Genomic DNA, 71,610 nt, shown 5'->3' with positions numbered 1-71,610 from the left:
AACTGGCTATAAGTCTTTGACATCACCGTGGATATAGAATTATTTTAACTCAGAAACATTGGAGGGTTTTCAAGCATAATTAAGGTCAGTGATGAATTTAAGATTGGACTTTGACTAGACCACTCTTCATTTAGTTTTTTGAGCCATTCATAGAGAGCAGTTTGTGGTTCCTACAAATACTGGAAGTCATTATCGTGCTCTTTTTGGTCAGCAATGATTTGTCCGAACCATGAACTTTGACCCCTTTGGAGTCGATGTGCTCTTGAAATATTTTGATAAATTGAAAAGGGGAGTCTTCTATGGAAGACATCCTGCATCGTCCCGGTCCCCAAAAGGAACCGGCCCAATGAGCTGAATGACTTCCGATCGGTGGCACTGACGTCACATCTTATGAAGACTCTAGAGCGGCTCTTCCTCAACCTCCTCCGACCACAGGTACAACATGCCCAGGACCCACTACAGTTCGCCTACAAGGTGGGTGTCGGAGTGGAGGATGCCATCCTGTACCTCCTCCATAGAGCCCACTCACACCTGGATGGGGGAAAAGGCACGGTCAGGATCCTGTTTCTTGACTTTTCCAGTGCCTTTAATACCATCCGGCCCTGGCTGCTTCAGGAGAAACTGAACAGGATGGAGGTGGACCCCTGCCTGGTGGCTTGGATCTCCGACTACCTCACCGACAGACCACAGTACGTCAGGCTGAAGGACATCACGTCTGACACTGTGGTCAACAGCACAGGAGCACCACAGGGAACTGTGCTGTCCCCTCTTCTCTTCACCCTGTACACCTCTGACTTCTGCTACAACTCTGAATTATGCCATATTCAGAAGTTTGCAGATGACACGGCCATCATGGGGTGTATCTGGGATGATCAGGAAGAGGAGTACAGAAGTCTGGTGAGGAACTTTGTTGCATGGAGTCACACAAACCACCTGCAACTCAACACCTCAAAGACTAAGGAACTGGTTGTGGACTTTGGGAGGTCCAGAGCAGGTCCACTGTACCTCAGGCTGTGGGTGGACAACAAACTGGACTGGTCATGCAACACAGAGCACCTGTATAAAAAAGCCCAAAGCCGACTGTACTTCCTCAGGAGGCTGAGGTCTTTTAACATTTGCAGGAAGCTCCTGAGGATGTTTTACCAGTCAGTGGTTGCTGGAGTACTTTTCTATGCTGTGGTGTGCTGGGGGAGCAGCACAGCAAAGAAGGACTCATCCAGGCTGGAGAAACTGATCAGGAAGGCTAGCTCTGTGGTCGGCATGAAGCTGAACACTCTGGTGACAGTGGCAGAGAAAAGGACACTAAAGAAACTGCTGGACATTATGGACAATGCTGGGCATCCTCTGCACACGGCCATAAACAACCAGAAGAGTCTGTTCAGTGACAGGTTGCTTCTCCCAAAGACAAGAACTAACAGACTTAAAAACTCCTTTGTCCCACACGCCATCAGACTGTTTAACTCCTCTCTGGAGGGGAGAGTTAGGGGAAACAGGAGGACAAAGGAGGGGGGAACAACTAAGCTGTAGTGCCTCTTCACTTCACCGTGCAATTACCTTTTGTGCAATACTTTTCGTTAATAGTCAATGGTGCAATAGACTCAATACTTGAAATGTGCAATTCACTTGTATTTTTATTTTATTCCTATTTATTCTATTTATCCCCTTTGTATATTTTATCTATATATGTCTTTGTATCTATATATGTGTGTATATATACATAATATTCTGTAACTCTGTAACTTCTGTCGGTGCTGTGCTTTTTTGGAAACCGAATTTCCCAGAGGAACCCACCTGAGGGATTAATAAAGTTTTATCTTATCTTATCTTATCTTATCTTAAATTCACCTAGTGTAGTCTTGATTGCTAACATGCATTTTCAAAATGTCTGATTATATATCTTCCAGGTAACCAGAGACCCAAATAAGAGGTTTTTTTTTTTTTTTTTTGTTTTTTTTTTGGGGGGGGGGGTTGTTGTTGTTGTTGTTGTTGCAGTAGCCGAAAAGAGCCTATGCAAAAAAACAACTCAGTACAGTATACAGTAAGTCTCACAACTATACTGGTACAGAGCTGGCTGTAGTGTTCATATTAGGTTAATATCAAGGGGAGCAAACAATTTATATTTAATTAGATCGTTACACCCGATCTTAAAACATTCATGGTGTACAGCAAGCCATTTTATTTGACAGAATATCGCATTAAAATTTGCTCTAAAATAAACCAACAGTCCATTTCAGTGACTCAAATTAGCTGAGGTGAAGCCTAGCAGCTACAGCTAACAGCTATAACCACCTGTGTGACCCATCCACCTGTCAATCAAAGAGGCCATGATCCTAATCAAGATTTTATATTACTTGATATAATTGCTATAAAACAATCAACCCTTGAGTGCTTGTTATGAAGGGGGGAATTAGACCAAAATAGTTTTTGTAGCAGCCTATAAAAAAGTTTACTTCTGCTGTGAATTTGAACGCTAACATCGAAGTCTATGAGGACAGACTAACTTTAGAAACTCAAGTGGCAGCTTGAGTACAGCTGTAGGTACTTTAAAGTATACTTCACTTTTCTGCTCCATAAAGTACATCCAACTTTTCTACAGTCTGTTTTCAAGGACATTTGAATTATAAAGATGGGATTTTAACCAGCATAATCGTGTTACATGATACCTTTAAGAACTGAAGACCAAGAGGAATTTCAAAATATAGCCATCATGTTGGTATATTTAGGAGAGTTTTTTTCCTCAATTACAGGCACAAATTGCAAGAATTGGTCCTAAACTGTCAGCGACTGTGAAAATAAAGGATCTGTCTGTTTTGTTTAAGAAGTTCAGTCAGTGATTTTAAAAGTCAGAATCAATGTGGTGATTAACAAAAGAAGGGTACGAAGACGGAAACAGGTCAGAGCTATGATGATGTTCAGTCAGCTTCTGAAATAAGAAACAGAGCCTAAGGAAGCCTAAAAAAGTGTTTCGAAGGAGAAAAATATAAAGTGAACTTTAGGAGATAAACTGGCACAGAGTGAGAAACAGAAATAAACAGACTGCCTGTGAGCATATGCCCGCCGTCTGCAGAGTCCACCTTAGCAGCAGATAATGGCCTCACCGCAGCATGGCGGGATGGCACAGCAGCTTCACGTTTCTACAGCAACTCGCCCAAGGGTCTCATTTTGATGGAGATAACTGTCAGACCTCCAAACTGCCCCCAACCGCTGAGGGGCCCCTGTTCTGCTGATGATTGCTGTCAAATAAAAAGCTTCAGCAGGTGGTAGAAAGGATGAGGTAGCTCTGAGAATGTTTTTATTTACAGGGATGGAGTTCTGGCCATCCATCTAACATTTTTCACAGGTGCATAAAACAAGGGTCAGATGTTTATGGCATCCTTAAAGATAAATTGTAATAACTGACTTTTACCCCACACAAGGACAATCATGCCTCTAGCCCACTGACTAACAATGTGAACATGAAATATCTTGGGACTAAAAAAGTTGAAAGTTTTTTGTTGAGTTAAACTGAGTTTCATAGAGACAGAGCACTTTTTACGGGTACCGGCTGTTTCAAAGTACCGGTGTGGCAAAGGACTTTGAAAAAAATGTAACATCGCTATTGAGTTCTGTTAAACATATTCTCAGTCATTTAGGGCACTAAGGAGGAAAGAGTATATTCTCAACTTAGGCAATTAAAAATGGCAAAAAATATATAAATGAACAAAAAGACAATTACTCCTCCCACATTTTCCTTTTCTGTCTAAACTGTCTACTCACTAAAGGCTTAAAAATGGCAACAAATTGTCAAAAAACTATTTTTTGTATATACAATGAAAAAAAAACTCCAGTCCATGCTTTGAAATGATCCTTTTCTTTCACCTATTTCATGAAGAACAGATAATCAGGGAATATTTTTCATTGACGTTTTCTTTTACAAACTGCTCTGCAGGCTTACCTTCTTGTTTGCGCGAACTGTTTACCACCATTAATGTGGACTGACATTAACATGATCAACAGTGGTGCATGGAAACACATTCATTTGCTTTTTTCTGATTTTTCAAACTGATTGGTTAAATTCACACTAAATTCCAGTTAAAACTTGAGCTCTGACGATCAGTTCAGAGAAAAGCTCGAAGTTGAAGTTTCTTTTGATCTCACCCCTTTGATTTGTGGCTTTAGCTACCCTGAACTCTACTCATTAAATCTTCATTTTAAAAGCTGCTAAAGAGGGAGGAAGGAGAGGTAAGTGACGGAAGTGACGGACAAGGTAAGCGACTCATGTTGTAACTGACGTCAGACGCCGGAGATTTTGGCGGAAAATTAAAGCAAATGGTAGTTTAGATTTGAACAAATTCATTTAAGCTTCAGTATTACCAAATACACTTATCAATTGTCTTATAACTAACACTATTTGTCTAAATAATCTCTAACACCCTGGAGAACAACGAGGAGAGTTTAGAGGCTCTCCAAGATTATATTGATCAGTGCTTTCAGGATCTCGTGATGAAGAAGACCCAGTGTGCAGCTTCCCCGGCCAAACCTGAGACGCCGTCGTCGAAAAGACAACGCCCGGCAGATTCCCCCGGCTCAACATCGCCAGCCGGCAAAGATATTGCTGACATACTGGAGTCAATCGACAAGCGATTGTCCAGTTTCGACGCAAGGCTGTCCTTGGTGGAGATTCTTCACCGAGAATTTAAATGCTTGCGAGAATCCCTGGAGTACAGCCAGCAGCAGGTGGAAACGCTTGCTGCTGAAAATGCCACGCTAAGGGAGTCGGTGAAATGTCTCACAGAAAATGTTACCCAGCTCAATAGAGAAAAAAAAGAAAAAGAAACAGTTATCGATCTACAAGCTCGTAGCATGCGTGATAATCTGGTATTTTCTGGTATTCCAGAAGCCGCTGGAGAGGATGCGGAGACCACGGTAAAAAGCTTCATCAAAACCCACCTGAAGCTGCCGGAGGACACTGTGAAGAACATCGTCTTCGATCGGGTACATCGCCTCGGCCCCATTCGGGCTACGGCCGGGAGACCACGTCCTATCGTGGCCAAATTCGGCCACTTCAAACAAAAGCAACATGTGAAAAGCCGCGGCAGGGAATTAAAAGGAACGGACTTCAGCGTGAACAACCAGTTCCCCAAAGAGATCTTGGAACGACGCAGGGTCCTCTTCCCAATCCGACGCGGCTTCATCCAGAAGGGCTCCCGCGCTGTCATCACTGTGGACCAGCTGTACGTGGACGGACAGCTCCACCGCGACCCCAACTTCACTCCGTGGCTGTATTAACCTCACACCAGATAAGAATCAGCTACACCCTTTCCCTATCCACTCACACTAACTTGCATTAACATCTGTTTAACTTACCAGTATCAAATCGCATCTTAAAGTGTGCTTTCATAGCAGAATTAACACCGTCACTCTCCGTCAGTGATTTAATTGGAATGTTTACGTTTTGTTTTTGTTTTTTTTTCTTCTCGTTTTTTTTTTCTTTCCTCTCTTTTCCACCTGTTGGTTTTATGCTGCTCACCCCTGTCCTTGGTTTCTTTCTTTATTCTTTTCACTGCCTCGATCACCTGCTTCGACACTCATCCACAAACATCCTTTATTTCGACACATACGCACCATGCGCTCAACGGCAGCACATTTACTTCAGTCAGACAGTGCACACAGTCGTTTAGGATACACACACTTAAGCCAAGCCTACTCATATTAGTAACTATGCATACACAAAGTCAGACTCAGGGAGCATCTCGCCACACATTTTTTCTCTCTCTCCTTCTCTTTATTTATGAACAAGTGACGTATTCTCTCCACCTGTCTAAGCAACGCACACAGCATACATCCCTAGTTATACACAAACATCTATGGGTACACTGAGGTTCATTACATGGAATATAAATGGAGCTGGCTCCAGAGAAAAGAGGTTAAAAATATTTAACCAACTCGAAAAACTACAGGCAGATGTTGTCCTATTACAAGAGACCCACAGACCTCTTAGAGGTTCGAATGAACTTAAAACACCTGAGTTTCCCAATGTGTTCTCAGCTTGTTATAATTCTAGACAAAGGGGAGTAGCAATTTTAATACATAAAAATATTAATTTCATGGTACTCAATACAGTTATAGATCCAGAGGGCAGATTCTTAATCATTAAACTATCTATACTTGATAAAAAGCTATGTATTGCAAGTCTATATGGTCCAAATGTTGATGATCCCTCATTCTTTCACGGTTTTTTCAGTGCACTCTCTGAAAAAGAAATTGATCAGTTTTTGGACAACATAACTCTTCCAAAATTATTAGACACTCAAGCAATGGCACTGGATTCACCACTGACACCAGGTGAACTCCAGGAAGCCCTGATAAGTATGCCCAATAATAAGGCTCCAAGTCCAGACGGCTTTCCTGCAGAATTCTACAAAGAATTCTGATCGATTCTAGCACCAGTTTTCTACAGAACGTTGTTGGAAATTAAAGAAAAGGGCAGACTTCCATCAAATATGAATTCTGCAAACATTAATCTCCTGCTAAAACCAGGCAAAGACCCTGTATATCCCTCAAGCTATCGTCCAATATCCCTTATAAATGTAGACCTTAAAATAATCTGCAAAGCTCTCTCAAAGAGACTGGAGAAAATAACCCCCCTCTTAATTCATCCTGACCAAACTGGTTTCATAAAAGGTAGACACTCATCAACAAATACACGTAGATTACTTAATTTGATAGACTACTCATACAGTAAAAACCTAGAAACTACAATATTCTCTTTAGATGCAGAAAAAGCATTTGACAGAGTTAACTGGAAATTTCTATTTGCAACTTTACACAAATTTGGTTTTGGATCCTCTTTCATAAACTGGTTAAAAATATTATATAATTCCCCAACAGCTTGTGTTAGAACAAATGACCAGACATCCTCCAGCTTCTGTCTCTTGAGGGGCACCAGGCAGGGATGCCCACTCTCCCCTTCACTGTTTGCAATTTTTATTGAACCACTAGCAGCAGCAATTAGACAGAATTCAGTAATTAAGGGCATAAAATGCAAGAACGTGGAACATAAAATCAGCCTTTATGCGGATGATGTGTTACTCTTTCTCCAAAATTCACAAACCAATATCTCTGGGGTGATTGAATTGATAAACTCTTTTGCAAGAATATCAGATTACTCAATTAACTGGTCAAAATCTACAGTCCTACCGATTAATTGCTCCCTCCATAATTCCTCTTCTACACCACTGCAATCGGGAAATATAAAATATTTAGGTATTAATGTTTCTCCCAAGCTTGCAGATCTAACTAAATTAAACCATATCCCACTTTTAAAGAAGGTAGAAGATGATCTGGCTAGATGGAAATGTCTACCCATATCACTCATGGGAAGGGTTGCCGCTATAAAAATGATGGTCTTACCAAAAATAAATTATTTATTCTCAATGATCCCAACTAAACCGCCACAAGATTGGTTCAGATCTCTAGATTCATGTATGTCCAAATTCCTTTGGAAAAATAAACCCCCACGTATAAGCTTAAAAACACTACAAAAGACCAAGGATAAAGGAGGACTAGAACTGCCTAACTTTCAGCACTACTTCTTAGCCAACAGGCTTCAGTTTATCTCAGGATGGCTAAAACATACCCTCTTAGATGAACCTTGGCTAGATGTAGAACAAGCACTTTGTAATAATCTAGAGATCTCAGATCTACCATTTATCAGCTCAAACATCCAACGACATGAATGCTTTAAAAGCATCAACATCAGCTCTTCTCTGACAGCATGGTGGGAGTTTCTAAAATTGACGGCGTCTTCATTAATCCCATGCAAACGTACACCTATCTGGAACAACCCTGACATATTACAAAACAATAATATGATAAACTTTTCAGATTGGAGTGGTAAAGGAATCAAATATTTAGAACATACAGTGGGGCAAAAAAGTATTTAGTCAGCCACCGATTGTGCAAGTTCCCCCACCTAAAATGATGACAGAGGTCAGTAATTTGCACCAGAGGTACACTTCAACTGTGAGAGACAGAATGTGAAAAAAAAATCCATGAATCCACATGGTAGGATTTGTAAAGAATTTATTCGTAAATCAGGGTGGAAAATAAGTATTTGGTCAATAACAAAAATACAACTCAATACTTTGTAACATAACCTTTGTTGGCAATAACAGAGGTCAAACGTTTACTATAGGTCTTTACCAGGTTTGCACACACAGTAGCTGGTATTTTGGCCCATTCCTCCATGCAGATCTTCTCGAGAGCAGTGATGTTTTGGGGCTGTCGCCGAGCAACACAGACTTTCAACTCCCGCCACAGATTTTCTATGGGGTTGAGGTCTGGAGACTGGCTAGGCCACTCCAGGACTTTCAAATGCTTCTTACGGAGCCACTCCTTTGTTGCCCGGGCGGTGTGTTTTGGATCATTGTCATGTTGGAAGACCCAGCCTCGTTTCATCTTCAAAGTTCTCACTGATGGAAGGAGGTTTTGGCTCAAAATCTCACGATACATGGCCCCATTCATTCTGTCCTTAACACGGATCAGTCGTCCTGTCCCCTTGGCAGAAAAACAGCCCCATAGCATGATGTTTCCACCCCCATGCTTCACAGTAGGTATGGTGTTCTTGGGATGCAACTCAGTATTCTTCTTCCTCCAAACACGACGAGTTGAGTTTATACCAAAAAGTTCTACTTTGGTTTCATCTGACCACATGACATTCTCCCAATCCTCTGCTGTATCATCCATGTGCTCTCTGGCAAACTTCAGACGGGCCTGGACATGCACTGGCTTCAGCAGCGGAACACGTCTGGCACTGCGGGATTTGATTCCCTGCCGTTGTAGTGTGTTACTGATGGTGACCTTTGTTACTTTGGTCCCAGCTCTCTGCAGGTCATTCACCAGGTCCCCCCGTGTGGTTCTGGGATCTTTGCTCACCGTTCTCATGATCATTTTGACCCCACGGGATGAGATCTTGTGTGGAGCCCCAGATCGAGGGAGATTATCAGTGGTCTTGTATGTCTTCCATTTTCTGATGATTGCTCCCACAGTTGATTTTTTCACACCAAGCTGCTTGCCTATTGTAGATTCACTCTTCCCAGTCTGGTGCAGGTCTACAATACTTTTCCTGGTGTCCTTCGAAAGCTCTTTGGTCTTGGCCATGGCGGAGTTTGGAGTCTGACTGTTTGAGGCTGTGGACAGGTGTCTTTTATACAGATGATGAGTTCAAACAGGTGCCATTCATACAGTGGGGGACAGAAAAGCTTCTTACAGAAGACGTTACAGGTCTGTGAGAGCCAGAGATTTTCCTTGTTTGAGGTGACCAAATACTTATTTTACACCCTAATTTACGAATAAATTCTTTACAAATCCTACCATGTGAATTCATGGATTTTTTTTTTCACATTCTGTCTCTCACAGTTGAAGTGTACCTCTGGTGCAAATTACTGACCTCTGTCATCATTTTAAGTGGGGGAACTTGCACAATCGGTGGCTGACTAAATACTTTTTTGCCCCACTGTATACTAGAAGGAACAGAATTTATTTCATTTGACGGACTAGTTACACAATATGGGATCAACAAGAAAAGATTTTTAGAATATCAACAAATTAAATCCATAGTAAAAAAGAAATTTAAACCGGGTCAAGTTGAACTACAAACACCACCAAGTGTGGTTCAATTTCTTACTCTTAAAACCCCCAAATTACTATCCAAAATATACAGAATGCTTTCTAAAACAGATGAATCAATATCACTTCCTATTGCAAAATGGGAAGCGGATTTATCAGTTAACTTAGACCTAAACTTCTGGTCTCAGATTTGCTTAAAAACCTTTCATCTAATTAGAAATCCCAGTCTTCAATTAATTCAATACAAAATATTACATAGAGTGCACTATACAGGTCATCGGATGTTCAAGATGGGCTTTACGTCTACCAACAACTGCTCACACTGCCAAACCAATTCACCAGACAATTATATCCACGCTCTTTGGTTCCGTCCACCAGTTCAGAAGTTTTGGCGCGAGATATGTGAAGACTTATCGAAGTGTCTGAAATGTAACATTCCAACTTCCCCCTTAGTGTGTTTGTTGGGCAGCTTAGTATGGAACGCCAGGACTGCCATAATGAATTAATTAAATACACCATTAAATAATTAATTAAATGTGGCAATAATTAATTAAAATTGGAATTAATTAATTAAATAAATAGTTATGACACATGTAATTAATTAATTATTGACACATTTAATTAATTATTTATGTATTTCACATTTTAATTAATTATTGACACATTTAATTAATTAATTATTGACACATTTAATTAATTATTTATGTATTTCACATTTTAATTAATTATTGACACATTTCATTAATTATTGACACATTTAATTAATTATTTAATGATATATTTATTTATTTCATTTTGGCAGTCCTGGCGCCTGGCTCTCATCATGAAATAATTTTATCTGTCAGCCTCACCCATCAAACTCAGGGGGCGGGGTTAACGCTGATCGAGTCAAAACCATTGCTTTGGCCTGGTGGCCATTGTTTCTAGCACACAACAACCGGCATGTGGAAGCTAACAGAACTGAGCTTTGAAAAACCCTGTTTGTGTGTTACCAAATACCGTTTTAATATTTTTTTAGCCGAGAATGTAGTGGTTTAATCTTCATGTGTCTGGTCGGTTTGTCAAGATACAGCCTCTTTGCAAAAGTGTTTCGATGATTTCGGAGATGTCTGCCCAGTCTCACGGCAAAGCGTGGGATAGACCCGCTCGCCTCGCAAGCAATCCCACCGACAAAGCGCAGGCCCCGGTACACAGCTGTAGTAACCCCCGCTGACTTCTTTTACTGAGGTTATATTTATCGATGTTTTATTTCCTGATGTTCTTATGTGTCCTACGTGTTTCAGTCGCCAATTCTGAATTATAACTAACATTAAAAACATGTTTAAGGAGGAGAGAGAGCAAATAAATCTGTTTAACATCTGATCTTTGGGTTTTTGTTCAGTAATCAGCGTGACCTGTGTATAAACACATAAAAGAGATAACGTTGGTGTTTCCGTCATGTAGTAACTGCTGGCTTTAACTGTACAAAGGTTGTTCGACACTATGAAACACATACAGACTTCATGATGTTCGGCTAATATTTTTATTGTGAATATTAATCATGCTGACCTCGCTCTGTACACCACGCAGCGAGGTCAGCATATCCACGATATCCTCAGCTCCATGAGTTAACACAAAGTTTCCCAGCTGACTATCTAACTGCCAACTATTCCAGAGACGTGAAAATATACAGCATAAAGAAAAGTGTAAGAGACTCAGCAGCAGATTAGAATAACAGTTATACATTTAATAAATCACCAAATGAATCCAAGAAACGAGCAAACCTGTTCCGACAATTTGAATTTGTATTCCCTCAGCTGCAGACTCGCTGCTGTTTAAATGTTTGAAAAGGAAGATTAGATATAAAAAACGTCAAACATAGACTCAGTCTGCCTTCACATTTGATATGAGGCCAGCACGTATAGTGGCCTCAGCAGGCTATTACTGAAATACACGTGCTATATCATAAACTATGATATAAACAGGGAGGTCCTATTAACATGTTTAGTTTTAAAGGACACCTTCCTGCCTTTAGTCTCATTCATGAGCAGTATTCGTTTTCTTCTAACATCCAGATGTCTGCACGATGTGTTTCATAGTTTGTAACAAGCCTTTGACAGGTAAACATAACATGACCGAAAAAGCAAAAAAAAAGAAAAAAAAAGAGAGAGAGAGTGTTTACATAAGAAGAGAAAATGCTCTCAATTATGGAGACAGACAAATGGTTCATTTATGTTTGATGTGTGTTTATTCCTCCCTAAATATCGTCGGTGAAGTTCGCCATGCATGTCAGATTTTCCTGCGCATTTTTATACCTCTGCCAACAGAGAGAGAAAAAAAATCACATTCTAACAGACAGCTGGTGCTTAGAATACAGTTGAATAACTATTAAAAAACAGATGATATTTAGATGATAGTTCAGTCTAACACATGTGCCAGTGAACCATTAAATGTCTGTGAAACTATGCAGTTATGAAACGTAACTTTAACCTCAGCCAAACCGATTTGCTCAGTTGTAAATAAAACAGCGAAGTAAACGTGACCCGACAGACAGAACCTGAGTGAATGAAGTCCAGCGTTTAACCACTGAGAGCTAAAACTCAGCTGAGGTTTCAAAGCTGTGTGCCGGTGATTGGACATCAGCCGCTGATAAAGCTGTTCGCCTATAAAGTGCTCTGTAAGGAAAAGAGCTCCAGCAGCTCTGCGCTCGGGGAAAACACTATATTTACTTATCTTGTGCAGAAAAATGCGCTGACATTGCGTTATATCGAGCACCGGCTGCCCAGTTAAACTGTGACTATCACCAGGTAACTAGGCGTGTTTCTTGAATTAGCAGCAGGTGTTAAACAGCTGACAGATGAGGAGGAGGATGCATGCAGGTAAACTGAGGGTCTGTTGAGCTGATCGCTGGTTTCGTGAGAAAAATGTCAGCTCGTTCTTTATGTTACAGAAGCACAGAGACACAAGACCAGGCGGAAAGAGACGATCGTTCGGTGAAAATGAGAATCTGCGAATGCAACATGTGGAACACGGAGAGTGGAATATGTAAACAAACCGGTTAACGTAACCCCCTCGGTGCACTCTGCATGCTAACTGTTAGCAGAGCTAGTGAAATCTCTGAAAACATCTGAGCACTTTTGCAAACATGTTCTATGTTGACAACCTGACCAGACATACGTCGCGACATTCGCGGCTAAAACACTGTTAAAAGTGTAGCTGGTGACAGAAAAACGGGGTATTTTAAAACTACACCACCACCATTGCTGCTTGTGATTTGATCTGCATTCTGGGATAACTGGCTGCCCCAAGTCTACACAAGCAATCGATTTTCTAGGATCGACCTGTTTTGACTTACTTTGCACGGCAACCAATCAAATGTTAGAGAAGCTGCATGGGCAGCGTTAACCCCGCCCCCTGAGTTTGATGGGTGAGGCTGACAGATAAAATTATTTCATGACGAGAGCCAGGCGTCAGGACTGCCAAAATGAAATAAATAAATATATCATTAAATAATTAATTAAATGTGTCAATAATTAATTAAATGTGTCAATAATTAATTAAAATGTGAAATACATAAATAATTAATTAAATGTGTCAATAATTAATTAATTACATGTGTCAATAATTAATTAAAATGTGAAATACATAAATAATTAATTAAATGTGTCAATAATTAATTAATTACATGTGTCATAACTATTTATTTAATTAATTAATTCCAATTTTAATTAATTATTGCCACATTTAATTAATTATTTAATGGTGTATTTAATTAATTCATTATGGCAGTCCTGGCGTTCCATAGCTTAGATAATGTCACTTCAGAAAAGAATATCGCCCATATGGTTTTCACTGCCCTATGCATAGCCAAGAAAACAGTCCTCATGAACTGGAAAAATAAAAATAATCTTAATTCTAACCAATATAGAAATTATCTATTAGATTACATTAGTCTTGATACAGCCTCTGCCACCACATCAGATCAATTGCTCTGGGCTCCTTTGATCAGCTCCATCACCTAGTGGGGGTGGGGGGTCATAGTTTGGTCCCGCCTTCACTGTTGTGATTGGTGTGGGGGTAGGGACAGGCTTAGGGCGTCGGGGGGTTCCCCGGAGGCATCTTCCTTGGGGGCTCAACCCGGGGTAGCGGTCATGTCCGGTTAGGGGCTCTGTTGGCTCTCAGGTGACTGTTTCCTCGCGGCTGCATGCAGCGGGGCTAGGTCTGTGCTGACGGACGTGGGTTACTGACTTGGTAGCCTGGCTGCCCCTGGGTGGGTCCGGGATGGGCGTGAGGTTCTGGGGGCACTCCGTCTCTGGGCTGGGGCCCGGGCCGGGCCTCGGGGGCTTGGGTCCTGGTTGGTGTGTTGCCGGGGTTGTGGGCGGGTGGGTGCATGGGGGCCCAGCCCTGGAGCAGGGTGCCGCCGGTGCATCGAGCCACCTGGGGGGCTCTTCAACTGGTGGGGGAGATTGTCACATCTTGCAGGAGCTTTCCTCTCTCCAGGAGCTCTCTCTGCAGGAGGGGGAGATACAGGAGAGGTGGAGGAAGATCTCAGCCTGGGTGTTTATTGTCTTATGTAGTCTGGAAGATGAGTGGATGGTAGGGTGGGTGCAGTTTTCTCTGTGGTGGGGTTGGGTGGACTGTCCTTCCCTCCCCATCTCCAGCTGCCTCCCTCTTCCCGCTCCACCACAACCACCCACACATGCAGGACCTTGGAGTAGGGGTATGTCACCAGGGTGCAGAGGAGGCTACCCCTCCGCAGAGGAGGCTACCCCAGGCCGGAGGCCCCAGGCCGAGAGGCTCGGTCACTCAGGCACGGCTGGCTGCCGGCGGAGCTCACGGGCGCGTCACTGCAACTCCTCCTGGCTTCTGCTCCGCGGCTGCTGAGTGAGCCCTCATCTGGGACTCTCCTCAGCTCTTTCTGGGACAGTGGCGCAGCTGCCCCTCTGTTGGTCTTCCTTGGTCTCTTGTGTTCTGGGGGCCTCTGGATGTCTGGAGTTTTGATCTCCTTCATACCTGCTTCATGCCCTGGAGGACAGGGCTGTGGCCCCCCCACACCCTCTAGCAGATCATTACATGAAGGAACCTTTTTAAAAAAAAAACAAGCGCGTCCATGCTCACAGGTGTACACACGGGTGATCACACCCACAAACTACACCCTTTTTGGCTCCTACCTCAAAGCACACTGTGTTCTGTTGATCTTATGTGCTGCACAATAATGTTTAATATTTAGTATTTACTGTCATATTCCCATGTATCATTGTGATGTTGTTTATTCTATTACTCTTGTTCTCTTCTGCTTGTTTTCTTTTTTCTTTCTCAGCAGGTGATCCAGGTGATTGATATATGCATTTTTTTTTCTGCCCGTTCTGTTGGTTTTTGTCTTTTGCCCTTCTCCCCCGTCCCTCTTCTCAGCTGTTTCTCTTTCCCTCTTTCTTTCTCCCTTTCTTTCCCCCAGTCAAGTCTGTCCCGTATTCAGTAAGTGAAAATAAAATAAACAATAAAAGGTGAATCAAATGGACCATTACGGCAAGGCTGGGATGGTCAATTTGGTAAAGTAAATCCGTTGGGCATCTTTCTTTGCCTTTAGACAACAATTCTGATGGCAAAAGAGCCAAAAAAAAAAAAAAGAAAAAAAGCTGCTAAAGACCATTAAAAATGTGGCACTCAATGCTCTGAGTCTCTTTAACCAAAGACCTTCCCCAGCTTCAACTACCACTCTCACAGGACTTATGATATATATAAAAAACTTTGTTGTGAAGGATTTTGTGATGTTCATCTTGAAAGGTGTTACAGGAAATGAAATCTTATTTAACTTACAAACAAAAGAACCATCTTTAATTTTTATGGTAGATTCGTTTTAAAGGAGACAGAATATTAACCAAAATATGATAAAAATCACATTAGTTATTAATATATTGTTGTTGATATATAATGTCACTGAGTAAAATAAGTACTTGATCTCCAAGCAAAACATGACTTAGTACTTTGAGAAACCCTTGCTGGCAAACGCGTTTGTCTTCCTCCAAACATGATGGATCGAGCGGATGTCAAGGAGCTTGATTTTGGTCTCTGACCACAGCACTTTTTCTCAAGCCTTCTCTTAACCATGTTCATTGGCAAACATAAGACAGGCCTATCCATGTAGGCGTCCAAGATTTCAACCAATTTCTGCGTAATTTGTTACCAAGTGTTCTTGGTGACTGTAGTCGGCCTTCACATCATTAATAAGCTTCTCCTGTGTTCTAGTTTGGGATTTTCTCATCATCGTGCTCACCTCGTGAGGCAGAGTTCCAAGACAGAGGGCAATTGACGGTCACTTTCTATTTGCGATTATATCGATTTCTTCTGTATTTTTTGTTTATATTCTGTTTCTCTACATTGACATGAACCTAAAGTAAAAACAAATTAGAGACCGTTCTTTCTTTCTAAGTGAGCAAACTGACAAATAATTATTTCCCCGCTGTACACATTCTATGGTGTGGTATCAGTTCAGTGACACCATCAGCTGATGAATGAGTTTTAATAAAAGGACAATAATACCAGCTGCCAGTCAGTTTAATCTAATCTGAACTCATCATTAAAGAGGCATCGCTTCAATCCAGCAAATAATGTCATCTTTCCTGACATCCGTTTTCTTCCATCCGTACAGAGCGGAGCATCACATTATCCTGGTTTGTAATAGTTAGACCATGTCTTTATCTTTCTCCCAAAAGTCTCACAGCTCATTATGATTGTTATCTCATGTTAGAGTCCTTTCATTTCCTTCTTCCTCTCGCCTCCACTCTTCACCTTCTGACTCACGCTGCTCCTTTAAATTTGGAAAATCCTCTTACTTTCCGAACAAGGGCAGGAAACAATCAGGTCTATTTTGTTATTATAAATTGTTTCTTGCACACACCGATAAGCATCAGCAACGCAGACAGAAGGTTTCGGTCAACCTCCATTTATCCCAGCTGAGGTCACACTCCTCTCTTCGATCTGCCTGAACAATCTGCCTCCAAAACATGAAATATTGCTCCACTGTGTGTTTGCCTGTGGAGACAGTTGTATTTTTAAACTTATTTATACACATAGAAATGTTCCAGACCTGCCACAGCAAGAACTATGAGCTGCAAATACCCTGAAGTCAAGTTTCCAACAGTCACAGACTGCACATTACCACCACGACTAGAAATTTACAAACACACTGTGCATAACCTGATTCCCAGGTTCCAGACATCTGAAGTCAACAAAAGTAGACTTGGACTTCGGATTAGGTCACTTCAAACGTGTCGTATTTCAGAGCACAAAAGAGTTTCCAAAATATCCCGACTCAGACTCTAAATGTTATTTACCAAGTCAGAACAAGCTTATCTCCAAAAGCGTCCACAACCAGCCAAACCACATAACAACAAGATGGAGGAAAAGCACATTTTAATCATTGCACATCAAACTGATCTGAAAAAAATCTCATTTCAGAAATTGAAGACTTTGGTTTAGTCTTCCTGCCTTAACAACCATCCCTCCTGTAGACACATTTCTAAAGACAAGGTTGAGAACACAAAGTTAAGTTCTGGACTGACTTGTGTACAGTATATACAGCAAATACGGCTTGGAAATGAATATTTGGTATAACCACCTTTATTCTTCAACACAGCCAGAACTGACTTAGAAACAAATACAAGGTTAATGCTCAAGTGTGTTCAAATACTATCTAATGGCCAGTGGAATCAGATATGTTGTATCCTCTTAACTCTTCAGTCGCACCTTGTAAACGTGCTACAGCCAAGGCCAAGTTATTAATTTTAGAGGCTATCTGCCATGAAGTTGGGGGGGGAGTTGACCTGCTGCTGGCCGAAGACAAAAATCGAGGCAAAAAATTACAACAGTTTGTCTTCAAGGACAAGGGGCAGGAATGAGGTCACTGAAGTTTCACCATTAAGTTTTGCCTCCAGGTTTGTTTTTAAAACTCCAACCTTCCCTTAGATGTATGAGCAGAAACATTGGGGGCACATTACCTTGTGTTTTCCTCGGCAGGCAACCTAATCGAAACTGTGAAATGGAAAAGGATCTTTTAATGACCACATTTATTTCTTGAACTGCAACAAAGACAAAAATTAATTTCTTTCATTTCAAAATGCTAATAATAGCCCCACACTGGAGAGGAGTGGAGTAGAAATATTTTCTGCACACTTACATGAGGCAGAGGAAGCTGTCCTTGGGGCAAGCAGGAGGTACACTTCAAACACAAGAAGACACGTGTCCATCTTTAAGTCTCGGAGGACTTTCTGGCAGTCTTCAAGCTCACTTTTCTGTTTCTGGAAATGCACAGTCAGTAGTAAATGAGGCCTGCAGGGCTCCACTTCAAAGCCTCCATTTCAGTTCATATTTGTCAGAACACCAGAGTGTCTCCCTCAAGACTTACGTCCCGGGTTTTGGAATAACTGAAGGAATTTAATCCCGTGTAAATCAGCCACATCTAATTCTCACAGTGCCGACTCATCCCATGTGACATAATGGCCATTTCTCCTTCTATTTCATATTCTTTGGAGTAAGCTGGAGTCTACAGAGGGTTGTTTAGGAAGATTTACTTTTCTTTTTCCAGGGGCAAAAACTAGAAATTAGAAACAAGAAACATAAAATTGGACCAGTGTGCCAGTGTGCCTCATTAGATCTCCTATGGGAGTGTGCACTCTGCAAGATACAGGGTTTAAAACTTTCCATTTTCATTTACAACTTGGTCACATTCATTTGTTTATCTTTCTAATAACTGTTTAATGAATCCAGAAGTAAAGAATAATTTCAACATTTTTGTTATAATAAAGCACAAACTGATTTTCTCTGTATCATAAATACTTAATCTGTACAGTTATGTCAGATATACGTTTATAAAAAGTTTTAAAAATTAACATTGAACGTATTTTATGCAGTTTTGTCATATTAAATGCTTTTCATTGCCCATGTGTGAACAGTTTGTAATGTAACTTAAAAATGAGAACCGGGTAGTTTTTAGGTTACTGGCCAAGTAGTATTACCGAGGATCGATTCACACGAAATCATCTGGGCTAAATCGGAGACAAGTTACTGAGGATAGCGCTGACATGACGTTCATGCTCACATGTCAGAGGATTCGCTGCTGCAAGAATGGAACGAAACCTGTGGCTTAAAACCTTCAGCTCATTGTTTCAAATAATATTACAGTGAAATATCATAAAAATCTGTTATATATGCAAAATAACATATTTTTTCTTTTTTACCCTTGCTCATAATTGTGAGCATTCTAAAGTGATCTTAAAGTAAAACAAACATGGTGTCTTACCTGAATGAAAGACAGACCTGAATCTTAGATCCTCATTGTGAAAGTTCACCGTCATTCACAGATCTTCTTTTACCCACAATCGGTTTAGCACTTTGGACTGTGGGAGAAAGCTGGACCTTCGCCCTATCTCTTGCCTTTTTCTTCTTTGTATAATTCATAGCTTCATTAGCTCTAGTATACGTAATAAAGCGCTTTGAGCTCACACCGCACCTTTTTCTGCGCTCGTTTTCCAGTTTAGCAGTGTATTCTTGTGCTTTTCCGGCTACTTTCTTTTGCCTATTTTGGGAATAACAATCATTGTCTCAGCACGAGGATGCAAAATCATAGCATACATATAAGGACTCAGAGTGAACTTGAGGGGACCTGAGGGTGACGCCGCAGCATGGACATGACGTCGGCCGTTTACACAGGTTACGTCCAGTGTTGGGTGTAACGTATTAGGAATATTCAGTTACATTACGTGACATTATTTTTATTTGTATTGCACAAAAGAATGAGAGCTCGATGGCAAAGTGGAAACTCCATCGAGGAAAGAAACAACAGCATTATGCTGCTAGCACACCTGCACAGACAGGAAGCTAATGCTAAGCTAGCCGAGAACCCAGAGTTCTGAACTTCAACAGGCAACAAACAGATGAGCAGCCAGGATTCACTGCACAAATCTAAACCAGCAATTTGTCACCTGATGTGTAACAGCACCCCCCTGTTACATAATCATGAAAACACAGACTGCCGGAATGTCTTGTATTCCGGCAGTCTGTGGAGAAGTGCTTCGTCACAATCGGACGGATGGCGTGAAGAACACTATGTTGGCGACTATCCAGGTAAACAGGTAAAGCTTCACAGTTATCAGTGGCTGCAGAACTCGCAGCAATTAAATTAAACACAGCAGCCCCTCTGACTCTAACAAGATAGCACGTCATAAGATAAGATAACTCTTTATTGTCATTGCACAGTCATACATAGTACAGTAGTACAATGAAATTGGAAAAACTGTCCTACGTCGGCACTACATATAACACAACACGACACGATATGACACATCACAACGTAACAAACAACACAACACAGTATATTAACTTAGTATAAAAAAGAAGAATAAGTGTATGAAGTGTATGAATTTAACATGTGGTTGTGACATGCTTCAAGAGTCTGGAGCTCATGTTATGCAAATGCATTTGCTTAATAAAGAAGAGTCCATTTGTGAGCAGTTTTGCGTGTCCTTAGAGGTCGAGTTAGATGAGCCACAGAAGCAGTGATCTCACAAACTGAGTTGAGTCACTGAGGGGGACAAGAATATTATTTCCTTATTAGCAGAGTTTTTTTCCATCCTTAAGCTCAAATTCTTCTGCTTCTCTGTCTGTGGTGACCCCTTGCAACAAGGGAGCAGCCAAAAGTAGCTCTAAATTCCATTTGCTGTTAATAATCTGTGATTGGAGTACTTAGACGAGACCCTCCTGAGACCCTATCTTTGATTCTGCCTGCTAATTGTAAAGCAGACATTTGGAGCGAGGTGCTCGGGGAGACGCCTGACTGAAAAATGAACTCCCAGGGCTGTGGAAGGCTGAGAGGGAGAAGACGGGTGAAAAAGTGAAGATGAAGCTCAGACTTGGGGAGGATTGTTTCTGTGCTGATTGAGCAACAAAGAGTGTCAACAATAAAGACTATAGGAGGAGGAGGAGGAGTGTGCAGTTTTTCTTCATTAAACATTAACTGATTAATTTCTTCCTTACTCACTCACTATAGCCAGATACAAATTACACTTTCCTTCCCCCTCCTCTTTTTTCCCCTTCCACTCTCTGCCTTCATAATCCCCTTTGTTTAACTTCTGATGCACAAAGAATACAAGAGGAGAAACTGAAGGAAAAAGACAGAAATATTCTGACCCAGTCACAATAAAAGTTTCTACCTGAGGATGTGAAACAAACACAAAGACACCTGAATCAGCAGGTTTGCTTAATGAAACTCGGGCAGGTTGAATAACAACAGGGAGAGAGGAGGCGCCTGAGTGAAGCAGAGTCAAAAACTGCTGCTTCATGCTCTGAGACAAATCTCCTGAGAGACACCAAAACATTTAGTCATCCTGTTCATCACGTACAGCAGTTTTCTTGGACATATTTTGTGTTAGTACTCCTAACACCTACAAGGTTTGTACATAAGGCTGCCATGCATGATTATCTACAGATGTTTTTTAACAAAAAAGTCCACCTTACACATCAGCAGGTGAAGACGATACATAAAGCCAGCTAAAATTCAGGGATAGTGGTCTATACACATAGGAAGCATAAACTCTTGTGAACGTATTTCAAATGAAAGCAACAACGGGTGCACTGTTGTTCTTTTTTCCCTTTGTTTTTCTTTTTAAAAAAGAGCAACAGGCATAGGTCCTTTTTCTCAGTGTCCTGGTAACATGAGACAGTGCATGCAGCCTATGCACAGGTAGGGTGGTCCAACTATACCTGCTGTTGCAGCGTTTGCTGTACCAGGAGACAGGGTGGGCAGAGCCTTAAAAGGGCATCAACCCAGCAGTTGGGCCAGAATCTGCTCCTTTTTGTGAGGAGGAACCAGAGGAGCACAGCCAAAGCTACTCATGTGCATGTTTCTGACCAGTCTGTCACTGCCAGCCTCCATGAGGGAGTGCCATGGAACTTATTTCCGATTTGGCTGGTTTTATATGGACTCGTTCTGACTGTGCAAGAAAGAAAAAGATCCTTTGATGCGTTGAGGAAAAACTGATCTATGGGCTTTAAATAGTGTTAAATACAGTGAAGCATGGTGAAGGCAGCATCGTGCTTTTGGTTGCTTTTGTTATATAGACAGAAGTGAGTGAAGGGCAAACAGAGACAACTACATATGAAAGCCTCCAGAGTGCAGAGATGCTTTTTGGTATTTTTAATATTGAAAAGTATAAAAACAGCATTACTGTTCACAAATTAGTTGAAATAATTTTGTTCAGAACCTTAGAAATTCAGATTAGACTTTTTAAGTTTGAATTAAATGATAGCATGCTGAAAGCAAAGAAATAACTGAAACAATATGTTCAACAAAAAATCCTTTAAAAACTAGGTTGGGATGATATCTGTACACGTGGACAATTTGAAGTAGCTTTGTTTCAATTCAGTTCAATACAATACAGAAAATTGTTAGTGTGGGAAAACAGCTGACTGTGACAGAAAGATGGCGCCTTTGCTCGGCTTGACTTCCACCTGCCTGCGTTGTATTGTATTTTATGCTATTGTATCAGTCCTGACGTTTAATATATGGAGCTATGCTGCTGTGATTTATGACCGTTCTTCCTTGCTCCACATCGAAGAATCTATGGAACGTCTTTATGATGATTGGGACAGTTATAGGAGATCTTTCCCCCCACCATTTGTGTGCTCTTCCACCTCACCGGATTACTTCTTGCTACCTACGAAACGTGCCCTTGGCAATTCCAAGAAGAAATCAAGGAAAAGAGGCTGTAGAGCCGGCATCCAGGTACATATTAGACGAGCCTACAGATCGGAGATTTCCCGACTCGTCTGGAGGCGTCCTCGATTTCTGCTGCCAGTTACGCTTCCAGATTTGGTTGGAAACACGTACTCACAGCCACTACAGCCTGGATCCTGCTCGTCTGATGCTCTGGATTTTGTCGATTACCTCTCTACCGCTGTGTCCTCGCAGCCTGCATCGCACAACCGGTGGTTGGTCCCACCGGTTCCATGGCGCTGCTGGAGACCACGCGTTCAGACATGGTGTTTGCTGTCAGTTCCACTCCGACAAGCTGGTGTGAAACCGGCGATGCCAGCTTTTAGTCAGATTGCACTCTTGAACGCTGGCTCCAGCGCAAACAAATCCTTCTCTCTGAATGAGCTCTTCACAGGAAAAAAAACCTGGATTTTCTGTTTTTCACTGAAACATAGCAGAGGGATGGCGAGTTCATTAACCTAAACAAACTGCGTCCCGCAGGCTGGCCCTGCTACTGAGTTCTTAAAGGATTTTATGGACTTCTTATCTTCTATTATCAAGCTGGAGAAAGTTTTTTTAACATTCATATTGATGATACCTCATCTAACTCTGCAGCTGAACTTTTATCTATATCTGATTCTTTTAACTTTGTCCAACACGTCTCTGGTCCAATCCATTTAAAAGGCCATACCTTGGACCTTGTCTTTTCCTTGGGCCTCAACATTGGCAATGTGTTTGTTGAGGATGTACATTTGAGTGATCATAATTGTGTCTTTTTTTTAACTCAATTTTAGCTCTAGTTGTGAACCTTTTTAATGTTTCTCTTCAGCCTGAGGTGTTCCCCAGCTTTTTTTAAACATGCCATTGTGGAACCAAGGCTCAGAAAACCCAACCTGGATCCAACACTACTTGAACATTTTAGACCTTTAGATCTCCAAACTCCCATTTATGTCAAAACTATTTGAGAAGGCAGTTGCTGTCCACCTTACGGCATACTTGGAGAAACACAACATCTATGACCGTTTTTAATCTGGGTTCCGTAAATTCCACTGCATTCCACTGAGACATCACTACTGAAAGTCACTAATGATATTATGATGTCAGCAGACTCCAGAGAATGCACAGTCATAGTCTTGTTAGACCTTACCTCAGCCTTTGTTACAGTCAATCATACCATCCTGATAAACAGACGGAGAGACCTGGTTGGGATGTCTGGCTCTGTTCTAGACTAGTTTTCATCTTATATATCTGAAAGGAGTTTTAGTGTGTCTGCAAACCAGATCATGTCAGAATTTACAGAGTTGCTGTGTGGAGTTCCTCAGGGCTCAGTGCTGGGACCTATTCTGTTTTTAATATACATTCTTCCTTTAAGCCAGCTAATACAGCAGTTACCTGAAGTATCTTATCATCTTTTTTGCTGACGATATTCAGCTATATTAAATGGTTGAACAATAATTGCTTACAGCTAAACCCGGCCAAAACAGAAACTTTGATTATTGCACCAGGCAGTGCAATACCCGATATTAAACGGTGACTGGGCGATTTAGGTTCCTCACAAAAACATAACCTTAGAAACCTGGGTGTTATTTTTGATGAAGCTTTTTCTTTGGAGGGACATTTAAATCAGATAGTAAGAAAAACTTAAATCCATCGTGTCAACAAAGGAACTCCAGATGATAATACACGGTTTTGTCTCTACAAGACTCAACTACTGTAACAGCCTGTTTACTTGTCTAAACAAGAAAGGGCTAGCTTGTCTGCAGGTTGTTCAAAACTCTGCAGCGAGGCTACTGACCCGCTTGAACAAGGGAGCCCATATGACCCCTGTTTTAAAGTCGCTGCACTGGCTACCAATCAGATTTAGGTTCCATTTTAAAATGTTAGTTTAGTTAGTTTGAACTTTTAGAGCATTACAGGGACAGGCCCCCCTTATATTGCCGATTTGATTCGTACACATACCTCTTCTCGTAACCTGAGGTCATCAAACCAAAACCTTTTAGCGGTCCCCCACACTCGTTTCAGAACTTGAGGGGGCCGATCTTTCCAAGCTGTTGCACCCAGACTGTGAAATGCTCTTCTTCTCTTTCTACGGTGTCTGGACTCGGTGGAGACCTTCAAAAAGCAGCTAAAGACAGTTTTATTTCAAAAAGCTTTTCATTAGACAAGGGTTTTTAGGATGTATTTATGACTGTATTGTGTTTTTACCCTGTAAAGCACAAACTCACTGAATACACTGTGACTCTGTATCACTAAAAATAACAACGAAGGAACATTTTGAACAGCAAAACCATTCAAACAAGGTAACAAAGAAAAAAGATTTCAATACAGGTTGCACTGAACAGCTGATTATAGAATCATATTCTTCCTGCTTCTTTAAGCATTTCTATGACCTTTTGTCCTCATTTCCTAAAAAGTTGAAGTTCTGACATTGCATAGGGGGGCCTGAGAACTCGGAAAGCTCCAACACAACTATTAAATCAACCATATGGCTGGATTACAGGTGAGAATCAATACTGAATTGGAAATAAAAACCTTTCACATAAGTGAAAAAAAGGAAATATAGTGCTTTTAATGGGTTCCCCTTTTAAGTTTCCATGCTACAAAGACTGAATCAAGTACAAAGTTTCTCGAGCGATGAAGGTTCAGGGTTCAGAAAAGTGCTGAAGAGAAATAGGAGCTGCAGAAGAGCAAATCAGCAAGCCTTTAGAGGAAAACAAGGATCCAAAGGCAGTGAAACTGAAAAGACAGAAACTACTGTTCATCTGTTTTTTGTCACGGTTCAAGCAGCACTGGCATTTCTTCTACATGATCTAAAACCAAGTAGGCATGCCAAAAACATAAAAAAACATCTGTAAGAGTCTTATTTCTGACATTTGTGCTTCAGATATCATTGACCAGTACCATGAATATGCAGGTAAATATCCCTTTCAGGAAGCAAAAGATGTGTGGGATTTGCCAAAATCCAATTTCAAAACTTTTTCCTGTGGTCTGCTGATGTTTTAGTTAACAGCTCAGGCAATGGCTACCAGACAGAAAAGGAGGTTTGAACAGCACGGTCACACCAGCGTCACTAACGTCTGACGCAAACTCAAGTCATTTTGTTCTATAAGAAGCTCAAAATATGACAGAAACTGCTCACTTCAGAAAAAGAGGTTCGTGGGTTACTCCTCATGGGCTTTCAAGGGGTAAAAACAACCATCTTGATGGAAGTCGGTATACATTAGTTTGTCAGACTAGTGCGACTATTCCTTGAAAAAACACAGAACACTCAGATGCTGAGTCATACCAGCTCAGCAAAGATCTTTTACATCCTTTTAAGCCTCAGGGTGCCAAATATGAGCACCCAAACATTTTTTTAAGGATACACTGCACATCATGCTGAGATATGCCAGGTTTTTGGCTAATAGCTCTTTGGGAATCGCCTTGTTGGTGCAAAAATTAAATTTTATGTCTGCCAAACTGGGTTATCTTTGGAATTTCTCAAGATTCAACTACAGAAATTGGAACAAACGATGTGTTTTTGTGATAAGCTGCTAGTAGAAAATGTGTGTAATTTAAAATTAGTTTTTTGATTTAGCCTTCTGTTATGTGTAGACACAACACTGGGTAATCCCTCGAGTTAGGTGTGGCTTTTAATGTTTGAATGACACATAGATCAGTGTTAAGTGGCCAAGCAAACAAACAAAACAATTCAGGTACACAGACTGGACTGAAATGAGTCAAGCCTACAGAAAGTCCTACAAAACCCAAACCACTGCTCAAAACCACTTTCAAATTCAAGAAAGTCTGGCTTCTTGGGATCAAAATGAAAAGAAATGAATGGGGACTCGAGACTTTTGTATAGTACTGTATTTTATACTATTCAACCATTTCTTGGGACAAAAAACAGTAGAGGTGTACGTGAATCAACTGTGGCAGGGTTTTATTCCAAAATACTCCCACTGTTTAATTTTTGGAAACAAGATTCCTGAGACTAAACTACAACACAGAGATTCACATGAATACACAAAACTCTTTATCTTCATGTTCTTGAAATTTAACTGTGTGGCAAGTTTATAAGCAAACCCTTCATTACTTTTTGTTTTTGAGTGCTGTGAAATACTTCATATCTGTTTTTAATAAATACGGTCACATTGGGAGCAACTAAGATTTATTCTTTTACACACTATCGTGATTTTTGATTGGACTTACTATCACTATTGTTTCTGCTTTTCTTATTCACGACTGAAGAGATTTCAGTCTGCTGTCTGGTTTGGATTTCACTAAAACAAAAACTGGGACGAATATTCTGACATGCATTAAAAATATTCAGATTCTCTGTCACAAACAAAATCTTCTGTCTGGTTTTAAACACAAATTAAACCTTTTCTCCTAAAAATCAACAAAGTCGAGCAGAGCAATATGTTGCAGGAACTTTGTATGAAACAAGGGAATGAACATGAAGTAAAACTATGCAAACACAGTCCCTGTAAATACATATAAAACATTTAAAGTCCAAGCAACATGCATCAGTCAAACTAATCAAGAAAGAGAGAAAAAACATGAACTTAAAACACTCCGCTGTTACTTTGATCTTAAAAACGATCGATTTCAAACCTTCAAGCACAACTTTCAGTGCGTTTGAATTCATTTATTAAGGAACCGTGTACAACTCTCTCCTCTCAACTTCAAACTCCCCCATTGCACAGCAGAAAAGTATTTATAAATTCTGCTTGCTTTAAAAGTGTAAAACTGCAAGAAGAAAAAACATACAGCACGCCCTCATCTCCCAAATATTTATGCAAAATCTGTAATTTTGTAACAACTTTCTGTAAAACGGATCACCTTTAAACATTTATAAAATTTCTAGAAAATTTTATTTGGAATTTCAAAGTGTCTCCAAAAGAAAGAACAAAACAAAATAAACAGCATTTATCTGTAGTCCTACCATTAATAATTGTACTTTTAAACTGATCAATCTGCTGATTATTTTGGCAGTAACTACTACTACTACTACTAGTTTTAATTGAAAACTTGCCTAAAAATGAAGTAATTACCAATAACAAGTGAATTTTGGGTCCCATAAAGAGAAACTCTAAAACATAAAATACTAAAAAAGAAATACTGAGTTATTGATTTTTATTAAACATTCTACTTTTTCGCCATTAACTAAGGACCCCCATTAATTAAAGGTCTAAAATGTTATGACAATGAAAGTCTCCAAAAATAAAGAAGTATCATCAATATTATCACTAAGGCATGCAACTACTAATTGTTTTGTGAATATAAATAAAAATGCTGATTTTATGATTTCTTCTGCTTTTTTAGTTGTAAATTTAAAAAAAATAATAATTAAATGCAAGCTCCAATTGTAAAGCCAATATAATAAATATTAGGGGATATTTACTCAGGCGGCTGCTTTTGGATAGATCAACGCTTTAAAAGGACCCCCCGCCCCATTGTTGTTTTTTTGAAATTACTGATAAATGAACTTTTCTTTATGAACACTAAACAACTAGAATGTGAAACAAAACCATGAGAAACTAACTGTGCCTCTGTTTGTGCTGAATGCAGTTTAAATGAGACTAAAAGCCCAACAACAAAAGTTGTTGCAGAGCCTCCTTCTTCCTCGTGCTTAAAATCAGCCTGGATGCAAAGCAGCTCACACAAAATAAGAAAAGACAAAAATGGTCTTTTGTTTTGGAGCTTCATATTTAGAGTCGGATTGTGAAGGAAGTCAGCAGCTACAAAAATTCCTCTAGAAGAAGAAGAGGATGATAAAACAGTGACTCTGCCCCCTCCTTCGCCACATAACAGGAGGACAAAAGTTAACATAACAGAGGCTCTAATTTAAAAAAGCACATTAACAATACAATTACACCGTGTGCAGCGTAATTGTAAGAAACACAGCCTGCCTTTTCTTCCTCGCACTTTTCCTTCAGTAGATCTTCCTCTAACTTCTGACCTTCAGGCGAGGCAGCGCCTCTGGCAGAAAATGACTGGAGGGCATAAAGAAAAAAGACAAAAAACATAAGATAACATGCTCTGAAGCGCAAAAATAAATAAATAAACCCCAAATAATGTCACATAAAACTAGTTATACTGAATTAGGGCATAAAATCAAATCGCCTTTACTCTGTCTCCTTGGAAACCTTTCTTATATTAGTAGGACACAAAAAGTCTTCAGAGACAGTATGTATCTCCTCGACGAGGCAGACTTTGAAGAACATTTGATTAAACACAGTTTAAATCCCTCCTCACTGCAGAGTCTCACCATCAGTAGAACGGCGACTGCGGGCTGATGTAGAGTCTCTGAGTGTGAGAGGCGGCAGGGCTGAGCGATGAGAGAGAAGACAGGGTGGAGAGGGGGTATGGGGACTGAGGTGGTGGAGGAGGTGGAGGGAGGCAGGAGGCGAAGGCCCGGCTGGCGCAGGTCAGGACACCTGGAGTGGTGACAGTGGCAGCAGGTGGGGAAATGGCGAGAGGAGGAGAGTTGCTGCTGGGAGAGTCGCAAGATGCTCCGCTCAGAAAAGACAAGTCTGGAGGAGCAAAGACAAGACGGGGGGAAAACATTATTTGTAAAGCACTTCTCAAAACACTCAGGTTGAATAAAAGCCACCAATTGAAGATATATATGCTCCAGCAATAAGACACATAATTAACGATAAAGGTCTTAAAGTCATCACAAGATACATACTTCCATACTTGTATGTTGTTTCACTCTAGTTTTTATTACTGTATCTGTAGTTCTCAAAGGTTGGTCACTGCATTTGCCTGGTACCTGCTTTGCACCCAATGAGGCAAAAAGATAAAAAAGTGAAAGGTGCAAAGATGCATCTACGTGCATCTTATAACCTACGGTTATTAGGTCCTTCCGTACAGCCCCACAGGGGGGTGGGTGGGTTTGAAGCCCATCCTACCTGTTGCAGGCCTTCATGCACTCTAGTCTTGTTCTAAGTGAGTGCATTGAAAGCAATGCAAGGAGATTATCTGCTCTCCTCGCCCACTCTCATCAAATGATTAGCTGTCATTAAAGGGTATGAGCTGAGCCATTTCCAGTCTGAAGCCAGCACATATCACAGGCCGGCAGGAAACACTGAGATCACATTACACAATCAATTAAGGTTAGTTAAGCACTGGCAGCTGGTGACAGGTAAGTCCTCCCAAAAACTCCCTGTAGAGCCTTCAGCTGATCCAAAATGCTGCAACAAGAGTCCTGACAGGGACTAGAAAGAGAGAGCATATTTCTCCTGCTTTGGCTTCCCTTCATTGGCTTCCTGTTAAATCCAGAATTGAATTCAAAATCCTGCTCCTCACATACAAGGTCTTAAATAATCAGGCCCCATCTTATCTTAATGACCTTGTAGTACCATATCACCCTGTTAGAGCACTTCGCTCTCGCTCTGCAGGCCTACTTGTTGTTCCTGGAGTATTTAAAAGTAGAATGGGAGGGAGAGCCTTCAGTTTTCAGGCCCCTCTTCTGTGGAACCAGCTTCCAGTTTGGATTCAGGAGACAGACACTATCTCTACTTTTAAGATTAGGCTTAAAACTTTCCTTTTTGCTAAAGCATATAGTTAGGGCTGGACCAGGTGACCCTGAATCTTCCCTTAGTTATGCTGCAATAGACGTAGGCTGCCGGGGATTCCCATGATGCATTGAGTTTTTCCTTTCCAGTCACCTTTCTCACTCACTATGTGTTAATAGACCTCTCTGCATTGAATCATATCTGTTATTAATATCTGTCTCTTGATGGAGTTTTTCCTTCACACTGTCGCCATGGTGCTTGCTTATAGGGGGTTATATGATTGTTGTTTTTGTTTTTTTTCCATTTTCTTTGTCTTACTGTATAAAATTGAACTGAACTGAACAGTTTAGTGTGAGACAGCGTCATACAATGGAAGAAAGCTGCATGCCGGTAATGTTCATTGCAAAGCAAGAGAATTGTAGGTGTGACGCTCAGGAGTGCCTCCACCTGCTGCTCAAGTCTGGTATGAATGATAGTCGGCATTATTTTGGTCAACAGTGAGATTACAAATATTTGACGTGACTCATCATAGTTTGATTTGATTTTGATTTGATATACCTTTATTAGTCCCACAAGGGAAATTTCATAAGGCTGCCGACCTATTGCACGCAATGGCGGCGCCATCTTACCCTCCGACCATACATACATTACACAAAACATCACATGGGGAAGACAGGTCAGAGAGGTATAACAATGGAAAATGCACCACATGAGGAAAGATAAGGAGAAAAAAATAACTCCCCCCAGACTGAGCTCCAACATGGAGATCAGTTTGAGAACAGAAAAAAACACCTCTGCACAAAGCACATGAAAAAACTTAATACACCAAAGAAACACATGACAAGCAACAGGGGTGGGTAAAGGGTGAGAGACAGCCAGTGTAGACAGTACATCCGGGCCTGCGTGCGCTGGTCTCCTTGATCCGCTGTCAGCATCGGAAGGAAATAAGCGTCGAAGGCGTTTGGAAAGGGAGGGGGAATGAGTGTGTGCATATCAGTGTATATGTATGTGTGTGCGTGTCCAGAGTTCAGCTGAGACAGTGTCTTTCGCCCTGCCAGGCTAAGTAAACAGTCTTCCAGCCAACCCAGGTGGCCTTGCATGGAATGGGGGGGACAGACTAAACACAGTCGTTATCAGGGTGTTGTTCAGCTCCAGCCTTGACACCGCAGCTGGCGGAAAAGGGGTTCTCCGCATGAAGTGATGGTGGTTTTTACTTTAGTGCGAACAGCTCATATGAATTTCAAAGCAGTTCTACAGTCCAACACTGGTCTCTCAATCTCCCGTTGGAGAGCCGTGAGCTTCGCCATACTTGCATTCTGTGATGTTGTCATTTCTTGTGCTCAAGGAGCCGATTCTGAGAACTCACAGCAGTGTGCCTCCCCGAGGTGTGATCCAATTTACGCACAGAGATGTTATTCCGGGCTAGCCCTTCCGAGATGTATCCAGTCTGCAGTCAGAGATCTTATTCTGAGTATTCTGAGTATGAATGTGAGAGTGAATGAATAGTGGTATTGTAAAGCGCTTTGGGTGCCTTGAAAAGCGCTATATAAATCCAATCCATTTATTCACAGCAGCCGTAGCCTCTCCAAGATCTTATTCGTGCTGCACTCAATGAGCCCATTTTGAGAAACTCACGCCTCTCCCATCGTTTCAATCCCAGCGGGCAGCCTTGTGAGGGTTTGAACAGCCGATTCTGCTTTCTTAATTCTTCGATAAGTCAGGGCCAAGCCAGCTCCGATCAGCCAGAACCCTGTTACCATGGTTCCAAATAGGTAGATATCTTCAGCAGTCAGGCTCACCCGAGCCCAGACTTCTCGTTGAGAAAGGGGTGTCAATTGCATTTAGGGACCAGTTGATCCAATCCATAATTCCTCTTTTAGGTTTTAGAGAACAGACTGTGAGAGAGTGTTCCAGGGAAAAGTAATACAAAAAACACAAGACTAGACAAGGACATAAGAGGCTAAGCAGGGAAGCTACGGGAGAGGAGGAGAGGAGAAAAGTGCGACCGCCTTCGTCAAGAGCAAGAGCAGAGAGATAATAAATACACTGTTTGTTCAAACTTTAAAAAAGAACAGGAAAAGGAAAAAAATCTTTTTTTCAATTAAGTTTATATTTTTGAACTTCAATGTTATTTTAACTGCAGAAGTAAATGAAAGAGAAATGAATTAAACACGCCGAAGCCCAGAGGGGAATCAATGTGGACTTTTATGAAGGGGCAAAGGTAAAGAAAAGGTATGTGCTGAAAGGCAAAAGCAGAATATTATTTTTTCTCAATTATCTTGTTTTAATAATTGTTGGCAGGGAAAAAAGGAATTCAAATTAACTTTAGAGCCCAGACAAAGAGCTGCTATTTTCTTCAGGTATGAATACAGACAGGCTTAGGGCAAAAAAAGTTTGAAAACCACTCTTTTTTTACACAACGAACTTTCATATTCTCGCTGCTTTATGGTGTTTTAGAATAGTCAGTTGTATTTGTTGATGTTGGGGAGTTTAGTTTGGTCTCACATGCATAGCACAGAGTCAATGAATGTTACAGCAGCAGTTTTTTTTTTACCTTGTCACACATAACAAAAGAAAGGTTATTACAATGAAATTAAACTACATTTTGTGTGTACATACTGAGACTTTGAGATATCGATGTAACATGGATAGTTGTGTTTTTATTGCTGCATCCATTATTATATATAATAATAAGACAAACAGAAAAACACAAGCAGTTAAACTTCAGTTTGTTCAGTCAGGAAGCAGACACTTTTGTGAATGAATATTAAACCTGCTTTGGTGTAAATAAAAGTAAGAATGCACTGCAAACGAGAGAATGGTTTAGGATGTGATGGCCACAGATCACTGCTCTGTCTTTATCCCTCTTGACTGATTTTTCATTACTTTGTGTTACTGTGTCTGTTACTGGATGGAACAGGGCCAGAACTCTACAACAGTGGGCTACTCACGCATGTCTCCGATTTAATCTGGCTCCATGAGGGTCCAATATCCTCATTTAAACATCATGTGCCACATCCAGCCCACGTTGACATAAGATGGACCAGATCAGTGAAATTCCCTTTTCTTTCAGCCTGATGTCTGCCACTCCTGCTCTTAGTGGGACCTCACTGTTTATCTGACTCTACCCAGAGATCACCAGGACTATTGGTGCCCCGTTATCTTCACAGAGGAGAGCAGGTTTATACTGGGCGCATGTGACAGATGTGAGCCATGGCATCCTGCCTCCAACATCACGACAGCACGACCAGTTTAGCAGTGAGACAGTAATGGTCTGACTTTGGTTTTTCTTCTCATCTTCAAGTAGCACCAATGTATGCAAGATTTAAGCGTCTAAGCAGTGTATATATTTATATACTGTGACCTGGAGTGCCTGAAGAGAGATGAAGGAAGCCAGAGAGAAAGGGGAAGAGACTGAGGATGTGCAGAGATCTCAGGCTCCCCGTGGAGCAGCGAAACTGTTAAAAAATGGATTCGGTGCAAATAAGGCTGATTAAAAGCGTCCAGTCGCCGGGGCGCTCCCAGCTTTGCTCTACGCTTTTTAAAAACAACATCTTGTTTTCAAAAGGCAAAAAGAAAACACTTAATTATGTCAGGGTTCTGTGCTGGTCCGAGCGTCAAACCACCGGGACACAAACCTGCTTCCTGAAGTCAATTAAGAAAAACACCTGAATCGTATTTCAGCCTCTTGGTGCTTTAAAAATCACTTCTTCTTCTCCTCATCATCACACTCATGTCCAGACGTCTTCGAGTTAAAGCTGCTTTTAAGCTCCAACCACAAGAGACACATTCAGAGAGAAACTCGAGCTCTATTATATTTTCGTACTATCCTCAACTAGTAATCACTTCACCTGAGAGCAGCGGTATGAAAAGAAAATGAGGTCATGGGTGTTTCCGGCCTTGAATTCAGGAGGAAGACTGTGGTTTTTGTCCTGTTCGTGGTCATCAGGTGAGCTCCTTGTCCTCTCAAAGGTATTTCAGGGTGTGTGGGAGCTTGGCCATGGGAGTAGGCTGCGTTCCTCTGGATGTCCTGTGGTGCCTCAGGAGTTTGAGGTATCTAGTCTGTGCCTGAGCTGAGTATGAAGGGAGAGGTGTCGATTTACCGGTCGATCCACATTCCTACCCTCACCTAAGCCCACGAGCTCTGGTGGAGACTAAAAACAACGTGAAGGTAGAGACAAGCAGCAGACACGAGCTTCATTCAAAGGGTGGCAAGGCTCAGACTTTGAGGCAGGTTCGAGCTCAGAGTAGAGCTGCTACTCTTTAGCTTACAAAAAGGAGCCAGCTGAGGTTATTTTGGGCATTTGATGAGACGTTCCAGGCATGTCCTCCCAGGAGGAGACCCAAGACAAAGGAATCATGTCTCTCAGCTGGGTTAAGAATGCATCAGGTTCCCAAGTCAGTTGCTGAGAAAAGGTAGCTAGTGAGAGGGAGGTCTGGGTTTAACTTGCTTAGACCACTGCTTCTGTTATCTAGCTAATCACCAAGGATGGATGGGTGCCTCTGGCTGAATAAAATACAGAGGGGTGGTGTCCCCCTAACAGGTTTCCAGGTTTAATGTCAACCGAGGTGGCATTAAAGTGAGAAGAGGCCCAGTATTACACAAAGAAGGCGTATTTTGAACTGAAAATCATGCAAAACTACAAACGGTTTTCACGGGCCCTTCAAGTTTCGCCATTCACATGATTTTTCTTCACTTCTGTTCAAATATATCTATAAAATACTTGTAGACTTGGTTTTTTTAGCTGTTAAAAACACCTAGAAAAAGTTCTTCACTAACAGAGCTGATAAGTTTTATTCCCCGCAGCCTGCAGGTGGTGTTGATTTGAAATATCTCACTTTGAACAGATCCTCTCAAAGCTGCAGTGTTCAGGGTTCAGGAGACGCTGGCTCAGACAGGCAGCGCTGCGATTGGCTCCCAGGGAGATGCAGGTGGAGAGAGTTCAGCCTCCGACAGCTGCAGCGACGCAGCACGACTGCCAAACAGCTTTTTCCTCTCAGGGGAAACAACCACGCTTCTTCTTGCCTTCCTTCAGCTTTTAGGTGACCTAAAAATCACTGCCCGCCAGAGTGGCCCCTGCAGGGTTCTGAACCGTGAGCCAATCAGTGGCTATGCTCAAAATGCTTGTTTCACTGTAGGTACATTAGTACTAACAGTTTAAATACTCTGGATATAAACACAACTGAAAAAACACCAATTAAATAAGAACATGACTCAAAAACTGCTATTACTTCATTTTAAAAGCTGAATTTGGTGGTTTTTGTTTTGTCTTTTTTATTTAGGCCCATGTCCGTTTTTCATTTTTAATGTTTTAATGGTGCGATTTGTTAGCTTCCACTTTGATAAAGACAATGAAATCTTTAAGGACTTGTTTTTAATAAGCATAATTACAGAACATACGCAGTGAAATATGGATCGAGATGCTAGAATGCATTTTGGGGTTTTCTTTTTTATTTAACACGTTAGAAAAGCCTTAAAGTGACTGAGAGTTGTTTAAACAGTGCAGGAACAATGTTGGAATTTCTCATCAATTTAATATTTATTTATCAATAAAGACTACATCCATTATTGTTGTAAGCTAAAAAGGTTGGAGCACACTTGACTTTCTCTTTTTGCTCAGTGTGAGTGTTACACCCCCTGCTGTGCTGATCCACGTTACTACACCCTAAAATGAAGGGTGCAGGATGAAAAAGGCGACAACAATGAAGCATCTTTTTTTATTTTTAAACACTCCATCTTCAAATGCGTTTTCCTAAAGCACATTTACAGGAAATGTGTTTTCCTTTATTTTAATGTCAGACTTTAATTCCCTGCAGGAACCCTGGACAACAACATGAATGGAAACAAATGAGAGACTGCAAAAAGCAGACTGCTGCTGAAAGGAGTCCTGCTGTATGAATACTGATGATGGAGAGAACTCTTATTATTATAACCTCATTAAAACAGCCATTAAAGTGAGAGAACCTCCTTTTGAGATCCTTTACATCAGTGTGACTCATGAATCCTCCCGTCTGAGATGCTGTTGGAAGACACACAATCTGCCTTTAATTTGATAGTTGGTGACTTGTCTGCTTGAGTGAAGACTTTGTTTTCTTTTTAAAGACAGAAGTGCAAATCTGAAACTGTTGCTCTTTTTTTAAACTACACATGTTCTGACTTTACAGCAGCCTGTCCACTGACCCAGGCTAAGTATTTTAGACCTTTCCTGTCTTTACTTTTCTTATTTTCTAAAGAGGTTAGAGGAAGTTGGCAGGGGGGTGGCTGAAGTCTATCCCAGCTACCACTTAAGTTGATCACAAGTTAACTTAACCCCACTAACTACATGTCTCCGGTGGAAGCCATGTGGGAGGAAGCCAAAGTACCTGGACAAAACCCACACAGATCCAAACTCATCACAGAAAGGCGTGACGGTGTCCTCCTGTGTGTGGACCTTGGAAAGTTTTACCGGAAACCTCAACTTTCTTTCCTTGTTTTCTGTCATTTACACGCCGCTCCAATGCTGGAGGTCGTTGAAGACCAAGAGGAGATGTAACCCCGACAAAACCAAAGCAGAGTGTCTGCTTGTTTCGCTGCACCTAGAAAATCTCTACATTGGGGCTGTGTTATATCGTCTGCTATGCAGTTACATTCTAAACGAGATAATATCGAGATGATATCATGTCAGAGATCTGCAAGCGATGCACGTCAGCTGATGTCGATTTTGTAGCTAAAAGGCGAGTTACTTCCAACAAAGAACAGTTTCCAAATTATGCAAGAAAACAAGCAGTTTCACTGTTGAGTACATCCAGGCTACGAAGGAGAAGATGCTAGCAGCTGGTCATGTGCGACCTAAATGTAAACAAACGACTGGCTAACTGCGCTCCACATGATAGGAAGAGTAGGGACGGAAACCACTGATGTTGTTACATGGTGGGACTTTCAGCAGCTGGTTAAAAAGATTGACCTAACTTCATCCTAGCTAACAGGCTTTTTTACACTTTTATTTAGTTTCCAGAGAAAACACTACCTACGATACTTCTTAACTTCTATTTGCTGCATGCCAAGCTGCAAGCATCGATTAAAACACCGTTCAGTTCTTTTATCTATATCATCAGAAACATCGTTATTAACAATTTCTTTGAAATATTCTCCTACAATTTGTTACTGTCCAATTAAAGTTGTGAACTGTTACCAAAGACGAACCCTGGTGACGTCCACCGCACTCTCCAAATGAGTCTGACTTACTGGAAGAAATGCAAACCAAGAGTGGGGCTGAAGAGCCCCAAATAACAGACCCAATACTCTCAGAACATCCCTCAGTTACGACACGGTCCTAATCCGTGTCCAAGTCCTGGTCTGAGGTTCAACTCAACACACTCTGCTCTCCAGCACCCTGGCATACACCAGGGAGGCTGGGCAGTGTGTGGGTGTGGCACAAGCTACTCATTTATTCACATGGAAACTGTTTACAGTGCGTGTGTGTGTGTGTGTGTGTGTGTGTGTGTGTGTGTGTGTGTGTGTGTGTGTGTGCGTGCTGAGGAGTACCCAGGTTCCACAGGGTGGTCTGAGCAGCAAGCTCCTTGGCATCATCCAGCAGAGCACACAGCTTGTCAGGGATGTACGTCCTTCGTGTGGATTGTATCACCACCTACATGTACGTACACACACGCACACACACATAGTGTTTGGTTAATGTAGAAACAAACAATCGTTTCACTGAAATGAAGACACACAAAGACCGGGGAGGTAATTAATGGGGTAAGTCACAGTCAAAACTGCATTGCTGGGAAACAAAAGAAAAACAGGCGAGCTGCTGGCTGGTTTTATGACTGTTTCTGTAACTTTAACATCTTGTGAAACAGTTTAAATAAAAAAAATTTAAAAAACAGCTTTAAATGGAACTGCTGAATTTTACACACACTACAGAATATAAACGTTATTTTTTTATGTTCATATGCTGATAACACAGGAAGAATCTGGATGTTATAACGGGATAATGTTAGAGATGGTCATGATATGTAAGACTTCACTGAAACAAGAACACGTAATAAGCAAAAATTCACTGAATATCAATTTATTTGTACTTTTAAAGTTATGTTTTTAAATGTTTAAACTGAGTAACATAGAAATATTTCTCATCTATGTACATAATTGTGTTGCATTTCAGCTTTGTGACGTACATAATTTACTGCTGTGGACTTTGCAGCCCGCAGCACAACCCTGTCCCACCAGCCTGTAAAATAATCTGTCCTTGTGCCTGCAGCAGAATCACATGTATGGAATATATAGAAGCTATAAATAATTCAGTACGGTCAAGCTGTGTTTATATTTGTGGTTGCGTCATTAATGTTATGCATGGTTACAGACACACACATATTTCTGTATTACACCTTCTCGCAGCTGTTTATGGAGATTTATGGAGTACATGTTTATGCATTAATGCAGTCTGCAGTGCTCTCGTGCACAATCTCCTTTTTATTTTTATTACTGTTGTATATAAAAATTTTGCACTTTAATTTAAAAACCATCTCAGCCTTGCCTCTCTAACTTTGCCTCCAAACCACTCAGCATGAGCTGTTCCTCTGATGTCCTCATTTTGTAATCTTTTCATCGTGTCCTTAGCATCTTCAGCTCGACTTCCTGTCTTTTTGTCCGAGCTGACATCCTCAAACCTTTCCTTTTACTCTTGCTGTTGTCCTTCTGCCACAAATCAACCCTCACACTCATCTGCACCCAATCCACAAGCTTAGCCCCCTAGGTGCTACATGTGGTACAGGTGGTATTTTGTTCATGTTAACAGGTATGTTAACGTTAGCTAATATTAGCCAGAAAAAAATCAGTCACCTATGTAATCAAGCCCATTTGAGCTATGACGGAAAACTAGTGTCAACAACAACAGGAAAACTGATTTATGGAGTGAAACGTTTAGCTTTTAGGGTCAATCCTGAGCTAACCTTAAGCAAGCTAACATTATTCAAAAATCTAGTCTGTGATTTGCCATTTCCTCCAAACTTCCAAGGCTGATCTCGTAATTTAGCTGACCTTTTTCAGATAATGTCACAAATCAGGAGTCACTTGATTCATTGAGTATAGTCAAGTTACAGCTAGGAGTTAGCTTCCTAACCTAGCAAAATGGCATCCAAATGAAAATGCGGATAGCATGAGCCACAACAATATTTCATAGATAATAGCAAACAGTATTGATTTTAGCCATAAGTCTATTGTGTAATCGCACAAGTTAAGAAGTATGACTAACACTACTTTCTTTAAAGACAGCTACAATTAGCGTGGATAGAGAGCTAGCTAACACTTAGTTACACAGCACATGAAGAGGTGCTAATGATCCAATACACTGTAAAAATGTCAGTGCAGCAACTCTAAATGTCATTAACTGGATCCTGCACATATATAAGGACAATGGATGTGCATAAATTCCGACACCTCTCAGATATGTTTAACTGCATGCATGTTTATGTGTTAACATCTAGTCAGTCTGAAACCTTGTACAGTAACAGAAGCTTTCCATCCTGCCCTGGTGTGGAGTACAGGTAGTATTCTGGGGGCAACCAGCAGTTTTTGCAGCAGTAAAAGTCGAGCAGGCTGACGGCCGAGGTGATCTGACTCTGCTTGAGCGACAGCAGGCTGGTGCCAGTGAGGGGGGTGCCGGGCAGCAGGGGGTACATGCAGCGCTCCAGGTCATCTGACGGTACAAACACATATACAGGGGAGCAGCATTAAGTTAGACGGGTGCTTCCTTCAGCTCAAGGTACATACGACTTCTTTAAGACCTCACAGAGTATAAGAACAACATCACAATGAATAAGAATTTGCAATTCGTCTCTTTAATTTATATACACCAGTAAAGCCAGTTGTAACTTAACCTGTGAACCCAAAATACTACATTGACCTTTACATGAAACTACCAGCAGCAGGAAAAAGTTTCATGTTATATAAACACTCTTGTGGAGCGGACAACACAGCGGAAAAATTGTGCCGTTTATGCTGGACAGCGTAAGTGTTTCACTCACATTTGTGACTTGAAAATCAATTTAACGGAGTATAAACCCATGTAGGAGCATGTGTGAATAAAAGGCCTTAAAAGATTCAGCTTAAATGGATCCTACTTTTCTCAAAAAGCCCACTGAAAACACCACAGCAGAAAAGATGATCCTGCTGATTTCACAGCCTCTCAAAAGCCTCTCAAAGAGGCAGTGAAGTCAGGTGGAGACAAATAAAATGTCTCTGAAGTCTCCACAACGGCAGCCCTGTGTACCCTTTAGTGCTAAAAAGACGAGTGATACCGACATGCAGGGGTGTGTCTAAAGGTGGGCATAGGTGTACTATAGTAATTTATTTGTGGAATAGTCACGAGGACAATTTGAAAAGATTTACAAATATATATCAGTTTTAAAAATTAGATTAAAAAACCTTTAGTTTATAAAGCACCACATGAATGAAACGGGGTAATACATCGGGCCGTCTCTTCTCTTCCACTTATCCACTTCAGGTTCTGATTGTCAAAATTTATTTTAAATATTTAATACCCTGTCTCGTCCATATATCAAAACCATAGGGGATACAATGGTTGTACTGCACATTAAATATGGATAACTCGATATGATGACATTTAAAATACTGGAGGCAGCCCGTGCACTTATGGCATGAATTTGAAAATCCTAGTTGATTTCCAGTCTCAGTGAGCTTGAAGTCAAAGTCAAGGTCATTGAGACTTGAACTTGTCTGTGATTTTCAGAATCCTGTGTCACTTAGTCTCAAGTTATGGTGTTCACTTCCCCTCCTGGCAGGGGGAGTATTGTTGCAATAGTTTTTGAGTTAATAATTATGGATAATTAATAATTATGGACGTAAACAAAAAGATGTATAGACTAATATAACAAGGGAATGTGTATAATTATTATTATTTATTTATAGTGTATAACCAAAACAGATATATTTGATCAGTTAAATAGGGGTGGAATAAAAAAAAACCTTTGCTTCTTTTTCGGTTTTTGAGCAGGAAATGTTTTTGTGAATGTGAATAAGATGAATTTCATAAATTTAATGTTTACTGGTTTGTTTTTCGTGCGTAACATTTGTTACTTATATATTCACGACAAAGTGTTTGTTATGGGCGAGTCAACTCTGAACCACTGGCAGTGAGGTCAAGCGAGGAAACGTACTTATGGTGAATTTCTTCTTTGTTTAGGATTTACTCACTGGGATATAGAATAGTTGGGAACCCATGGCAACCATCAGAAAAAGCCTATTTTAGGTAGGAGTCACCACTGGAGCGCATTCTTGGTGAATAAAGGGTGGTGTGATGGCGCTGGATGAGCATCATTCCTGCCCCCCAGTTCTTCTCGCGGTTCACTGAGTTTAATACTTTTGACTGCAGCACAGTAACAACCAGGCTCATCTCATCACTAAAGCAGCGATCATAAAGTGTGACTGACTCAGCTCTGATCCATCTTCCCCAACTTTTCACTCAATTACTCCCTCACTGACTCTCAGTTTATCGGGCGACAAATCAAAACCCAGAAATAACTTTAATTGGTTTCTATCAGCAGGTTTTTTTCAATTATGCAACGTTTGAAACTGGTCTGAGAGGGAAATGTGGCAATAAATGAAAAGAGGTTGCTCAGCAGTCCTTTGGGTTTTCATCTGCACGTCTGTGCACCTCATCTTGCAGCCTCACTTAAAGAGGCTCCAACAAACTGAGCTCATGTACATCGTATTGTTTTGGTTTAATTTATGAAACTAATTATTTTCAAGTTGTTGCGTAATCCCCCTGTTAAGTGCCAAGGCTTTAGTCTTTTTAATGTGCAGCAGTGCTTTGATGAGTCCCCAGAAATGATCTGACCATCCTTCTTGCCCTCTGAAGTTTTCCATTAGCTCTGTTTGTGTGCAGCACGTCTTAAAGGTTTTAAAAACACTGAACACAGTTAGCATTTCAGAAAATAATCACTCTCGGGTCACACTCAGGTTTGAGTGTGAACATTAAACTTCTATCGGGACTTTTCCATAGCGAGTAATCCAAACTACGCAGCTAGGACTGGGCGATATATGGAGTTTTTAAACATTTCAATATATTTTTATATGAGATGTGACAATATCGTTTATATCGATATAGCATCTCTCTTTCGTCCGCTTTTGACTCTACGCTGCGTTACTCTGCCTCACCTCGCACCTTCACTGAACAACTCCCCCTCCCCCATCGCTTCACCTGCAGGTAACGACAAGATGGACATGGAGCTATCAAAGAGGAGCTGAAAACATTTGGAGATGACTATTTTAGTGCTGTCAGCGTTAATCTCGTTAAAATGACGTTAATGCCTTAACTTCTTAACTTATGGCTTTAACAAAAATATCGAGATATATATCTTATATCGCCATCCAGCTGAAGAATATCGAGATATGAGTTTTGGGTCATATCGCCCAGCAGCAACATATTCATGATCAACCTCGTGTTGTGGACGTTCTCTTGGTTGACTCAATAAGAGTAATGTATTCTGAATACTTTGGATTACTTAATATATTATCATGCTTTTTACAACTACATGAATGTACTATTGCTGTGTGACTTATTACTATTACTGAAGGTTACTCTCCATACCAATACCAACTAGATTTTTAAATCTTATTATAAATGAGTAACAGTAGGTTGACATTAGGTAAGGCTGCAGTGGTTATTATTATATTTACATGCTTCCAGCTCCCGTTTCTGCTCGGTGACAGCTCGTACTTTTCCACTCTCCTTTTTCTCCCTCCCTCGCTCACAGACACATAATGGGTATGGCAGTCCATTCTCCCTGCAGCACGGACTACACTGCCCATGAGGCTACATTCTTTAGGGCTATGCCTGTAGCAGTCTGCTATTGCCTTCATATTAAATTATTAATTAAATAATCATTTTAAAAAAATATTACTTCACGTCATTATGTGGGCTGCAAGTAGAGGTGACATTGGCCGTGAGATTGAGACACAGACATTAGAGTCCCTTAATGTGTGTTTTGTTTGCGTTTCCACCAGCGTGGAATTACCAAAAATAGAGAGGGCACAGCCTAACATATAAAACAGGAAAATACCGCCGTGTAATCCATTTATTTCAACAAAGTCACTGTATTCTGAGTATCACCCTTTTAAACTGTAATGGAATACAGTTACTCATATTTTGTAAATACATAATGCCCGTACATGTATTCTGTTACTCCCCAACATTGACCATAGCTCTGTAGCTAGCCACCTAGTAGCACTTCATTATACTGCATGTTAACTAGCCCAACTGATAAAAGTTGTAGTAGCGCTCTACTGTGTACTTGCCTGTTTTTTAATAGAAATCCTTCAATCATAATATATTATATTATCTTTAGATGGAAACTAACTAGCTGACTTACATTTCATAGATATCTGTTAGTGCCCGTTTCATGGCGCTAACAGAATTTGGATTGTTTTTAACTCTTAGCAGCGCCTCAGCATTTGTTTTAGGCAATTTAAGGGGCATTTAGCCTTGAAATAAAAGATGGCTTAAGTGGATAACACTAAGACATTTCTAAATTTACCAGCTGCCATGAGTCATGGAGTTTTATTCATTCAGATTTATTCAGCACACCTGCTTTATGCAAAAATCACCAGTTTGAAGCCAGACAGAATGGCCTAGCAGAAGCAATCAGATGAGGATCATTGTGCAGCCTCTTAATGAACCATACAATGCCAGGTCTCCATGACACCGGACACTCATACATGTTTATAACTCTCTACTCGACACAACAAACGGCGAGAGTCACTATATTGTGGCACTTTCAGCACTTAATTGTCGCCTTAGAAAGGCTGAGGAGTAACAAGAAAACATAAAATGATAAAATTAAAAACAAGTTAATTAAAAAAAAAGTAGAAGATAAATGATGCATAAATGATCACAAACAATAATAAAGGCTGAGGACAATAAAAAACAATGTTTAAAAAAAAAGAAAAAAAATCACATAGGTCTATAAAAACACCAATGTGATTTTTTTTTTTTTTTTTAGAGGCGATGTGAGGGAATTCTGTGAGACATGTCTCCTCGGGCAAATCAATCCCAGCGATGATGGGGGGGTCGTGATGGCAGAAGTTATAGTTACATTTCAGATGTCTCTTTGATGGCTGATGGTGTAAAATTGAGGACGGCTGTACAGAGAGACGGCAGATTTTATTGTGAGCCGGAGGCCGAGTGGAGAAAATGATGGATGGGGATAAGCGGTGAGACAGATTTAAGAGAAGCTCGTTTGGATCATTATCTGAATGAAACTGAAGCGAGGCGCTGCGATTAATGGAAATTAAACAGCATAGTTTCTGCCACAGCAGCCATCATCGTAAGTATGGGTGACACGGGTCAGCCCGACCTCCAGACTAGAGATGGCACGATACCACTTTTTTATGTCCGATACCGATACCGATATCATAAATTTGGATATCTGCCGATACCGATATGAATCCGATATAGTGTTTTTTAATCAACAAAACTGTTTTTTAAAATATCTTGCTGCATTTTGCAAGTCTGCAAGTTCATACTCAAGTTTAAAACAACAACTACACTAAAGCTATTCTGTTATACCTGTATACAAAAAAAATATTTCATAGTTCAGCAATACTGATCAATCTAATAAACTTAGACCTACACCATCCTCCCTATTCTGGTATTTTAAAGAGTACTTAGCGTAAATATTAAGCAACCTAACTAATAGGGTTCCAACTCCCAGCAACAACAAAAATAAATAAATAAAAAATAGGGAACCACCCCTCACGCGCCACCTCATGATGCTTAATCGACGTAATCAACCTTAATTTGATGCAGTGTGAAAAAAAATGCACAGAAATCAATTATTTTTCAAGAAATATTAAATAGATTCAACATCTTTCTTCAACAAAATTGCAGACTGCACAGATGGTACCTTCCCAAAGGAAAAAGTACTATAGCTTACTAGGGTATATATATTAGACTTAATAGTCACTATATACAGTAATTGACTTCTATTCATTTTACATCAAATTAAAACTTTGTGTGTCAGATAATTATTTATTAAAAGCTAGACATTTTAAATGAGAATAAGAAAGAAAAGTATGTCTTTGTGCCCCCTTTTCCCAGTTAATGCCCTATCGGCCCCCCTGGCTAAACTTTGCTAGATCCGCCCCTGCACAGTTACCAGCGTCAGCTACGTAGAAAAAGATCCCGGTGTAGAAAGTAATATTAAATAAATTCTAACAACAGCTTATCAAGCTTAAACGTGCTGCTGTTGTTCAGCCGCTGGTTTCCTCTTTCTGGTGCAAAGTGGGCCAAAAACAAAGACGGACTCGCGACAGAAAAGCCGATCAGCTGATCATTTAAGCAGTTTCACGATTGAAGTAGCAGCCGGAGAGCGAGAGGCAGTCGCTCGTTAAGCTTAACGCAGGAATGCTTTACAAACATTCAGAGATGGACTTACACACTTGCTTTACTTCTCTCGGGGATAACTTTGTCGGAGATGAAATGCCAGGTTGCTAGCGAAGCTCCAAATGCTATCCAGACCACCGACAGGTCCGGCATGCCACAGCCGCTCTATCACGTGATGCATACTGCTCCGACATGCTAACGTTCTGAGGTGAGTTACGGCGTGTTGCAAGTTTTGTGAGGTGCTTTCGTGATATTTAATGGATCGGATTACATTTTTTATTTTTCTCCGATATCCGATCCAGTCATTTAGGTCAGTATCGGTCAGTAAATACCTGAATCAAAGCCCATGGCTCTAAGCGACACAAAGTCAAATATGCATAAGGACCCTTTATGGAAAATAAAAAATGAACAAACCCTAAAGGTTGAAGGCTTTGTTGGAGAGATGAGTTCGGAGGAGTTTCGACTCTTTCCCCAATAAAGAGGACATATGACAACCTCCCCTTTACTTTTACAAAAACTTTACTTTTACAGAAACATGAAGGTCGCTGTGAGGGACAGCAAGCATAGACCCATTCTATATCACTCTGAATCCTTTTCAGCAGCATCTTCCTGCTGGGTTGGACGATGAGTTAACATGATGATGTCATCGAGTCTTCTGAGTCAGCAAAGCGCTGTAGATGTTGTGTTTCTTCTTCTTCTACATCAGACTTAATGCACTCTACAGCTACCATTTTGCCAGTTTCCCAATAACAAGATGGAGATTTTTATTTTTGTCTAATCTAGAGCCTTCATCTGATCTGAATCTTCTACAGAAATAAACCAACTTGACGCCTTCCTGAAATGGAGAGAAAAGACTGTGTGTGGCTGAATGTGGACAGTGGACAAGATCTGAACCCTCCCCAAATGAAACCTCTCTCTCTCTCTCTCTCTCTCTCTCTCTCACAACCACTTCATCTCTCCATATCCTCGTCTCTTTCTGACATCTTCCCATCATAAATATTTCACAGCCCATTTATAGCAGAGTTAACTCACAAACTTTTCTCATTTTCAGAAAATCGCCACGAGCATGAGGGAACATCAGCTCGTACTCTGACACCAGATTATTATTGCGGCTTTCTCAATATATGTGAGAGGCTTGATAAATGTGGTTTGTAATGGATGAGACACAGTCAAAACCTGCTCATATGTACAGGAAGAACAATCTAGGCTTATTTTCCTGGCAGAGTGAAGAAACAGAATGACCCTGTGTTACAAAAAAGGGAAAAATAAAAACAAAGTGCAGCTCATTAGAAAGCCGCAAGCGGTCCAGAAGAGTTTATTCTGACAGCAGAAAGCACTTTCTACTCTCCCGGGGAGGGGATATTGATTGTTTGGCACTACACATGATTTCCTGTTAGAAATGGGAATTATTTTAGAAATAAATAGTTAATGCCATATTTTGAGAATTTATCTGCAAGTCAAAACGCATGCTGTGTATGAACAAGCAGACCTGGACATCCATCCATTTCCTTCTCCTTATCTGAAGTGAGGTCGCATTGACAAGAGGGTAAACTGACCATTTTAGACCCCTTTCCCCACCACCACTCCCAGTTCATCCTGGGAGATCCTGATGTGCTCCCAGGTCAGGTGAGACACAGAGTTCTGGGTCTAATCCAGGTTTTACTCTCAGTTGTGGTAAAACCTCCTGAAGGATTCTGACCAGAGGCCTTCCCCACCTCACCTGGAACTCCAGCTTCTCACCCTGAGGCTGAGACCAGACAGTGTGGAGGATGCTTGTATCTGCGATGTTATTGTTTTGGTCATTACCATGATGATCTCATGTGAACAGGTGGTGGCTGGACAACCCATTAATTAAAGGTTTTGTGGTGTACTACTGAGGTTGGGCCAACTCTGGTGGAGTCAACACTAGGGATGGGTACCGGTATCTGACATAAACGGTAGTAACCAGACCGAAAAGCAGCGCACATTTCGGTGCTTTTTTTTCCTGAGATGTCATACACTTTGAATTCTAGCCAATCACTTTACGTTTCCGAGGATAGTAGGCGGGTCCAGGTACGTACGTTCTTTTAGAGCAGAGCTACATATTAAAAATGCCCAAGGCTAAGTGGTCAAAAGTCTGGCTGTACTTCACAGCAAAAGATGCAAACTCAGCAGCCTGCAACAAGTGCTTTAAGGTGATACTGTGCAAAGGAGGTAACTCCTCAAATCTGATGAAACACCTGGCGACGCATAGCGGTTTTTTTAAAAGCCAAAAAATGCACCGTATTTGATAGCTTGCTGCGAGACCTCACACCGTGCACATCTACTGCGGGTGGGTTGCCTGTTATCGGACCCGGAGTTAGCAACATCCCCCAAAAACCCGAAGAGGAGAGTCCTGGCCCCTAGCCCTGCCAGTGTAGCAGAAATGATGACGGATGATGATGCAGCAGCAGCCGTTCTTCTCTGCATGAGTAGCTTAATGTTGTTCGTGTGTAATTTACGTTGAGTAGGCTAACCACGTTGTTACATTAATGCATGTAAGGTGAACTAGCAAACACCGTCGTAGCTACATGCGGCTGTCTTCTTGTTTGATGACAGATACTCCCTTCACCCTGGCCAAAAAGGCTAAAATGACCAAAGAAAAAGAGGGAAACAGCTGAACATGAGAGGTTTTTGGACAAAGTTTGTGTTTTTTCCATTGTTTAAGCACTGCTTCCAGCCTAGAGTGATGCCATAAATCCCCTATAGCTGCAGAAAAGGCTAACATTGTTATCTTTTTACAAAAAAAAAAACAAAAAAAAAAAAACAGCTGAACATGAGAGGTTTTTGGACCAATTTTGTGTTCTCCATTCTTTAAGCACCGGTTTGAGCACCGGCACCATTTCAAAAGTACCGGTTTGGCACCGGTATCGGATAAAACCTAAACGATACCCATCCCTACTGACAACACGCAGTGAAAACATGCTCGAGCTTCAGAGTAGGTCCACTCCTCCACTGCCAGCAGAGATTTGATGTTACCCCCTAAATCTGAGGGTAAGACTCACCTATTTCCTGAGGAGGCTCTGTAGTTGGAGCACAAGCTCCTATTTTATAAAACTACTCTACTGCCATCCCCAAACTGGATTCTGTATGTTTGTAGCAAGCAGTGACCCACTAATATAGACACTGGCACCTTAGTTCTATGGTACTCAAAATCAACATCAGCCAGTATTTGTTGTTGACTCATTTTCCACCATAATTTGCAAATAAATTCTTTAAAAATCAGACAATGTGATTTTCTGGACTTTTCCCCCCTCATTTTGTCTCTCATAGATGAGGTATACCTATGATGAAAATTACAGGCCACTCTCATCTTTTTAAGTGGGAAAACTTGCAAAGTTGGTGGCTGAATAAATACTTTTTCGCTCCACTGTACTTTGGTTAATTCTCAAGGAAGCAAATGACTACAAGAGAAACATAAAACTGTTTAAAACTGGTGACAAACTCAGCCAAACTTTAATCTACAGCTGGATTATTATGAGAGATATTCGATCAGAACTGATGAGAGATGTGGTTATTATGCAGAAAATGAACAATTTCACAAATAAAACATCAACTACAGATGAGGAGAAGATCTATGCTGCACAGTTCTATCTAAAATTGAACTGAGAATGACAGAAAATTCATCCACGTTGTTCAATGTTTCACAGAAAATATTTAAAACTGTCTGACAACCAGCTTCACAGTTTTACGCAGCCGGTTAAACTTTGAAAAGGGGGGACTGATTTGACTCCTCACAGAGGAAAAAAAAAATCCATTATACATTAAACTGATGACTTTATATGTTTTTAGTTTTTGCTCATTAAAAAGTTTTAACAAATATTCTTCTTTTTTTCCTCCCTACAACTGCTGCAGCTAATGAATGCTTTCGATTAAAGTTGAACTTTCTAGCATGTTTTGGATTCATTATGCAGTTGTGGTCTCCACTCCCACCCCACCTGCAACCTCTCCTTCATCCTCCACTCTGCTGCTCCTATCACAAAGTCTGGCCCAGGTTTATCATCATCAGTCGACAGTATACCAAGTAAAACTAAACTAACAATTACAAGTTGTTGTGATAAAACATTAGAATTCACTTAAATAACAATAAAAACTCAATTTTAGTGAAAATTAAAACTAAATAAAAATATAAAGAAAATACTTTTAGGTAAATGTTATTTTGACTTTAGAGAAAACCTACTGGTTTTCCAGTAAAATTAAAATAGTCCAGTTAGTCCTGAAACCAAGTCCAAATACAATATGTGTTTGTTAATGTGAGGGAGAGACACGTAATAGTGAAGCTGCAACGAGCAGAGAACGTGAAGGTGGATTAGTTTAAATCCCCGGAGACAACCATCCAAAGAAGGAGAGGGGAAGACGAGACTGCAGTCAGGGGTGGTTTACGAGATATTAGAGAGAGCTGCTGTGATGTGTGGTTTGCAGAAGGTAGCACTGACAAAAAGACAGTGGATTGTCATAGGGCGTGTCCAACATGGACGAGATAATCAATGAGTACATCAGAGGGACAGGGCAGCAGTTTGAAGAAATTAAAAAGCTAAAAAGGCAAGGCTGAGATGGTTTTGGACACGTGAAGAGCAGATAGTGGAGACAGAGCTGCCAGGCAAGAGGAAAAGAGGAAGGCCACAGAGACAGGGTGAGGTGGAGGTAGACGGTCCGCTGCTGTGACCACTGAAGGCAGCAGTTGAAAGAAAGGAGAAGCAGACTGTGACCTGAATAAAAAGCTGTCATTTTTAGATGTGCCGAATCTTCTCCCTTACATTACTTCATATTTTTGTCAGTGAAATCTGCTATTTTCTGCATAATGCTACTTCTACAGTAAAGTGGCTGTTGAGGTACAGCCGGTCATAGACTAATCCAGCCTGCATGCCAAAGTAACTGAAGCCCGAGTTGCTCTCTGGTGCGTTTATAAGAATGTGAGTGTGTAGGAGGGATGTGGTCTCTGGCCTGCTGCAGTGGAGAGGTGGTGCAGTGAGCTCATGGGGTGGTGCCGGGATGTCAGAGGGGACAGGTGATAATGATGGCACTGATGACTCGCTGCCCTTTTAAAGTGATGAAAGAGACTGGTGGAGCGCTGTGTGTAGCGGAGAGAGCTGGCTCCGGGATACAAGACAGTGCCAAACATAAAAAGACGCTTGTGGTCAAAAATAAAGCCGAAACCATGACAACTGTACACTGTGTGGGTCCGGTCATTTCACAGTGTTAGATAGAAAGCTGGTGTGAATGAGGCATGTTGCATAGAGTAAAAAAAACACTCTTTAAAAAAAACAGTCCATTTGCCAAAGTTTACATCTGATTTTGTTTAAAGCAGAGCTTTCTGTAGAGTTTTCACTGTGTTTATTTGGGACTTAAAGTCCTTAAAAAGTTCAAATTTATCACTGACTGGTGAAAAAAAATGGAAAGAAGAAATCAGCAGTCACCCTCCATGTTCACTTTAGCTCAGTTAGCCTCTCATGTGTTTGACCTACACACGAGTAATACAAGAGTACATGAGGGGCTCAGCTCCAAATACTGGACGACTCAGTAAAAATAACTGAAGGGAACCAAAACTTTGACAGCTGCTTCTTCATCTTCCCCGGGCATTTCAAAACTCCTGGCCTCTTGCCTCTGTCTCCTAACCCTTGGACTTCACTTTGAGAGAAAACGTCATTGACACAAGACCCTTTAATAATGCCAATCTGTGGATCTCTGCAGAAGACCGTCTTTTTCACGTCACTACAACATTAAATGCAGGTTATAGAAGCAAAGCCCACCAGTGGCTTCATTAAAAAGGCTGGAAATTGAAAGAAAAGGTAACCTGAGACTATCAAATTAAATATTATTTTCTTATTTTTCCTGCCGGAGACTTTGTGCCTCTGGTTGGAATCGTACCAGCGACCTTTCACTTCTACATAAGAGGCAAAAACCCCCCCAAACATATAAAAGATTTCTATTTTTTCCCCCACTTACCTCGACTCCCACTGTAGAAGGGGTTTGTCAGTGGCAGGGACACCAGTCTCATTGGGTCTCTTCCCATCATCCCTCCATCATTCTTGTGCAGCCCAAATGTCCCGTTTCCTCCGTTCCCTCCTCCTCCTCCCTGACTACCTCTGGTGCCGCACTTCCGGCCAGCTGCACCTCCGTCTTTGACACCCGCTGGTTTGGCCAGCGTCACCTCCACAGCGGCTCCGTCGATCTGGGCTCCGTTCATGAGGCTGAGCGCGGTGAGGGTGTCGCTGCGAGAGCGGTAGTGGACGAAGGCGTAGTCGGTGAGCTTCTTGACTCTCTCCACGCAGCCCGGCTTGAAACGGGAGAACTCCTGACGAAGAGTTTCCTCCGACGTCTCCAGCATGAGGTTTCGCACCTGAAGTACAAACGAGATAAGTGGCTGCTCAGGCTTTGAAAGCAGAGAATGAAATAAAACACACAGCAGACAGACGATGCAGATCACTTTTATTCCTGGTAACCATGTCCGAACAGCAGCAGGAACAACCCTCTGGCACCAAAGAAAATGTTAGATTTCACATTTTTAGTCAAACCTTTTCAAAAATGATCAAACAAAAGGCGTGTGGCATTACATGTCCTCGTTGATCTCACCACGTTTTGACCCAGAACCATTTTATTTGTCATGATTTCACCTGAGGAAGTGAAAACAGGCTTCCCCACTCACACCTTACCTCAGGTGACCTCAAAAGGTCACATGACAGTGTGGTCTCAACCCCCGGTGATGATAATGGCTAAAGCCTTTTTTCACACATTGTGGGTCATGTGATCAATAGAGGGTTAACAGCCACCTAAGAGGAGAAACTCAACTACAGTTTAAACTCCATCTTTTGGTTTCAGAACTGAAAGCGCCTCTTGGGTGGGAGCAGAAATGTCTTCACGAACTTAAACAAGTGCAGCTGCCTTCTATTATTTTTACAAGCTCTTAAGGAGCCAGTGTTGGGCAGTGTTAGGAGAAGCTGGCTGAGATATGCACCTAGTTTTTTCAGGTTTTTCAGGAAACTAACTGTGACCAGACCAAGCTAATTCTGGGCTTAGACCCAGAATTAGCTGGAAAGATTATTTCTCTCGTCTGGCCTGGAAATTCCTCGGAAACTTCCAGGAGGAACTCAACTCTGGATGGAAATGGTGTCAATTAAATCACCAGAATAACAAAATAAATCCAGACAGGCAGAAAGTGCTGGGAGTTTAAGTGAAGAGCCAGATAGGAAGTAGATTTGCTCTGTCACTAACCGTTTATCAATACAGGACACTAGGTTGCCTAGGTAAAGTATTTATTGCCCTGCCAATCAGCGGTACCCAATGGCTTGCCTCGAAGCTGAGAAATCATTTAATTGATTTCCCATCATCTCTGCTCGCCGCGTTGCTTCTGTTTGCTTCCTTTTGGTCTCGTGTGTTGAGTACAGATGAATTTAAATGGTTTTTTTGTGCATTTTTCTATTCAATTCAAACAAATCACAACCGCAGTCGCCTCAAGGTGCTTTATATTGTACGGTAGGGACCCAACAATATTACAGAGAAAGGCTCCTGTATGTTTAGTGTCAGCAGCTTTTGTGGCTCTGCTATTTTCTAGCAGCTCGATGGTGTTTTAGAGCAGCTGAATTCAGAATAAAGCTGTTCCCTGTTTTTGTTGTCAGACAACTGCACAAGCATGAAACAGGCACACACACCCTCCCTGTTAAGACCTAAAAACAACTTATGGCCATAAACAGTTGTTTCAGTTACTTTGCTCTGCTTTTTTATTTTGTTCAATTAGCCTTCTTGCCAGCGATAAACTTGTATATTTAGTTAAGCCCATCTACCAAGTCCTGCCACACAACTTTTCCATGACATGCTCAGCAAACTCAGCCCAGTTTAATGCAGAGATGTGCATTAAACTTAATGGTAAAATGATCGGGAACGTTTTGGTTGAGATTCCCTAGATGGAAGACCTGAACTGAAAACCAGCTCATTCGCGATGCATGCAGCAAACCAGCAGGATAAGCCTCAACTACCGTGGAGCTGCAGATTTATCCAGGAACAAGCTTTCTGTTTTGGACACGTGAGCTTCATCGAACTCCTTACAAACACCTTTAGAGTTTTAAAGATTTACTGTCTTTGTTACAGCCAAACCGAAGCAGAAGACAGTGGAGCTGGTGACTGAAGAGGTATAACAAGAGCCACCCGAGCACATTAAAAAGCATCCTGATTAGTGTCTTTGAAACTCCATCTAACACCAATGTTAGTGAAAAAGTCTTAACAAACTCAAGCAGTCACATTTTGTGCAGACGAACAGATTCTGCTCGACTTCTCTCTAAACTTCATCGCTGTGGCTGATGAGAGGCCGAGTGAACGGAGCAGCTGCGAGCAGGTTTTCTCGAGTCGAGGGCTTGGTTTGCTAAAAATACCCCTCGCACTGTACATGCTGACCTCGGATCACACCTCAGTGTTTCAGCCTCCTCAGTAATTGATCCCCTGGAGGGTGAACGGCTCCTGCTGCTGCTCACCTTTGATATGGGTGAGGCAGATGAGTGTTTCATGGGTTTCTGCCTGAACACACGCCGACCTCTGCTGCACAGCGCAGCTTTCGTTACACTCGCTGAGGCCCGACTCGCTAAACCGAGGGTTGAAGTCAGGTTTAGGAAAGGATGGATTGTCACAAACGATGCAGCCAGATCCAGGCCTGTTTCCACCAATCAGAGTTCAGCTACTTATCACCCTACATTAAATCTACAGTGACAAATATTAGTTCAGTTTGTTTTCCAATCAATTACTGGTTCTGTCGCTAGCTAACATTAACTAATGTAGCAACCAACAAACCAGCGAGGTGGTGTCACGTTCTGTACCGGCAAAAAGATGGCGCTAAACAAGCTTTAGAAAATGTAAACACTTCTTACATCCAGCGTCACAGACGGTGTTAAATCTATGACAACAAGAGCACTTGCAGAGCGCAACACTTTATGTTTTTTATCATAACACGTTGCCATCGTTGTGATGTAGTAGGGCATACATTGGACAGCTCTGTGTTTTCATATGATATATTACTCAACATGGTTCCTTGAAACTGTTTTTTCAAGGTTAACTTTAACCTTTAAACTTGTGGACACTACACTGCTAACAAACAAACTAAACACGTGTGTGTTTGTGTGTGTGTGTACGTACATAAAGGACCCTAACACGCTGCATGACCTCCTCATCCACATCTTTCTCAGGCTCCGCCCAGTCGACCTGGATGGAGTGACCCCACAGCTGGAAAGTTCCTGCGGGACACAGCAGCATCACGTGACTGTAACGTGAGGGTGCTGACGGTTTAAACCCGTCAATGAATGAACAACACGCACACAGCTGGCTCTCCGCTGGCAGGACACACACATAATAAGGGTGGCTGTTAAAAAGAGGAAGTTTTCACGTTGCTCTCAGCAGATGAGGCTCCACTTCCTCCTGATTAACTTCCTGTTTCACACCATTGTGATTCTCATTTTAAATCTCACTTTCATTAAAAAAATTTTTTAAAGGGAACAAAAACCTTTTCATCTTTGTTTCCCTTCTAAAGTTGCTGCTGGTGGTTAGAGTAATAACCTCGGTTTTATACCTTCAGTTTCCTGTAGCTGCCCTGAATCAACACATGCTTGACAGGTGTCCGACTCCACCGTGCAGGAAATCTGCAGGAGCAGCAGTTTGAAGATAAAATAAGCAGCTGGGGAACATGTTTGTGGTTAATCCGGTGAATCGATTGACTGAAGGATCAATGTCCAATGCAGCCCAGGGGCTGAGACAGGAGGGAACCGATAGCTTAATGGAAACAGCTAGCTGAACCTCCGGACAGCAGCGCAAACTCATCGGGAGGGGAAAGGAGGCAAAGGGGGGAACACTGCAGGGGTGTTCTCATACTCACGGCTCAGTTATCCAACATGATTAGCACTATTAGAGCCACTGAACGTGATTTTTTCCAAAGTTTGAGCTTTAAATATGAGTAAAAGTGAAAAATAAAGACAAAAGAAAAAAAAAGAGGCGGAGGTGAACACAGTGCCTCAAAGCAGCCACATGGAGCCTTCAATAACACCTCATCCCCTCTGCACACAGCTGGGTTACACCTCTGGGCACCTACAGTGTTTGGTTCAATGGTCAGTGGGATGCAGAAACTGCACACGTGCTATTGTCTGCACAATGTGTATTTTCTCAGATTTTCAGTTTCAAATTTCCAGACTGTCTTATTTAATCCACTTAACGTACATAATTCACTTACTTTCTGCATGTAATGCTACTTACTGCACATAGTGTCCTTCTGTATATATCCACTTAATGTATCGTGTGTCAGGATACATTCCACTGCGTGTTGCACTTGTATGTGACAGATAAATAATCTTGGCCACTCCCCTTGTCTTTGCAGACCGAACTCATCAATGCAAGACACACCATCTGTCCTGCTTCAGATTCATTACAGCAGTTTGTTTCTGCAGTACTCTTGTATCACAGCAAAAAGGTTGTGGGTTCAAACCCATGTGGAGTTCTGAATGTTTCTACTGCCGTTACAAAAAGCAAACATGCCGGGTTGGGTTGTTTTCTCTCTTACATCATCGCTTTAAAAGACTCGAGCACTCCTGTGGATTCTACATCAGTGAACTCATCTTCTGCTGCTTAAACGATCAGAGCTTTGGAAGCTGCTGTCTTTCCTCTATAAACCCTCGGACCCAGAAGTCAGTCTGTGCTGCCCTCTGCTGGACGCTGAGAGGAACTGAGTCAGCTTAAAGGCTGCAGGTGCACACGTGTGACTCGGCACAGTGAAAACAAACAGTGGACACACAGATGTCTTCAAAGGTTAGGAAGGAAACACGTGGAGGAGGAGGACGAGGAGGAAGGCTACCTGGAATGAGCTTCCTGCGAGCCATCGCTGCAGCTTTGTGGGACTCGTACTCCACAAAGGCGAAACCTCGATTTCTGTTCTTGTCTGTGGTGCTCGGGTACACGATCGCATCCACCACGCCGTCCGTCACCTTGACACATAGACGCAGAGGGGGAGTAGCAGAAACTGAGATCTGAGAGACACACACTGCTTCAGAAAAGAGAGCAAACAGTACGACAGGGAGAGTGAAAGGAATCATCTGATTTTAAAGTGCCTTAACTTGTCCTGTTAGAAAGCCCTTTGAAATAACAATATATATATTATGTTTTATCATCATAAAATTCACAAACCAGCTCCATAAAAGTAGAACAGGAGGCGTCCTGCACAGATGTGACTCCCATCAAAAACCCAGTGTCAAACTAACAGACGGCCAGTGGGCTGCTCTGCTCTCTTTCCCGCTGAGGCCATTTTTACCATCTTTAACATGACGTTTATAAACAAATATCTGTAGGGGAACCATCTTTCTACTGAATATTTTCAGCTATTTTTTCAGGTTTTTCATCAAAGACGGAGAGGAGGAGGAGGTGGAGGAAGCTGCCAAGCAGCAGATCAATCACTGCTGAATTAAACAGCAGCTGTGCAGAGAGCGGACAGCTGAGGCTCAAACTGAGAGGTGGCCGCGAAACTCTGCAAAGAAGCAAAGCTTCCACAGTGAGGACGCATTAAAGCTGCAGAGCAGGCCAGACTGAATCTGAAATGATCCATCTGCTACCTGTAAGACTTTAACTTAGAGCATCTTCTTCCTCTTACAGCGGTCTGACCCTCCTCCATTTCCATTAGCAGTGATGAGGAATAAGCTTGGACACAAAGATGCTGGTATCACATATGGAAACCAGGAACTGTGGGTCAGTGAGTGAGTCTGCTTTACCTTCCTCATCTCCTCGATGATCTCGTCCTTCCTCTTGTCTTTGGGGATGGAGCCGATGAAGAGGCGGCAGTTGTCCAGACTCACGCACACGCCGATGAACTTCCCAGGGCGCACCTCGTAGTTGTCCAGCATCTGGATGGCTCTCTGCGCTGCTTCTCTGGAGCACAGAAACACTCGTTTTTAAGCTCTTTGCACAGGTTTCACTTCACTGGACTGCTTAACTACTTTTACCAATAAGAAAAAATAAATGAACATATACTCAGTGTGACGTGACTCAAAATGCCTGTGTCCTACACATATAAACACCTGAAAAACAAACGCAAGAGTCAAAGAAAACTGAGGAAGACGAGCGACCTGTCGGTGTACATGACGAAGGCGTAGCCGCGGTTCTCTCCGCTGAACTCCATCATCAGTCTGAACTCGTAGATCCTGCCGGCTTTCTCGAACAGTGGCACCAGGTCATCCTCGTACATGTCTCTGGGAATCTTTCCAACGAACACCTCACAACCCCGCGGGGGGGCGGGACCCTCCCAGCCTGTACCACAGACACAGAGTCAGCTGATCAAAGCCTTCATATTCATAAACACTTCTATCACTTATTTGATCAGATTAGAAGGTATTTCTGGGATTTCTACTGGGATTTTCGACTTTTTAATTAGGAGCTTAAGTAAAAAAAATTATTATTATTATTAAAATATGTGGAGTGGAGCAGATGCTGCTGCAGGTATTTTTGACAGCTGTGCAGATTACAGCAAATCTGATAAACTGAAAGCAGCATAAATGTAAAAAATGAATGCATGACTTACAAAAAAAAAGTTTATGTAACAAATTAATTTAATAATTGAAATAAATTTAAATACTAAAATTAAAACTTAAATAATTTATATTAAAATCAGTAAACTAAAGTGTCAAAATAAAATTTAGAATATATAAATAATAATTTATTATTGAATTGACTTTTTAATTAAAACAATAATTCACATTTGTAAAAGTAAAGAAAATTAAATGTGCAAAAATAAATTATTTGAAACTCACTAAAGCAAAATGAATATATAAAAGACGTGTTTATCTGTTAGTTAAACGAGTACTGTATACTAAAAATAAAATCACCAAATCAAAAGAACAGGATGCAAAATATTTCAGTTTTACACAAATACAATGAACTGCAATAAAGAAGAATATCATCAGTTATTTAAAAAAGTGCAAATAATTAAAATTAGTGAATTCAAATGTATGCCTTAATAAAAATAAAATGGTTTTAATGAAAACAAAGCCCACAGTTTCCCCTCCGATCTCTGCTTCACATCTAACCAGGAAGCCACCTTGGTACCTGCCTCTCTCATACACATCTGTTTTGACACAAACGGGACTCCAGAGCTACCCCGGGGCTGTTGTTTGTCTCTTTTACTTGTGTCGCAGGTTGACATACCTGGAGGTGGACCTCCGTACTTCCTCTGCCCGTTCTCCTGCACCATGTTGTAGCCCGTCTTATCGATCAGGGACAGCAGAGCCATCTCTTTAGCACAGATCACCTTTAAGTCCTCCTCCATCACCAGCGGCCTCGCCTCTTCACCCGAGTCCGTGTCCACGTCTCCCTCCATGGGATCCTCTGTCCGACAAACAGCTAGGTTACCTGCCAGCTCAGGTGAGACTGCAACACTCAGAAATTGAACCCGAGGGTGATGTGAACTTTTAGTGTCTTATAATTTATTTTACTCTCTTGAAAATATTATCTGTGCTTTTTGCCTGTTTTCTAAGTCACCGTTTTGTATATACTAAAGCCGCTATAAAAGCTAAACTAGCTTTCATTTGCTTTTGTAGTTTATTTTTCACACTTTCAAGCGTTCACTTCACATCTTAACGCCAAACAGCAACATTTAACACTAATAGTTTCTTTCTAAACTGCTCGTGTAGCTAGCTTTATTCGTTTAAAGCTTAAAAGCAGCCAACGATCCGCTGCTAACTCAGCATGCTAGCAGTTCCGTGATATAGCTTAAACTTTCTCTTCGTCCGACCGTTTGTAAACCATTAAACCATGATAATGAAACTTTATTTTGGGTCGGATAAAATCTTACCGCTTCTTTCCAGCTCCATTTCCTGTCACAATGAAATAAAACCCTCCCGTTCCCGGACGATGCTGCGCTCTTCATCAACGACTCACCGAGAAAAGAGGCCGGGCCAACCTGACACCTGTGAGTGACAGGAAGCTGGCCTCCCGTCAGCCAATCACAACGTTCCTCTGTATAGGCGGGGCAACAGAAAAAAGATTAAAAAAAAAATCTAATAAAACAAAATAAAATCTTAAAGTATGACCCTGAACTTTGGAAATTGTTTTATAATAATAATAATAATAATAATAATAATAATAATAATAATAATAATAATAATAAATTAATTAATATACCCCTCCAAAAATCTAAATGTGATTTTATTTACATTAAAAAAACAAATAAACTATAACACCAATGAAACGAAATAGGAGCAATAAAAAAATAACAAAATTACAAAATGTAAACGAAGCATGTGTAAAATAATTTTGGAATAATTATCTAATAAAAACAAAAAATAATAAAATGACACAAAACCATATACTAATCATGTTATGTTAATAAATTTGCTTCTTGAACTAAAATTGTGATTAAAGCAGATCTACACTTGAAGTAACCTGGAAAAGACAGAGACTCAAGTCTGCTGAATTAAAATAAAAATTTATTTAATATATGACTTGAACATACAAGAAATAAGGCAAGCTTATTTTTCTTGTTCTCCTCGACTCCAAACATTTTTTCTCTTGGTGATGACTCAGACTAAAAGTCTGTAAAATGCCAGGACTCAACACTTATTGAACTTTAAATATTTTATTGAATTTTCCTTTTTGAATGTTTTGTTGTTCAGGGGGCAAATTTCTGCAAGTTTGAATGGCTGGTTTTTCTTCATGAGGCCATCCAGATGAGGAAAGGCAGTATAACAGCCAGTAGCACAGAGCACAGACTCACAGCCTGCAGGTAAAGCACCAAACACAGTGCCAGCACTGCCGCTGACTTGGCAACACGCTGACTCAGTAGCAGCTTCCTCATCGTCTTACAGAACTGATGAGGAGAAGAAGAAGAAAGGCAATAATGTAAAACCATCTATTATAGTGATGGTAATTTAAAACCCTTAATCTGCTCGTCTTATAGTGTGAGGAAAGAAATACACTGACGTGTATAGGGGGCAAATATTCAGTTTTGTGTTGAAATGAATTGAAAGGAAAAGTTTTTATTTTATTAGAGTGGTACCTGAAATTTTCCCAGTGTCACAGTCACAAGCCTAACTTTAGACACACCTGTTTAACTGCACTTTGACAAAAATATCTAATCGGCCAATCACATGGCAGCAGTTGAGTGCATTTAGGGCCATGATCAACCTGCTGAGCATCCGAATGGGGAAGAAAGATGATTTAAGATGATTTGTTGGGTGTTTCAGAAACGGGTGATCTGCTGGGATTTTCTCACACAACCATTTCTGAGGTTTGCAGAGACTTTTTTTTTTTCACTCCGTGTGAAAATGCCTGGTTGATGTCAGATGTCAGAGGTCAGAGAGTGTCTGGTTTGACTGATAGCAAAGCAACAGTAACTCAAATAACCACTCGATGCAACCAAGATATGTAAAAGACCAACAGCAGCAGATAACTGCACCAGGGGTGTCACTCCTGTCAGCTAAGAACAGAAAACTAAACATACAGTTTGCACGGGATCACCAAAAACAGAACATTGGACAACAGAAGATTTGAAAAATGCTTCTTGGTCTGATGAGTCTCCATTTCTGCTGCAGCATTCAGATAGTAGAGTCAGAATTTGCTGTAAACAGCATGAATCCATCCTGTCTTGTAACAACAGTTCAGGCTGCTGCCAGTGGTGTAATGGTGCTGAGGATTTTTTTAAACCTACAGCCCATCTGAGTATTGCTGCTGACCATGTCCGTCCCTTCTTGTACCCATCTTCCTGATGAATAGTTGCCCCTAACATGCCACAAAGCTCAAATCATCTCAAACTGGTTTCTCAAACGTGACGATGAGTTCGCTGAGTTGAAATGGCATCAAAAGTCACCGGATCTATTTGGGACCTTTGGGAAGTAGTAGAACTGCTCATCATGGATGCTCAGCTGACAAATGTGCAGCAACTGTGTGACGACATCATGTCAATATGGACCCCAACCTCAGAGGAATGTTTCCAGCACCTTATTTAATCTGGACCACTAAGAATTAAGATGGCTCAGAAGGCAAAAAGGAGGCCCAACCCAGTACTAGCAAGGTATACCTAATAAATTGGCCAGTGAGTGTGTGTTCTTTTGGACTGCAGTGCAGAGTTTAAAATCAGCACTGTGTTTCCACTAGATGGAGTAGTTGCACAGTAATCTGGTTTTCATAGCTTTACATTTGTAGACAGTCACTTCTGAAACAAGTGAAAACCATCCACAACACATGCTTTTGTGCTTGTTTATCAGCTGACCGATAAATTGTCTAATCTTAAAGGTACTGCCATGCTACCACACAGCTGTCTTTAATTACAACTTTCGCTTTTTTACAAGTCTTCTATCCAAATGACGTTCTTTAAGCCGCTTTGCTCTTTTTAAATTTCACTTTAATTGCCACACTCGTCTTCCTCCAGTTCATGCACTGCCTTCTTTCACGATTATGGTACATGCTTTTAATCGCATGCTGCAATCAGACGGCCTCGGAACAATGCAGCAACAACAAAAGAGCTTTCACTCAGGGCCTGTTGCTGCAACAGGGAGGCTTAACCCTATTAAAGAGGCAGGCTGGTCTGATCTGTGGTCAGTGTTAATCTGCAGCAGGAAACAACTGCTTCGCAGCTGAAGTGTAGGAAAGAAGCATGATCTGATGTGTGTTCACTGTTGGAGGAGCTGTTTGCTGTTCTTTCAGAGATTCTGAGCCTTAAGGTCAGAGTTTGGGTGAGAAGTTTTTACATGAGGATAGATTGTCCGATGGTTGTTTAAATGCATTCACTGATATGCTGTCGAGTGGCGCCCCCTAGTGAAGAATGTCACACACTGGTATTGCAGACTGAAACCGATTGAAAGCAGCAGGTTAGCAATCTGTCTGCTTTTATAAAGTGCAATTATTTGCCAACCAGGAGGATGCAGGTAATCCAAATTGTGGATTACAGGTCTCCTGTGCAATTGCCTTGCCATTAAAAAAAGACCCCCAAGAGATTAAAGATGTTGGTGAACAGCTGGTTGACCAGATTGGTTGCTAAATATGAAGAAATTCAATGAAATTGCTCATTTCCCCTGATCGCAAGGAGGTTCCTGTCCTGTTCTTGCTTTACTGTGACAGTCAGTTACCTTCATAGTTTAAACATCACAAGCGTTTCAACTGCTATTTCAGCAGCTTAACTTCTTAATTCCATTTTTCATTTCGAAAGTCAGGAGCAGGATTTGAATCCATGCCGCCCACTGAGGAGTTGGACCTTGAATGTTGAATTTTGTGGCATTTACCCACCCAGAGACGAACAAGTGGTGCCATTACAGCTGCTTTCAGTGCTTCCACATAAACTGAGGAGAACTACAATAATAAGTTGAGCTTTCTATCAGCTATAAAAGACAAACTGACAACAGTCGTGCAGTTGTGTGATTGATTTTCCAAACGTGACTTTAAGATGCATCTATTAATAAGAAAAAAACACATTATCATCTCTAAGATCACCTGAAATGTCTGGAAGCTCATGACAGTGCCGTATCTGCAGTACATGACAAAGTGTTCACAGTTGTACCACAGCAGGCTGTAGGGCACTTCTCCCTCTAGCTTCTCTGCCCTTCTGGCCACATCCTCCCCTTTCAGCACTGCGTGGCTTAATACCTGCACACAGAAGAGAGCAGCCTGCATGTTGAAGTATGTTTGGGCAAGATCCCAAACCCCAGGATTCCTCTGTGTGGGTGTGTGTTTGAATGTTTGATAAAATGCTCAAGCACAGGAAAAAAGTGTTTGTATGACTGTGTGAATAGGACTTGTAGTAAAAAAGCACTTTGAGGTCTCAGTAGTAGCAGAACAGTGATTAAGTGCCCGATTACAGTAGGAAAGTGCTTTATATTCACAATTGTAGTAAAAAAAAAAAAGAGCACTCAAATTGTAGTAAAAAGGCACTTAATATTGGTGAAAAGCGCTATATAAGTACACGAGTATTTACCATAACCCTACGTTGCCTGCAGCTGTTGCCACATCTATAATCCCTTCAGATTAACATTTATTTAGAAGGTTAGTTCCCAGTTTGTTGGCCAGAAACATTTGAAAAACAACATCGTGTTCTCTCTTTTTCTCAGTTTAAAGCTATAAAAGGTGTTGCTTCACAGGCAAGTGTTTCTCTTTTTACTCACTAATTTGGATTAACCCAACAGTGGGTTCATGTATATTAAGCCCACAGTCTAGCATAAAAATAGTATAAAGAATCCTTAAATGTAACTTTATGACATCTCATACCAATAAAGTGCCTTTGGGTGTATTACTATTTAGACTAAGGATTTATCAATAATAGAATAATGTGTTAAGTACTTTAATTATAAGATGTTAAAGAAGTTAAAATGTTTGTTTTGTCCTGATGTCACCTTATCCATAGGGTTGACCCGTATGTCTGCTCCATAGGCAAAGTCCTCTACTGAGTCCACCCTCACACTGCCACACTGAAGACACAAGACACGGGTTAGATCTCATTTACGACTGATTCTTTACCTGCTGTCATGTGATATGAGAGAATAAGCTGTTGCACATTAAACCGGATGCTCAGCTGCTGCACCACTTCGTGTACCTTAGCCAGTACTCCAAGTAGGAGTCTGGTGTTGGAGACCATCTGACTGATCCGATACTGGTCACTGGAGATGACGGGCATGATGTCTGGGATGAAATGAGCTACTCTGTGGAAAGGAAAGGAGTCATGAAAAATAAATGGAAAGTGTGAGTCATTGGTGAGAAAGGAAGGAAAAACATTTTCACTTTTTTGAAACAGAATTTAAACCTTTGAACTGTTTCACTGATATTCTAGCTGTCTGTCACCCTTACCTGTCTCCACCCAGGTAAATCCCAAAGTGTATGAAGAGAGTCCTGGGAACCTCCAGCAGGTCTCCTCTGGTGAATATTGTGTCATATTTACTCTTCCTCTTCTCCCCTCCATGACACTCCGGCTCCTCTTCACTCTCCTTCTCTTTCTTCTTCTCCGCCGGTGGCTCGAATCCCGAGGCTGAGATAAAAAGCAGACCGAGGAGCGGCAGGGGAAACATGTCGAGAGGAGACCAAGGGGAAAGTGGAGCTGTCTGCGGTGTGGTTTTGTTCTGCTGGTGGGTGGGGCAGAGAGGGGATTAGAAACTGCTGGGAACCTTTAAGAGCCTTTTTTGAGCAGCACACTCTACAGTCACATTTTACATTGTTGACGTTGATCTCTAACAACATTTTAGAGTCTTAAATGTGATCAAAGATCCGTGCCTTGGTCACAAATAAACTTTAAAATCTTGATGCAGAATCTCAAACTTGATTTGAAACATAATCTTACCATCTGTCAGATAATATAAGCTGCAGCCATTGTTTCCATGTAGTTGTAGTTCCCACATGTCACCAACAGATGGAAGTAACAGTGTACCAATCCACAGAAGACTACGTTTATAATGAGAAACATGAGAAGCGTTGTATGAAGCAAAACACTTGGGACGAAGCTTGAAAGTGGATATTTGGTGTGACCACCTTTATTCTTAAAACAGCCTGAATGTTCTATTGTAATTTTTATAAGTAGTCTTGAGGAATAGTTCTCCAGACTTCCTGAAGGACATCCAAAACTCTTCTTTGGATGCTGCCTGCCTTTCGTTCTGTTCTGTCAAAATGATCCCACACTGCTTCAGTAATGTTGAAGTCTGGACTCTGGGGAGGCCGATCCATGACTGATAGTGTTTTTGTATCCAGGTATGCTTTTACTGCACCGGCAGTGTGTGTGTTTGGGATCATTGCTCTGCTGAAAAATGAAGCTGCTGCCAATCAGATGCTTTCCAGATGGTATTGCACGGTGGATCATACATTTTTATGTTGGACGCTACTTTTCATCATTTCATCAAAATCCCCAACGGCACTGAAATGCAGCCCCAAATGTTTCAGTGTTGAATCTCTTCACTTTGTCAGGTCTTTGAATTTCATTGGTAAAAATCATTTACAAGACTTAAAAATTCTAACAAAAGGAAAGTAGTTTTTCTAACTTTCACATCCTTGACTGACAGAAGAACCTCGGAGACTCCAACAAGGGTGGAATTGACGATGTGGTTATGTGGCTGATAAGGAATACAAGATATGTTTGCTTCCATTTCCTTTATTTACATATAAAACACAGCACATTGTTACAAAGGTAAAAAATAATTCTGTACAAAAGCTTGTGACTGTTAGGAAACAATCAGGTCATGTAGACTATCTGCAGACATTTACACACGAGCTTCACCTGGTTACAGTACTAAAAGGAACATTCAAACGGAGGGAAATTAAACGACTGACTTTTAAGACGGTCAAGATGGAAAGAGTTAATTTTTTTTTCAAGTCAATAAACCCTTCAGAACCGTATGTATGGTCTCAATAGAAAAATAAATAAGTCATCTTTGGTTCCTTTACCAGCACAACCTTTCACCTTGAGACATCATTAGTCAACCAAATTGCGTTGGAGACACAACATTTTTGAGTTTTGGTGAATTTTGAGCCTGTTGCTAATTCTGTTAACTACCCATCTCCAGTTTTTCCTCTTTTTAAAAAAGACAAACAAAAAACTGAAAAAATAAAAAGCAAATCACTTTCTGTGCAGCAGAAAAAAGCTACCAGATGGTGAAGTACAATTTTAAAAAGTTTTTTGAAAAGTTAAAATGTTTGCAGAAGACTGCGTTCACACTGTTGGTCTTCCAATATGGCGGCTCAGTGAGCTCTGAACCAGCGGTAAGGCTTGAACGCTGACAGTAAGTGCAGCTCCAGGCGGCTTTTAGCTCGCCATCCACAAGGTGAAGGGGATGAGGAAGGCTGGCAGGGCGGTGCTGACGGATATTCCCATATAAGCCATGGAAAGGAGCCCTAGCAGTGCTGTCAGCATGGCGTTTCGCTGGTCCCGGATCAGCAACTTCAGCCACTCGCAAAACTGGAGAGAGAGGACGAAAACGGGCACAAAATTAATTATGATCATATTAATAGAGCAGCTGAAGAGCTTTAAATGTGACAAGACAAATATAAACTCAGGATTAATTTTATTTCTCAGTGAACAGAGAGGAAAAAACCCTAATCAAATCAACGTGACACAGTTTTTAAAACCAGGGCAACTCCCCAAAACACTCAGCAGTTTTCCAAGGTGTAAAGCAGGTAGGTTGGTTGGTCTATAGGCCTTTTTTTTTTCAATTTACACCCAGTGATTCGCTCAATACACAGATAAAACTATTAGACACAGGATAAGTTCACTCTACTCCCTCCCCCCAAAGACTACCCAAAAAGCTCAAATCAAAGAGCTTTTTGTGGTTGATACAAATGAAGCAAAGCACCAGTCTTAAGACTTTCTCTAAGCCGACCTCTTGTAGCAGAATAACGACCATAATTGACCTGATGTTTATTTTTGTGAGGGGCCCTCAGAGGTCCTTTTAAGAGCTTCTGTTGGCCCCTAGCCTCCCTTGAAATGAACCTGCAGAGGCAGACTCTGAGGCTGCAGACAGGTCTGATGTTTAGGTTAGAGATTGCAGGAAGTGAAACTTGATCAGGGGAAAGTTTCTCTGCTGCAAGAGAGAAACCACAGTCTGTTCTTTATTCCTGCTGCGTTTAGCTTCAGTTTCATTATAAGATAGGATAATATTTTATATACAGCAAGAATTTTCATTTTGTATGTGTGTTCAGAAATGGATATATACATATATATTTTTAATGTACAAGAAAATAAACTTTTAAATGTATTTTTCCTTTGTTTGTTTTTTTTAGCTGAGGAGCATGTACAGCTTTCTACCACTAGAGGTCTCTCTTCTGCACATTGTGCAAGACAGCGCCCCCTGTGACGTTAACTGGTTTGCCTTTTGTTTTTTTTACGTGTAGGTCAAGTGCATTAAGCCCCAGTTCCACAGGCCTACAGACTGCTTGCCAACCACTGGTCGCTAGGGAAACTGTAGCTGTGTCCCAAAACTGTGTATATACTTTAACGGGGTTGGTGGCGTGAAAGTGGTCGTAAAGATGTATTTGGTGGTGCACTAAAAACATCCTCGCGATTGACTTGGTCGCTAACTGATAGCTGCGGTCACCTGCAGTTTGTGTGAAAGATGCTGAGTTGTTATGACTCGCCAAGCAGTAGTGACACTGATAACGCAAACTGTAAATCAGGAATCATTGACCTTCAAAGTAAGAGCTGCCTTCTTTTTTTTCTTTTTTACATGTGTGTGGGTTTTTGCAGTAAGCCACAACTTTTACTGTGTTCAGTTTTTTGAGTCACACTTTTTTAAAGATTCACTAAAGCTTAGAGTGTAAAATCTGTATTTAACGCAAACTATTGGCAACCATGGCAACCTTCCTCTAATGACCAATGCAATCACAAGGAAGTTGTTGGTGCAGCGCCCTTCAGCAACCTAGGGACCGTTTCATTGTGGGGTCTTTACCTTAGAATATAAAGCCCCTTTAGGAGACTATATAGATAAAATGAATAAATGAAAATAAAATAAAATGAAATGAATAAAATGAATCAAACTGAATAGACTGGAGGTTCCCAGGCGGTCGCTGACCGGTCTCTATGTGTGACTGAGGCACTGCTTAAACACGAACAAAGAAAAACAACAGAAAAATACAATGTTTGCTGAGTTATCCTAGCTAGCAAGTAAACTGTTAGCTAAAAATAGCTTTGGTGCTCAAATAATAATAAATGATATTCCTGAGTGTTAAATACTCAATATATTAATTACCTGTCAGTTTTTTTGTTTGTTTTTACTTTTTGGTGCTTTTATGTCAAATGTAATGAACATTTCACTTCGAACTTTTTACTTTGAACTTAGATGTTCAGAGGAACTGGTGAAAATGGTGTAACATGCTAATAATCTGTTTTCTCATTAGCATTTTGTATTAGCACGGGGCATAAAGTAAAGCTGAGGCTGACTGGAGTGTCTCTAGTTTTTCAGATATTTGGACAAACCCAAAAGGACTGCACCCATCTGAACTCAAACAGCCTCAAACAGAGTTGCTTCTGTGATGCCTAACCACAATCTGAATTAACCACAGAGAGGTCAGCTTTCTGATGTGCAGGAGCCTCTGCTGCATCATCATCATTATCATCATCAGAGCGTACCAGCCCAGATTCTGCTGCTGCCTTTTGGTTTCTGGCAGGCGACTCTGGTCTGAATGCAGCTCTTGTTCTCAGGACTTTTCCAAGGAGTGACCCAGATTTTCCTTTTCTGCTCAGAAGCAGCTTCACATTCACTTGGAAACAAAGGCAGAGAGCTGTAAATGTTGTTTTTAATGTCTGAAAATGAAGACTTAAAGCTCTTGAATAAATCACTGCGGTGAACAGAGTTAGCTGCACAAAGAGACCCCCCCCCCCCCCACACACACACACACACATTCATTTTGGATGTGTTTTTAGCCGTGATTATTGCTATTATGGCTTCTTTCCACTCCTCTCTTCTACTCTCTGTAGGACTTTTAAAGATCTGTGGACAGGAAATAAGTTGCAGCCAGACTAGAGCATGGCAGAACACAGTGAGCTGGTTCTACAGCAATAATAATAACTAACTACTGACTGTTTGTGAACCTAAGCTGCAAACGATGCTGTGATCCTGTTTGCTGTGATTCTTTTTATTTTTAGGCCACTTAAGTGATAAAAGCTACTATGTTAAAGTAACGTCATTGCATTCAATCAATAATAATAATGTCATGTAGGTGACTATTTACTTTTAGTGTGTTTCACTGTGAAAACTGTTGTAATATTACTTCATCAGTCTAAACAGATGTCAAACATGCGGTTCGTGGTCTAGAATCAGCCCGGCAAAGGGTCCGATCTGGCAAAGTGGATGGCTTTGAAAAGATGTAAAAACCAAAAAGGATGAGGGCATGAATCTTGTTCTATTTCCTCGTTAAAAATGTGTAATGACACCAGAGTTTGAGCTGTGAATGTCACCTGAGGTCTGAGTCAGTGTCACGTTTTCTGCCAGCACCCACGGCCATCTGCACCAAACTAGGTAACAGATAAAGAGTTCAGATTCAGATTTTTTGTGGCCCCACATTTAAAAATCCAGCCTCAAGTTCACAAACCATCTACACATTCAAAATCGAATGACTGCTGTAAAAGAAAAGGAAAACAGGGCTTTGTTTACAGCCTTTTAAACACGCTTGGATGCACCTCGACTCCACATTCAAAAGGTTGAGAATAAATAAAGATTTACAGCAGAACAAACTGTTTCTGCTTACCGTGAATAAAGTGTATCACTGTGAAGCATCAGTGCAGCCCTGTCACTGTCGCTCTGATGTTGCGCCAAAAATTACACTTAAACTGTCATAAATGACTTGTTGGCCTATAATTTGTTAAAATGTGTCACACATCTGTCATAAATGATACGGAGTCACTCTGAGTGTCAGTGACACCAAAAATTTGTTTTTCAAGATCGATCTGGCAAAGAGGGCAATAAACCTTGTGGCAAATATAACTTAAAGTTTGTTTACAGAACTTTTTTTATAATGGAAATACAACGACACATAAACAGAGCAGGTTCTCCTTCATCGATCCTGTTCACTGCGATGTGTTTACCATCAGGAGAGATATTAGACATAAAACACCCAGAAAACACGCCGGGTCGGTCTTGGGCTCGGGCTCACCTTGTCCGTCTGCAGGCTCTGCGCGGTGCCGTAGCGGCAGTAGGTGACGAAGTGCTCGCAGTTGTTCCATAGCAGGCTGTAGGCGACAGTGCCCACCAGCCGCTCCGCCCGCAGCGCCACCTCCTCCCCGGCCAGAGGGCTCTTGCGCACCGAGCGGTCCATGGCGTTCAGCAGGATCCCGGCGCCGTACGCGAAGTCCTCCACAGAGTCCACGCGCACGCTGGCGCGCTTCGCGATGACTCCTACCAGCAGCCGTGTGTTGGTCACCATCTCCTCGATCTGGCGGATGTCGGCGGTCAGCGCCGGGAGGATGTCCGGGATGAGATGCGCCACCCGGTCGTCGCCCAGGTAGATGCCAAAGTGAGTGAAGAGAGTCCGGGGAACCTCCAGCAGGTCTCCCCGCTGGAACCGGTGAGAGGCTGAGGCGGGCAGCGGCGGTGAGTCTTCCCGGTCACAGCGCTTGCTGGTGGGCGGCGGTTCTGCGCACTCTACGCCCAGAGGAGGCAGCAGGCTGGAGAGCTTGATGTGCGCGAGGAGGAAGAGCTTCTCCAGGAGGAAGGTGAGCGTGTCCAGCATGGTGAAGCTGAAGTAAACCGGTCTGTGATCACTGATCTGCTTCTCTGTGGCCTCCTCTGCGCACAGCCACGAGTTTTCCTCCTCACTGTGGATGGGAGGGGGCGTGACGTCATGACCGCAAAGAGAGGCTGCAAGAGAAAAGCGGGTGTGGGACTGGGAGAGGGGGCCAGAGAGGGGGGAGCTCTCAGGGATCTGCAATAGGTTTGTGAGTCAGGTATGAGGCCACGGCAGAAAAACAAAAACAGAACAGAGCTCAAACCACAGAGCGTCGTCCTCCACCGCGTTCACCACCTCCACACCAGCCAAAATGCAGAGAGGTCACAACTTCCTAGCACAGCAAAATGTGGCTCTCACATATTCATCACAACCACCTTCCTGGGAACTGTGCTGAGGTCGCAGCTTTTCCAAAGTCACCAAATGGCCTAACACACACACACACACACACACACACACACACACACACACACACACACACACACACACACACACACACACACACAGGGAGGCAGAGTGAGCTGGCAGTGTGTCTGCAGAGCTGTGTGTGTTTGTGTGTGTGTGTGAGCTGCAGGCTCAGCTCCTGTTTGTTAAACTCAGAAAACTGATTAGTAAATAAAGTCATTATTCTTGGTGTCACTTTAAACTCCTTGTTTACTTCCGAGCTTCCACCAAAAATCCCTGTGGGGCCTTTAAACACATCATCACCTCTGGAGCTGGAAATGCCAAAAAAAGGACATAAACTGCAGTTCCTCTAACGACCACTGGAGGCTGGGACTCCCACAGACTCCTGCGTTAAAGTGTTGAACTTTAAATGAACATGTTGACAGACTCCTGCAGAAACAGTTTTGATCTCTGTTGCTAACTTAACCCATCATAACAACTGTTAGGGGTGTGGCCTTTTGATTGACTGACAGGTGAATGGCGACTAGGTGGTTGTAGCAGCTAGTTCAACTTCACTAATTGGACTCACTGAACTGGACCTGTGGACTAGCCCTTTACCAGCTGAACTGGTAATTTAGCTCAACTCGGTTTTAGTCATTTTCCATAACAATTGAGGACCACCTAATGTGCGTGTGTCATTATAGCATCACAGCCAATAGTCCTGTGACGTCATTTATACCTGCTGTGGCTTTTCATCAGACTTGATGGTCCATGGCATTGTTTTTGTAGGCATTTACCGTAGCCTGGTACCAGGTACTCCTTTCTCTCTTCTTCTTTTTATTTCTAT

The 71,610-nt window shown here is 41.4% G+C and overlaps 3 protein-coding genes and 1 long non-coding RNA gene across 6 annotated transcripts; 1 reads left to right on the top strand and 3 right to left on the bottom strand.

The window, feature by feature from the left end:
* Window positions 1-28,008: 28,008 nt before the first annotated feature.
* On the bottom strand, window positions 28,009-59,198 carry rbm46 (RNA binding motif protein 46). 3 transcript variants are annotated; one of them, XM_086272956.1, is made up of 11 exons: window positions 59,050-59,198; window positions 58,404-58,583; window positions 57,329-57,509; window positions 56,975-57,131; window positions 56,068-56,197; window positions 54,366-54,463; window positions 51,192-51,585; window positions 39,322-39,521; window positions 37,367-37,469; window positions 28,590-28,854; window positions 28,009-28,314 (listed from the first exon to the last, which is right to left on the bottom strand). In XM_086272956.1, the coding sequence occupies exons 1-10, from the start codon at window positions 59,066-59,068 to the stop codon at window positions 28,592-28,594; spliced, it is 1,725 nt and encodes a 574-aa protein (XP_086129082.1). In that variant the 5' UTR covers window positions 59,069-59,198; the 3' UTR covers window positions 28,009-28,314; window positions 28,590-28,591. The 3 variants fall into 3 exon arrangements, with proteins under 3 accessions (XP_086129082.1, XP_086129073.1, XP_086129090.1); XM_086272947.1 differs by having other exon boundaries at window positions 58,404-58,607; window positions 59,050-59,185; XM_086272964.1 differs by lacking the exons at window positions 28,009-28,314; window positions 28,590-28,854 and adding an exon at window positions 35,596-35,861 and having other exon boundaries at window positions 58,404-58,607; window positions 59,050-59,188.
* LOC147334511 (uncharacterized) lies at window positions 58,292-64,442 on the top strand. Its single transcript, XR_015126199.1, has 5 exons — window positions 58,292-58,619; window positions 59,870-59,979; window positions 63,589-63,671; window positions 63,783-63,934; window positions 64,043-64,442. It is a non-coding gene; the product is annotated as an uncharacterized LOC147334511 (long non-coding RNA).
* Window positions 59,667-64,274, bottom strand: lratb.2 (lecithin retinol acyltransferase b, tandem duplicate 2). The gene is made up of 5 exons (XM_086272975.1): window positions 64,029-64,274; window positions 63,778-63,883; window positions 63,578-63,652; window positions 62,682-62,834; window positions 59,667-60,063 (listed from the first exon to the last, which is right to left on the bottom strand). The coding sequence occupies exons 1-5, from the start codon at window positions 64,244-64,246 to the stop codon at window positions 59,908-59,910; spliced, it is 708 nt and encodes a 235-aa protein (XP_086129101.1). The 5' UTR covers window positions 64,247-64,274; the 3' UTR covers window positions 59,667-59,907.
* An 864-nt stretch (window positions 64,443-65,306) lies between the features above and the next one.
* LOC147334510 (lecithin retinol acyltransferase-like) lies at window positions 65,307-70,774 on the bottom strand. The gene is made up of 2 exons (XM_086272936.1): window positions 69,810-70,774; window positions 65,307-66,120 (listed from the first exon to the last, which is right to left on the bottom strand). Exons 1-2 carry the CDS (start codon window positions 70,383-70,385, stop codon window positions 65,968-65,970), a joined length of 729 nt encoding a protein of 242 aa, XP_086129062.1. The 5' UTR covers window positions 70,386-70,774; the 3' UTR covers window positions 65,307-65,967.
* Window positions 70,775-71,610: the final 836 nt, after the last annotated feature.

The sequence above is a fragment of the Aulonocara sp. 'chitande type north' Nkhata Bay genome, linkage group LG3 (assembly GCF_057382095.1).
Source record: "Aulonocara sp. 'chitande type north' Nkhata Bay isolate Kocher_YH1m ecotype deep benthic linkage group LG3, A_spYH_male_GT1.1, whole genome shotgun sequence".
Classification (NCBI taxonomy): domain Eukaryota; kingdom Metazoa; phylum Chordata; class Actinopteri; order Cichliformes; family Cichlidae; genus Aulonocara; species Aulonocara sp. 'chitande type north' Nkhata Bay.
Note: the sequence above shows the minus strand (reverse complement) of the source record. Positions and strands in the feature narration are given on the sequence as shown.

What these genes read in the sequence shown, in the direction of transcription:
- rbm46 (XM_086272947.1), bottom strand. An exon ending in TCATCGAGGAGATGAGGAAG is followed by an intron (nt 56,198 to 56,974) that starts GTAAAGCAGACT and finishes CTATGTGTCAAG; the next exon opens with GTGACGGACGGCGTGGTGGA. An exon ending in CTTCTACAGTGGGAGTCGAG is followed by an intron (nt 39,522 to 51,191) that starts GTAAGTGGGGGA and finishes TTGTACCGTCAG; the next exon opens with ATGACCTGGAGCGCTGCATG.
- lratb.2 (XM_086272975.1), bottom strand. Translation starts at nt 64,246, where the DNA reads ATGTTTCCCCTGCCGCTCCTCGGTCTGCTTTTTATCTCAGCCTCGGGA. An exon ending in TACTTGGAGTACTGGCTAAG is followed by an intron (nt 63,653 to 63,777) that starts GTACACGAAGTG and finishes TTGTGTCTTCAG; the next exon opens with TGTGGCAGTGTGAGGGTGGA. An exon ending in GGGTCAACCCTATGGATAAG is followed by an intron (nt 62,835 to 63,577) that starts GTGACATCAGGA and finishes TTCTGTGTGCAG; the next exon opens with GTATTAAGCCACGCAGTGCT.
- LOC147334510 (XM_086272936.1), bottom strand. Translation starts at nt 70,385, where the DNA reads ATGCTGGACACGCTCACCTTCCTCCTGGAGAAGCTCTTCCTCCTCGCG. An exon ending in AGAGCCTGCAGACGGACAAG is followed by an intron (nt 66,121 to 69,809) that starts GTGAGCCCGAGC and finishes CTCTCTCTCCAG; the next exon opens with TTTTGCGAGTGGCTGAAGTT.